The sequence below is a fragment of the Engystomops pustulosus genome, chromosome 8 (genome assembly GCF_040894005.1).
Source record: "Engystomops pustulosus chromosome 8, aEngPut4.maternal, whole genome shotgun sequence".
Taxonomy (NCBI): Eukaryota; Metazoa; Chordata; class Amphibia; order Anura; family Leptodactylidae; genus Engystomops; species Engystomops pustulosus.
The window spans coordinates 65,712,242-65,784,330 of NC_092418.1; the positions used below are offsets into that span (position 1 = coordinate 65,712,242).

Consider the following 72,089-nt stretch of genomic DNA (forward strand, 5'->3'; position numbering starts at 1 on the left):
AAATAAAACCACCGACAACCCAGCTAATTTCCGTCCTATATCTTTATTAAACAAAGACATTAAGATACATGCCCGAGTTTTAGCAAACAGGCTAAAAAACATAATTCCTACACTTATTACCCAAACAGGATTTACCCCAGGTAGACAGGCCTCTGATAATACTAGGAAACTAAAAGACCCCATCCTCATTCCTAACAATTGATGCCAAAAAAGCATTCGACAGGGTGAACTGGGAATACCTATTTGCCACTCTAAGTAAGTTCGGTCTCACTGCCCTATATTGACCGCAATCAAAGCACTCTACTCTAACCCCTCGGCGCGGGTATTTGTCAATGGTAGGCTTTCCCAAAAGTTCACCCTGTTGAATGGCACAAGACAAGGTTGTCCCCTCTCCCCTATTATTTTCATCCTTTCCTTAGAACCACTAGCAGAGTCTATAAGAAGGAATACGCTAATTACGGGCGTAAAAGTAGGAAGACAAGAACATAAAATATCTCTCTTAGCTGATGACATAATATTATCATTAACCAATCCTGAAATTTCCATCCCAAAACACTATGATAATAACTCCCCCCTACAAAACTGACTCATAAACCCACTATGGAATATCATCCAGCATCACCAAAAATTCCAAGCATGGAAAGAAGTCAATTCTATCAAAAATCAAGATCTAATCCAACTTTCACCTGATACCATACCTATTTCATTATTTCAATCTAATATTCAAAATATAAACCTTTACTTTTGGCGCTCAAAAAACATTTTAAAACTAGCAGATGTATTAAGCAATCAAAAAATGGCCCCCTTTGCTAGCCTAAAGAACAATTACAACCTCTCTCCTGGGGAAATATTCAACTATCTTAAAATACATAAATTTATGCTAAATCTTAACCCGGACAACCTATTAATAAACAAAAAGGTTCTTTCTGGGGCGTCTTCTTTCTACAAGACGCCCCACCTCGCTAAAAAGGGATATCATTCTTTTATCTGTATTTAAACAATAATGGTATAATGTCTAAGCTACCCTATATGACTGCTTGGGAAAAAGATTTAGAACTCACCTATAATAATAACCAATGGATGAATGTTTTATCTCTAGCACATTCTACCTTCCACAGTGTCTCCCACCTTGAAGCAATCATTAAGACATATATGCGTTGATACTTTACCCCTGTTTGCCTCCACAAAATATTTAGCTCTTCACCTCCAGGTTGCTGGAGATTATGCGGCCAAAAAGGTTCCTTGACGCACATTTTATGGTCTTGCCCTAAAGTTAAACCTTTATGGGAAGAAGCATATAACTTGATTAATAGCTTGGGCTTCACCAACATCCCATTTTCCCCAGCTACTGCACTCTTACTAATGAACCTGAAAGAAACTCCATTCAAATTACGCACCATAATAGCGCATATCCTAATGTCCACGAAACTAGCAATAACAAGGTATTGGAAGGATATCCAAAGACCAACCATTAAAGAGGTCATATCACAGTTGGACACTACATGCTCCTATGAGAAAGCTATTTCTTTACAAAACAATAATTATAAAACCTTTAGAGAACAATGACAAGCAAAAACAAGCAAGAAGTGTTGTTGTCGGTAAATGCTATGATACTCTAACACTTTCTGTTCATTTGTATTTAAGAATGATGTGACTTGTACTTAGGTATGATGTAATTGGTGCCCACAGGGCATATACTGTCGGTTTTTGTTTTTCTTAATGTTATAATTGTTCATAATGATCAGTTGGGATTCATGCCAGGGAACAATACCGTTAGGAACAATATCATGCGTACATGGTGGAACATTCAAACTCAATGTGAGGCTCGGGGTAATAGAATGGTGGTCTCACTCCATGCGGTCAATGCTTTTGACCACATCAAGTGGGACTACATTTGGTTAGTGTTGGAAAGGACTGGATCCAGGCAACAATTCATTGGCTGGATAAGGCTGCTTTATAGTGGCCCAATGGCAAGAGTAAGCATGAATGGCAGGGCCTCTGCTGCATGGCAGCTGCAAAGGGGAACCCGTCAAGGATGCCCTCTGTCACCATTGCTCTTTGCGGTAGTTTTAGAGCCTCTGGCTTGCAGTATAAGAACATGTGAGCAGCTAAGGGGGTTTATACGTGGTCCAGTGGAAGATCGATTGTTGTTGTATGCTGAAGACTTGTTACTTGGATCAATCTGATGATGTGATAACTACAGTTATTAACTTGATTGAATCCAATGGTTATCTATCAGGTATTAAAATGAATTGGCAAAAGCCATTATGTCTCTTTTTGGACACCGCAGTGAGTAGTACTGAAGTCTTTAGACAACTCTTGGTGGTAGATAATATTAAATATCTGTATAATGAAAAAGAAGCATGTGTCAAGTAGCCAAAAGACAAAATTTTATTTAAGTTACCAACATGAACATAGAACAAACATCCATAGAGCAAAGATAAAAACATTTAAAAAGGGTGCGAGACAGTGCACCCATAAGTGAGAGATCACCTGGAGCCTGACACCTGATATTGTCAGGTCATCCAGACCTGAGCCACCCACAGTTAAATCTCACAAACACACTGGATGGAATATATAAATGTGTGCATCAACTGCAGTGGAATGTCCACTAGCAGTGGGCTCAGCATAGAGTGGTGAGGATCTGTGCACGGCTGGTGCAGAGTATCCTACTATATCGTGGAGTGAAAAGAGTTGCCCACAAGACACATACCGCCCAAGATAAGCCAATGCCTATATGTTACCAGAGAGTGTGGGACACATTCAGGTAACATGAGACGATTTCCGAAACTCATGCCTAGACAGAAAGACAACAAGGAGATTTCTTCCAGCGATGATTTTTTATCTTCGGACACGAGCGAACCCGAAGGCGATCCGGGGAACTCAGACACAAACACATCCAACATAAGAAATAGAGGCCTACGAAATTGGTGGTCACCGAGCTACAAGAGGGCTCCTCAGAAGTCCCAGCACAACAACTGAGGACTGAGGGTAAGCATGACCAGGGCCGGCTCCAGGTTTTAGTGGGCCCCTGGGCGACAGAGCCTTAGTGGGCCCCTCCGTGGACCGCCCTCCATTGGCACACTGCGCCCCCTCCCCCTGCGGACACACTGACCCTGGGGACACACTGATCCCCGCCCCCACCCCCCCGGCAGCACACTGAACCCCCCCCCCTCCCCTGCGGGCACACTGAACCCCCCCCCCTCCCCTGCGGACACACTGAGCCCGGACACACTGAAACCCCCCTGCTGACACAATGACCCCCTCCAGACACATTGAACACCCCCCCCTCCCCCTGTGGACACAATGACCCCCCCTGCGGACACACTGAACCCCCCCCCCTCCCCTGCGGACACACTGAACCCCCCCTGCTGACACAATGACCCCCTCCAGACACATTGAACACCCCCCCCCTCCCCCGGTGGACACAATGACCCCCCCTACTGACACACTAACACCCCCCCCCCTCTCCCCCTGTATACACACTGACCCCCCCGCCCCCCGTGGACACCCTCACTCCCCTCCGGAAAAGAAAAAAGAAAAAATTCACCTTTCCTGGTTCCCACGGAGCAGCGCCTGCAGCTGTCTCTGCCTGGGCCTCCCGTACGCGCCGGCTCTGAAGCCGGCACACGTGATCCGATGACGTCATCATGTGCGCCGGCTTCAAAGCCGTCGCATACCCTGCGGAGCGCCGCATCGTGGGAACCGGGACAGGTGAGTTTTAGATTCTTCCTCAAGTTTTAGATTCTGCCTCTATGCTGCGCTCCCGACCAGCGCAGCATAGAGGCAGAAAAGCGATCGTTCCGGATGGTGATCAATTGTACCAGTGTCTTATAGCGACACTGGTACAATTGATCCGGGGGCCCGATTGGGCCCCTCCAGTACCCCGGGGCCCCGGCACTTGCCCGGGTTGGCCGGGTGCTGGCGCCGGGCCTTAGCATGACCTACAAATTGTGAATCTCTCCACCTATAAACTCTCCGATACTGAACAGCGGGTCCTGAGCAAAGGTCTGAGTTTTTCCCCAATGCAAAAAATCGATAAATTTATCCTAATAAAGGATGTGTACCTATATTGTAGACAGATGACTTTTAAACTTCTTTACCATCAACCTTCTCTTTTAGATCACTTGTCGGATTTGGACCGCAGGACTTTCTCAGATCTCCTGGAGCTCCTAAGAGAAAATGAAGAAACTCAAGGGCCCACAATGGGTAGGTCACAGTTCACATTACGATCACCCTCACAAGCGACTCCTAATTTGCGTTTATTTCCAGCTATTCAGATATTTTTTGAGTGCAGGGTTCGGTACATACGGGATCTTAGGGAGAACCCTTGGAAATGTGAAAACCTTACCAGGGATGAGCGTCAAACAATCCAGAACTTACGTAAGAACGCCGAGTTTGTGATAAAAGAAGCCGATAATGGCGGAAACGTTGTCTTATGGCCGACAGAACAGTACATCTCAGAAGCCAACAGACAGCTACGAAATCGACAATACTATTCAGCTTTACCCTCAGATCCTACCAGTGTCTTCAAGGGCAAACTTGATCGCCTGATAGATTCCGCTTGGAGGTTGGGTATCATCACACGACGGGAGAAGGATTTTCTTACGGTAAAAACTCCAGTGACGCCCACCTTCTACATGTTACCGAAGGTACATAAAGCAGTGATAAATCCACCTGGGAGACCAATTGTGGCGGGAATTGGCAGTCTATGTGAAAGGTCTTGCATTTATTTGGACTTCTTTTTACAGGACCGTGTTACCAGATTGACCTCATATATCAGGGACTCCTCACATCTTATTGACCAATTGAACAAACTGGACCTTTCACCCATTGAAGAGGAGATCTGGATCATCTCTATGGACGTCAAGTCCATTTATACTAATATTCTACACGAGGTGGGTGTCAACGCAGTCTCTTATTTTATGCAACAGGATCAGGACAGGGATGACCGCCACCAGGGGTTCCTTTTGGAGCTCTTGGGATTTGTGCTCAGACATAACCGCTTTGTTTTTGATAGAACCCACTACAGGCAGGTCTCGGGCACTGCGATGGGTGCACGCTGTGCTCCTTCCTACGCCAACCTATTTTTAGGTTGGTGGGAGGAGACCAGGGTGTACCCATCCAGTGACTTCCAGAGGCATGTCGTCGGTTGGTTCTGCTATATCGACGACGTGCTTGTCCTCTGGAGGGGACCGCCCGAGACCTGCCATGCCTTTGTGGGGGCACTCAACACCAATGACTGGCAAATACGGCTGACACCGGTATTTTCCCAAACAGAAGTGAACTTCCTGGACCTACAAATCTCAATCAAACAGAAAACTATTGAAACCACGCTATATTGGAAAGAAACTGTGACAAACAGCTTATTACATTATCAGAGCTTCCACCCCCGCCACTTGAAGGATGGCATTCCAACAGGGCAGTTCCTACGTGTCAGGAGGAATTGCAGTGCACAAAGCGAATTTATGGAACAAGCAAGAGATCTAACACAAAGGTTCAAAAATCGGGCCTACCCAAGAAAGGTAATCTCTAAGGCGTATTTATGGGCCAAACAAACTCCAAGACAAGACACATTTATACCCAAAACGAAGGTATCAGACGGAAAACCTTGTTTGATAACGACGTACCATAATCAATGGTCGGATGTCTACAAATTGTTACATAAAAATTGGGGTATACTACAAAGTGATCCCAGGTTGGACACACATATTCCCCCTGCACCAAGGATGATTGCTAGATGGGCCAAAAACCTACGTGATAGTCTAACCATTAGTCACTTCCAACGCCCAACCAGGGCAATAGGACATGGCCAACGTCTACTTGGAACATATCCATGCAGGGATTGCACGGTTTGTCCTCTGATCCTGAGAGGAGACAATTTCCAGAACCCGGCTGACTCTAAGACAATTAAACTTCGGTCCTATGTAAATTGCCGGACACATTGTGTCATTTATGGTTTGGTCTGTTCTTGCCCAAAAATCTATGTGGGACAAACAGGTCAAGAACTGCGGAAAAGAGTGCAGAAACATATCTCTACTATACATAATGCAGAACGGGACTTCAATAATGGAAAACAACTTTCCACCGTTGCAAAACACTTTCTCAATGCGCACCGGGGGGACCCTTCTGGATTGAAAATTATAGGTCTTGACAAGCTACAACCCAACATACGGGGAGGGGATCTGACACCTTCCCTACTTCGTTTAGAAGCCAAATGGATCTTCGAACTGGCAGCATTGGCTCCTCGGGGGATGAATGAAGAAATGTTTTTTTCCGGCTTCTACAAAAAGTAGGTATTCTCCTATCCCCTCTCCCCATTGGTTTTCTCTGCTCCTAGGGCATCTCTCCTTTCCCCCTGCCCCTCTTACCCCCTTTTCCCCTTCCTTCCCTTTCCTTCCCTTTCCTTCCCTTTTCCCCTTCCTTCCCTTTCCTTCCCTTTTCCACTCACTTTTTGCTTGTTCCAGCTTTTGTGTTTTCTCTTTCTCCCCCTCTCCCCCTCTCCTTCCACTCATCCTCCTTCTTGTCTTTTTTTCCTCCCCTTGGCTCTTTCTCCCACCATTCACGCCCTTCCAGACATTTCCCACACCAGTTGGCACACATTGGGTCACCTTATGCCACTGTGACCACTTCTCGGCACCACACAGTCACTATTTTAGTTTTCACTCACCACTGCCCTAGCCACCAGGGCTCATTCATCCCCTTTTCTTCACTTTTACTCTTTTGCACAGCACCCTGTACTTCTCTGACCATTCGGGTCACCTTCTTATTCACATGCCCATTTTCCCTCATTCTTTTCACTCATGACACACACATCACATTCATTACACAATCTCCAGGTGTTCATGCATCACTTCTTCTTCCTCTCTCCTCTTTTCGGATCTGCTTCTTTTCTTCTCTTGCGTTTCTCTGGTTTTTTCTTTCTTCTTTTGCTCTTCTTCTTTTTTTGTCCTTTTTTTGTCTTTTCTTCTCTTTTGCTTCCCATCGTCTTTCCTTTCTTGTTTCTTTTTTGCCCATGGAAGCGTAGTATCCATATTGATACATAGCTTCATTTCTTTGCCCTCCAGCGCGCACTAGAACTCATGTTGGTCATCTTTTGAGATCATGGTTGGACCCATCTGTCTTGAGTACTGTTTCTGTATAACGCTTGTTTGTCTCTCAATTGCCTCCAGATTCGATAGAGGATCCCCTCCTTTGTCTTTTTCTTGGATCCCAATGTCATACATCAAATCATCTGATCCCTGTCCTCCACTCCATCACCTGGTGAATTCAAGCCTGACTTTGGTCACATATATGCAACAGATACGGTCATAGTGACAATTTTCCAAAACCCAGACTAATTACTACATATAACAACCAATGGTCGGACATACATAGGATTTTGGACAGAAATTGGAATATTCTCAAAAGTGATGACAGACTTTTGCCGTTCCTCACAGACAAACCACAAATAACAGCTAGACGAGCTAAAAATTTAAAGGATGAACTTACCAGAAGCCACTTTCAGCGTCCAACTACTTCTCTTGGACGTGGAATACGGGTGCAGGGCTCTTTTCCTTGCAGGGACTGCTCGATCTGCCCACATGTAGTATGTACCACCGAATTTACGGATCCTATTAATTTAGGTAAGTACAAAATTCATGACTTCATACATTGCAAGACAAAGGGTGTTATTTATGTATTGTCTTGTTCCTGTCCCAAGCTGTATGTCGGACAAACGACACAGGAACTACGAAGAAGATGTCAGCAACACATCTCGACAATCAATATGGCTGCATTGGATCAACAAAGAGGTAAAACCCTTACCTCGGTGGCTTTGTATTTCTTGCAATTTCACGGGGGCCGTGCCCGGGATTTACGGATTACTGGCTTGGAAAAAATTACCCAAAACATCAGGGGAGGAAACATCACTAACCAGTTATTACGCAGTGAATCTAAATGGATTTATACCCTTAACACCATTGCTCCTTTTGGTTTAAATGAGGAATTGCTTTTTACTGGCCATTATAAAAAATAAAAAACAATAATCCATTCCATTGTCTCACATGTGTGTCTTCCCTATCCAACATTTATTTGGTTTCATGTGCACTTTCCCTCTCCCCCCCTTCTGTCCTTCCCCGTCCCTTTTTTAGTGTCCCTACACATTTCTTTGGGTTTTTCCCACATATGTACATTTCTCCTTTTCATGCTCACACTTGTACCATGGGCACACTCCTATTCACCGTACTACTCCCTAGCTCTTCACTCATTTTTTGCATTTTTTCACCTTGGACCCCATACTGGTTTTTTGATTGGGCCCCCTACTCATTCTCACCTTTTAACCTCATGACACTCTTTTCTTCTTGGTTTTAAGTGGTTTTCTTTGTTTGTTTGAGTTTACTAACCTTATTCTCATTAAGTCATAGATACTTCCGATATCCACGTGCGGGGATGACTCTTAGCCTGATCACCCTGGGGGGATTGAGGACCTCGAACAGCATATAAAAACATGAGCCCATCTGTGATTGACACGCTTACGTCTGGATACCATTCCGATCCACCATTTCTGGACCATCCCTTTTGCTGGATTTCTACCTCTGACGGATATTAGCATAACTGTAGATCCCCACTTGTTTTGCCGTTTTCTTGCTTTTGTGTGCATATCTTACTCTATATGGACACTTGTTCACATCTATCTGCCTTGTTACCATCCGCTTATCCACTCGTACCTCTGATTCTGGAGCTTCTACATACACCCCATGTGATCGTGACTTCTATTAATTATATAATTATTTATTATATTATGGTCCAGACTTTTATTTACGTGTTTATTGTCCCCTTGGAGCCCTGATGCGACTCGGTCCCTCCCGCCGCCCGTATGCACATGTACTACTATTTTTTTTTTTTTTTTCAAATATAAATTTTTATTGACATTTTCATTATATACATTGACAAGTCAAAAAACTTTTCCAATTTTTTCAAACAGTATAATAAATGGACATTACAATTCTGAAGCTTTTCCTATATAAATGTTGCCATAAGTTGTATGCCTGCACTGTGACAGGTTTTGCTGCATCTTTTACATAGACCTGCCAAGACAGATTCATTTCTCAGGGTGTAAGACCTAGTATCTAGGCCCTGCTTCGTCAATAATAAACAAAACAAAACTATAACCATAAACTCTGAACTGAGAAGGTGTTGTTTTGATATGTATGAGGGTATGAAATTTGGACACCATCCTTTATGGTGCACGATCATATTTCGAAGGTATGTTAAAGATTGTCTTGAAATCCTTAAGTCTTTTAGAGAACCTAAATAGATGGATTGTTTTGAGCTATGTACCTATCTCCAGCCGTTTCTTACTTTTTTACGATTTCCTTATTAATATTTTTCCATTATGCAGTTAAACCCGGAATGTCTGGGGACGCGGCAGGAACTCTGTTCACCCATGGGTCCCACATCCTTTTATAAAGTCTTTCCTTATTGTTTCTATAGGCAATTACTCTATCATAGAAGCAATGTTCTGATAGGAGGTCAGTAAGCTCCCACATTCCTGGTGCCCCTTTATTTTTCCATTTTCTAGCTATTAACAGTTTAGCTGATAGTAGTATGTGGAGCACTATCTTCCTTGCGAAAACCGGGATTTTTGTTATACCTAGTCCAAACAGCGCTAAAGACGCCTTAGGTCTGATGTTCGTATTTGCTACTGTGGAGCATAGCTTAAAGACTTCACTCCAAAAATTTGTTAGAACTGGGCAGCTCCAAAATATGTGACTTAAGGCACCTTCCCTGCTGCATCCTCGCCAGCAATGATGCGATGTACCTGGGTAAATCTTTGCCAGTCTGGTTGGAGTTAGGTACCATCTTGTAAGGACCTTCAAGTGTACTTCCAAAACGTTAGCGCTCCCTGAAGCCTTAGATACCCAGTAACAAGCCTGTTCCCACTCTGTTGGGTGAAACACAAAACCAAAATCTTTATGCCATTTTGCCTGAGCTACAGACAACTCTGAGTCAGATGGGTTTCTCAAAGTCTCATATATTGTTTTTACTGACTTCAATTGCCTACCTCTTTTACCCTCCAAAAAATTTAGTAATAGGTTGGATGAGGTCCACTTGGGACCTCCTAATTTATGCAAAAGAGGTCTTATTTGCAAGTAAGTAAGAAATTCTTTATGTCCAATCTGGAATTTCTCTACCAAAGATTGGAAGCTAACTGGGATGGTACCGTCAAATAATTCATCAAGATTCCTGATTCCTTTGTCTTGCCAGTGTTGAATTCTTATTTGGGGGTTCAAAAGGCCTAATGTGTGTATTTGAATGGGTCGTTTTGACTGAGGAGAATTATGATGTAGTGCTTTGCATAAATTTTGCCAAGCCCCTATAGACGCCTGGATAGTGGGAGCTTCTTTGTATATTGGGAGGTTTCCTAAGTTTATTAGGTGAGCCATTAACAGGTGTGAGGGATTTTCTACTCCCATTATGTGGGATTACACTGTCGGCCAGCTAGATACTTCTTGCCTACCGCACCAATAGCTTAATTGTTGGATAATTATAGCGTTATGGTAGAGTTTTAGATTTGGGACTCCCATCCCTCCTTTGTTTCTTGGGGCGTATAAAGTTTTTGCCGCTACCCTCGGTTTTCGTCCCTGCCAGATGTATGTGAGCATTTGTGATTGGAGTTTTCGAAAAATAATATCTGGGATGGGAATTGTCAGTGTACGTAGGAGATATAAAATTTTTGGGAGGATCATCATTTTATATAAAATTATCCTTCCCAACCAAGAAGACTCTACTTTATCCATATTTGCGAGTTCAGCCCTTATTTGTTCCAATAACGGAATGAAATTTGTTTTTACCATTTTTGCTAAAGGATGACAAATTTTTATCCCTAAATAGGAAATAGCCTTTTTCTCCCATTGGAATGGGAACTCCTTTGTTATCTCTTCTCTTACTCGGTTAGGAACATGGATTCCCAGCAGGATAGATTTACTGGTGTTAACTTTGTAATAAGAGACATCCCCGAATTCTTTCAGCACCACTAAAACATTTCTTAAAGAATGCACAGGGTTTGACAGTGTAAGAACTACATCGTCAGCAAAGAGTCCTATTTTGTGCTGGTTGTGGCCTATTTTAACTCCCTTCACTGATTCAGCTATCCTCACCATCTCTGCTAAGGGTTCCATGACCATCACAAATATCAAAGGGGATAAAGGACATCCCTGGCGTGTCCCATTAGAGATTTTCAGTGGGTCTGACATATGTCCGTTTGCTAACACCCTCGCTGAAGGAGATGAGTACAAAGCTCTTATAGCGTCGAGGATATTTCCCCGGAACCCAAATTTGCCTAGTGTGGAGAACGCAAATCCCCAATGAATTCTGTCGAACGCCTTCTCTGCATCCAAAGCGAGGAGCAGAGAAGGCGCTCTATTTGTTCCCATCACTGATGTTAAGTCAATAATTCTCCTTGTCCCATCTGGGGCTTGCCTACCCTTAGTGAACCCCACTTGATCATTATGTATTAATCCTGGTAGGACTTTTAAGATGCGATTCGCCAGTGCCTTTGCGTATAACTTCGTGTCACAATTGAGCAGGGATATTGGACGGAAGTTTTGAGGGACTGTGGGTTCTTTGCCAGGCTTGGGTAGGGTGACTATGGTCGCCTGAAGCATATCGGGACGTAATATTCCTGTTTTCATGGCTTGATTAAAAGCATCAACCATATAAGGGCTTAGGTCTTCATGGAATTGTTGGTAGTATTCGTTCCCAAACCCGTCGGGCCCCGGAGCTTTACCATTCTTAGCCCCTCTAATAGTTGCTTCCACCTCAGCTAGTGAGAACGGAAGGTTTAACTCTTCTAATTGACCTTCCGACAGGCATGGGAGTTTTATTTTAGCCAAGAACTTATCAATTGCCTCCTGACTGGGTTGTACTGTGGTGTCATTATCTTTCAAGTTATATAATTCTTCGTAGAATTTTTTAAAAAGGTTGGCTATTTTGATCGGGTGGGATTCTTTATCCGCACGTCCGTTAGATTTGTATAGAAAAGGAATGCTTGTTTTGACCCTTTTTTGTTTTACCTTAGCTGCCATTAATTTGCTAGGTTTGTTATAAGAGGTATAGTACGTTGCTTTCCTATTTTTGACTTGTTTATCATATTGATCAATCAAGGCCGCCCTAAGTTCTTGCCTAGCTTGCATTAGTTTGTCATATAGATCAGGGTTATGACCTGCCTGCAGCTGATGTTCTAAGCTTCTTATGACCCTAATACTGTCATTTATTTGTTTTTCTCTAGCCTTTCTATGTTGAGCACTCATCTGCATCAGCGTGCCTCTGATTGCTATTTTATGTGCTGCCCAAAGGTCCATTGCACTAATTTGGTCTCTGTTGTTTAAATTGAAATATTCCTTCATTGCCTTTTTAATTCTATTTCTATAAGAAGGAATTGTGAAAAGAAAGGTAGAGTTCCTCCAATTTCTTGTTGGTAATATTTTAGGGGATAATGTAATATCTAGCTCTACTGGCGCATGGTCTGACCAAGTTGCCACTCCAATTTTTGAGTTTGATACCCAGGATAAAGTGTCTCTGTCTACCAGAAACAGGTCCAATCTAGAAAAGGATCTGTGTCTATTAGAGAAAAAAGTGTATTCTTTGGAATCCGAATTTAGACACCTGAAACAATCAAATAAACCTTCTTTTTGTAACCACTTACATAATTGTGGGGGAGATACCCTGTTCTGGTTCGTGGAGTCCATCCTGTAGTCCGGGACCAGATTAAAGTCTCCACAGATCACGAGGTTTCCTTTTTGGATTTTCCTTACTTTTTTCATCACTTTATTTAAAAAACGGACCTGTGCTGAATTTGGAGAATAAATATTAACAATTGTGAATATTCTTGAGTTAATTGAACAAACCAGAGCAATGAATCTACCCCCACCATCAGACAGACATTCTAATAACTCAAAGTCCACCGTATCTCTTATTGCGATACTCACTCCTGCGACCTTTCTTACCGCATTTGCATGCATTATTACAGGAAATTTTTTGTGAGTGAACAGTGGCTCCTTCCCCCTTGCAAAATGTGTCTCTTGAACACATACTACGTCTGCTCTAGAAGCCACTGCTTCCTTCCATACTGCAGACCTTTTATATGGTGAATTCAACCCATTTGCATTGATACTAACCAATTTAATTGACATTTTGAGGAATCTTACTTGCTACTTGGGGTTCTCTTTTAGACTCAATTCTGGATATAGAAACAAACCATACCTTATTTACAATTATACCATATTGAGCATAGTACCTTCTCATAGAATCAAACCATAAAACATAACCTTGAATTAACCTGGCGATAGAGGGGACACATAGATCCTGCTGCCATCGCCCCAACAAAGCTGTGAAAACAGCCCAACTTAGAATCCAGACAATGTTCATAGCGGGTTTCTCACTGACCCGCATAAAATTTTAGGGTACTTTCAGTTCACCTGGAGGCCTTTCGACCTGGAATTAAAAAGTCCAAATCAAAGTGTGGTGAGACAGTTAACATCCCATCAAGCCACTTCCCAATCTCTAGGGACTTTCTTCCTTCTTGTGCCGGCAGTGTCTTGCATAGATTTTTCCGTCGCAATTCCCCAAGATGCCAGCAGGTGGGGACCATCCTCTGGTTTCATTAATGCATGTGTGTTACCATCTTTGCGAATCAGAAGCTTAAGGGGAAAACCCCATTTGTAAGGGATATTTTGGGATCTGAGCGCAGTAGTGGTTTCTGCAAACTTCTTTCTCGCCTGCAACGTAGCTTGAGATAAATCAGAAAAAATGTTTATGTCGCTGTATGGTGCCGGGAGAGACTATGCTTTTCTAGAGGCAAACATCAGCATTTCTTTTACATGGAAATAGTGTAATCTCGCAATTACATCTCTAGGTAAGTTCTCAGGTACTACTTTTGGTTTTGGCAGTCTGTGAGCTCTGTCAATCAAGCATTCTGACTCTGGTATCTCCGGAAGAATGGATGTCATAAGTTGTGTCAAGTACTTCTTCAGATCTCCCGTTGCGACAGATTCTGGAATCCCTCTGAATTTCAGGTTATTCCTCCTGCCCCTATCTTCCATATCTGCAATCTTTATTTTTATTTTATCCATTTCTTCCTCCAGCCCGTAATGTGCATCAATTAGTTCGTTATGCGATTCTGTTAGCTCTGCCATTTTATTTTCTATGTGGTCCACTCTTCCCCCCAGCTCCTCTGTAGATGCAAGCAGACTAGATGAGAGGTGGTTAAAGTCCTTTTTTAGAGACCCTTTCAGTGCCAGCATCATATTTTTAATAAATGCTTCAGAAGCTACCTTGTCTGACGATGGAGCATCTGTTAGTGGGTCACTGTCCACTTCTTCAGACAGCTCCTCGTGAAGCTCATTGTTTATATCATGTCTTGACAATCTGGGTCTCTGTTTTTCAGGGCTTTTACTCGGGGATGATAGATTGCTATCACTTTCCCCCGCCATTTTGTTTTCTCCAGTCTCCTCATTCTCCCAGTTTTGCCTGTCCTCTCTTTCTTTGTGCTTTGTAGGGGTTCCCCGCTTACCGTTTCCCCTCTCCTGCGGGTCCCGACTGGAGCTAGATGAGGACGGGGAGGGCTGCGTTGCAACCCGTGAAGAAGGTGAGGCGGGCTCGTCGGCGCCATCTTGGGAACCTCTCGGTCCATGCGGTCTGGAGGCAAAGAAGTCCGTAAGCCTCTTTGGACCGTTCCCGGCGGTCCTTTTGCGGGTCAACATTGTTGTAGGAGCGGCCCGGGTAAGTTATAACTTTTTGTAGTGTCTCACCACTGCTTATTATCGTCGCTCTCAGGTCTAGAGACGGAGCTCCTCTCTCACGCGTCCGTCTCGGTGCACGTCCAGGCCACGCCCCCACTACTATTTTTTATATATCATTATGTCTCATTTCAATTCTTTCTTATGTGATGCACTTCTTCTCCTGGCTACTTCAGTGGTCGATAGGTTTCATCAACAGGTGATTTCATTTCGCTATTTCCTTTATTCTTTTTTTTGCAGGGACAATTTGCGACGTTCATGGTATGTGATACTTACCTGGCATTCTTTTAATCCACCACCTTGATACTATCAGTATTTTATTTGCGCCGATGTTCGTGTTTCCATACTGTATATTTTTTATCACTTGGATCTATGTATTATTTTTACCCTACATTGGCACTTTATATGGTTTGCTTTACCCAGGTATGCAAATAATTAATACATTTGTATTTGCAGTATTTTGCACAAATTCTAGAGCACTAGATATTACATTTGTATTTGCAGTATTTTGCACAAATTCTATAGCACTAGATATTTTCCAGCACTTTATCACTATAATTGCGTCGCTTTCTGTATAACGATAATTTCCTTTTCTTTTTCTTTGTTCTATATGAGCTTCATTACTTTTTATAATGTAACTCAAAGACATAGATGGTACCTTTGGTGAGATATCTTCCTGAGCGCTTTTTCCTGTATTGGCTTGATCTAAGCTCATGCAATGATTAATTTTAATCGATCTGGTCACTAACTACTCCTTTTATCGTTTCATGCGCCGTTAGTTATTGCTGTACTTACTCGTATTTTGCGCCGTTTACACAGATGGTACCTTTGGTGAGGTATCGTCCTGTGCGCTTTTTCCTATACTGGCTTGATCTAAGCTCATGCAATGATTAATTTTAATTGATCTGGTCATTAACTACTCCTTTTATCGTTTCATGCGCCGTTAGTTATTGTTGTACCTGCTCGTATTCTGCGCCGTTTTTAGACACTGCCTCTATCTCTCTGTAGTGTTACTCACGTTGCCATGGATTCTTGGCACTTCCTCTTTCTTCGTATTGGCCCGTACTGGACGGGGTGTGCTGTGGTTGACACGCATGCCCCGCCTGCCGAATGGACCGCATGAGTCATGTGCATACTGACGTACTTCCGGTCGAAACCTGAGTCGCATCAGGACTTCCTTTGGGGCTATTTAAGGGTACACAAACCACTACACCACTATCCCCTGACGAAGCCCGCTAGACGGGCGATACGCGTGGGGTCTTCTATCCTCCCCTGGTTTTTACCAACGGTAATGTAGCGTCATTATATGTATGAGATTGTGGTTTGTTATTATTTATAGCTTGTATTGCACTGATATTGTATATTTATCTGCTTACCCATCTCATTTGCCTACTATCTCTGTTATTACCATACCACCACTTCTTGGGGAGTTTCTGTGACTGCACACCCTCTTTTCTTGGGTTTTTAAATGTTTTTATCCATGCCCTTGTTGTGTTTAATAAAGAACCTTTCATATATACACATCTGCTTTTCTCTCCTATTTGTTAATTTTCCAGTACCCATTATGTACATTTTCCTTGTGGAAATTTGGATATGAAATATTGTTTGTATATATACCTATTTATGCTTCTGTATGTGTGTTGGTTGAGTGTGCATGGGCCCATGCATATAGCTAGTATGAGTGGATGTTAGTGTGCCTCTTCGGACTTGATTTGGTAGATTCATTATGCTGTATATATTTTTTATAGTTTTTTCATTAGGTTCAAGTATATGAATTGTAAGGTCTTTTACACAACATGATATTTTTGTACACATTTTGTATATAGTGATATCTGATAATGTTGTGTACAGGGCACCTGTATATAGTATTGTCTGATGTTATCTGATATTATTTGTATATTGTCTGACATATTATCTGATATCATCTGGTATTATCTGATTGTATTTAGTATGCTTCTACACAACATAATATCATGCACAGCTGTAGATCACCAGATTGTTGGTATCTTACAACACAATATTGCACTAGCACTTTATTAGCAAACTGTTCCATTTGGCACATACCTTTCATCTTCTCTTTGCTTTACACAGAATTGGCAGCGGCGTCGGTGTTGCCCGGATACGGGATCGCGTGGGGTGACCTCTCCTGAGCCCTCACCCCTATCCCACACTCTCTGGTAACATATAGGCATTGGCTTATCTTGGGCGGTATGTGTCTTGTGGGCAACTCTTTTCACTCCACGATATAGTAGGATACTCTGCACCAGCCATGCACAGATCCTCACCACTCTATGCTGAGCCCACTGCTAGTGGACATTCCACTGCAGTTGATGCACACACATACCCAGCCGCCACACATTTATATATTCCATCCAGTGTGTTTGTGAGATTTAACTGTTGGTGGCTCAGGTCTGGATGACCTGACAATATCAGGTGTCAGGCTCCAGGTAATCTCTCACTTATGGGTGCACTGTCTTGCACCCTTTTTAAATGTTTTTATCTTTGCTCTATGGATGTTTGTTCTATGTTCATGTTGGTAACTTAAATAAAATTTTGTCTTTTGGCTACTTGACACATGCTTCTTTTTCATTATACAGGCTGTTTTGCATGTGTTTAGCCCTTAATAGGGTTTTCATATTGTGTTTAGATCCCAAATCTTCCTACAAAATATTAAATATCTGGGCATTGTGATTAATAGGAATGAATTGGATGACTATACTACTTTGAATGTCAATCCACTGCTCCAAAAAGTTAGACAAAAATTTGCTGTTTGGGCCAGAATGCATATCCCAATGGCCTCCAGACTGGTCCTTTTAAAAATGGTTATATTGCCTAAAGTCCTTTTCGTTTTACAGAACTGTCCAATAATAATTCCTCTGAGGATATCTAAAACACTGGAGGCACAAATAAGAGACGTTATTTGGTGTGGTAAGAGGGCATGTATTAGCTTAGATACATTTTATTACCCAGTGAATGAAGGGGGTTTGTCACTCCCGCATTTTCGTAGGTACTTTTTGTCAGCACAAATACAGAATATTGTAGAATGTAATTTAGGGTTGGTGCACTATATTATTGGAACCAATATGGATTTCTAAAGGGATATAGTATTTGTGGAATTTTAGAATCCAATGTGTTCTTGCAAATTGAGTTTAAGAACAAGTTTCCCATTTTCACAATGGTGCAATGGGTATGGGAGCAGTTGAAATTAATTGTGGGTTGCAAGGGTTTTTTTTTTTTTTATGAGATACCTCTATGGCAGTGATGGCGAACCTTTTGGAGACAGAGTGCCCAAGCTACAACCAAAACCCACTTATATGTCACAAAGTGCCAACATGACAATTTAAGCAGTAACTTATTGATCCCTGCTCATTCGCAGGTTTTAGTCGTATTGAGGTCCTGAGTTCACCAATACAATAGTAAGATGATGGAGAAATTTGGATTGAACCTTCCCTCCAGGGTCCCCTGAAGAGGAAAAATTAGGGGATCCAGTGCAGGAGCTCCAATGACAATCCATATCTATCCATACCTTCTGGCTCCTCCTGTAGTCCTGGGAGCCAAGGCTCTCGCTTTGAAATGTTCCTGAGCATGGCACATCCTGGGCTGTACTGGACCACAGGAGGAAGCTTTGATTACTATCTGGCAAACTCTGTGTTGGGGTGAAGGCCTGGGTGCCCACAGAAAGGGCTCTGAGTGCCACCTCTGGCACCTGTGCCATAGGTTCGCCACCACTGCTCTATGGGGTTTAATAGATGGACTATCTAAGTCCCTTAAAGAATTCACATGTATGGACAGATAAAGGGATATTACATATTCACCAGGTTTTAGATAAAGGGGGTTCGAATAATTTGAAGAATTGTGTTTAGAATACGGTCTGAGTGCTAAGGATTGGTTTTACTATGTGTAATTCAGGTATGCCTTCAATGTGGTCCTTGGGGAGGAAGATATTAAGAAGGAGAAACATGTTTAGGATGATATTCCAAGATGTCAACAAGAGAGGTTTTATGGGAAACGTTTATCAGCAATTGAAAACATCGAAAAGTGAATGTCTAGCCATTCAGAATTGTAACAAATGGAAAGAGCAATTCATGGATTTATCAATGAATGAATGAATGGACTCTCTCAATATGAATTCAAAAGTGACTAAAAACATGTCCTATAACATATCCCAATTTTTTTTTTTACTCATGCAGTATATTACACTCCTAAATTATTGACTCGTTTTAGGATAGATAAGAATGAGAAATGCCCGAAATGTGATCTGTTTGATGCAGATTGGTTCACGTAATGTGGAGGTGCCCCAAACTGCATAGATATTAGAGGGACGTAGTCGAAAGACTACAAATAATATTTTCTAGTCAGATACCTAAAGATCCCAAAAAATATATGTCCTGGGTACTCAAGTTGTAGTAGTGGGCCCGCAGTCACCTATATTGTATGTGATAAAAGGCTTGCTGATAGCTAGGAAAATTATAATGTATAACTGGAAATATGCTCAGCCACCAAATGTTGAGGAGTGGGAAATGAGACTAGATCTTTTGATCACAGCAGAACAAAAGGAGGAAATTTCCCTCAAGGGATATCTGGAAATTATGGAGGATAGACCACGTTTTAGGTAATATTTATTTATTTTTTTCTGTTTGTTTGTCGGTTTTATATGATTTTATTTACATTTTTATTTATTTCATCTTATTATTATTATGAAGTGTTGGTGTCTCTTACCCCATGTGGTTTCAGTGCATGGATTAGGCGGCTGCAGTGAGTTGGGCTCCCGGGATCTTAATGCTCTCGCCTCTTCCACTTTGTGGCTCTTTGTTTCCCCATGACTCCTGCCTTGCTCGTGCTGGTGCCCCATTTCGCCTGTGCCTCACTGCCGGCTTCTTCCAAGATCCTTGCATGCCTGGTGCACGCAGGTTATATGGTAGCTTTGCACACTGAATTGGTTGTGGTCCTGATGTCTAGAGGCTCTGCGTGTGGCACCTCGAAACACTAATTGCCTGGCTGGTTGCATGCCCGGCTGCGGGTTTCTTGGCCGGTGAGTGAGAGCTCTTGAGGATACGTCCTCACATCACCGTGCTGGAACCAGAAGTTCTCCATTTTCACTTATATTCTCCAAACATTGTTCAGTGGTTTATGTCACTTCTTAAGCTTTGAATTTTGGACATGCGTGTCTCGCACTCTGTATTTTGATCACTGGGTCTCTGGTGACCTTGCTGGGCCTAGAAAAGACCACAAGCTCCCAACCCCCCTCTGCTCGAATCTGCAAATTTCCAAAAATCACTCTCATACCTTGATATTTTTTGATATTTTTTATTTTTTATATGATATTTTTTATGAATTTTGATACACTCAAATTGTTTCTATCCAAGTGGTACGTCACTTTAAAAATGATCAAACAACTATAAGCTTCGCTTTGTACATTATCATACTTTGTTTCAACTGTTTCCCTGTGCCTGCGATTGTCAAATTGTTTCCATCTTGATCTTTACAAATCTTGATTAATAAACTGAATGATAAAAAAGGAAAGAGAATGGTGGTGATGAATCACTGCTTCTGGGAAATAATTTGTCGCTTGCCAATAGATTTACCTCTTCAGCTTCTTTGTAGTTCTTTGTCTTGTTTAATAGTTAGCTCAGCCTAGGACTTTATTGTTCTATTGTTCTACTTTGCATTTTTCGCTTCAGAAAAGCAAATCAAATAAATCGAAAAAATTTCCTGACCTGCGAGCGAAAAAGGGTTTCTCTGTACTTACTTATGACAATATCTTTGTATATTATGCTATTTAACCCAACGCGGGAAGTGACTTCTGCAGACACGGTGATCGCGGCAAGATCGCAGCCGATAGCGCTGGAATGGTGTATGTCACGGCTATTACCGATCGCCGTGTCTAGAGACACGGCGATCGGAACAAGATAGCGGCTGTCCCTGACAGCCAACATCTTGCCTCGTGGTACAGAGGGGTTTCGCCCCCCCCTCGTCCACGATCGCTGCTATTGGCTGGTCGATGTGACCAACCAAGAGCAGTAGTATACGTCACCAGGGGGTCATGCAGGCTAACACAGGATGATGATTGGTGCTGTCCAGGACAGCACCAATCATCATCATTAGGGAGCATGTCTGGTGGCATCATGCCACCTCCCATAGACATCCGATTGGCCGATCTGTACAGATCGGATTTCAAGTGGGAAGTTCAAATTAGTGATCACTGTTCTGCACGTCTCATTCTAGTGTGAGACAGCGTGCAGAACAGTGTATATTACCCCCCTGTGTTGCTGGACCCTCTAGAATTGCTGGCTGGCACCTTTCTGGGCACCACCAGTGTGATCCTCAATTGCTGCTGTGACTGCTACAGTAAGATCTCACTTCTGTGTGATCTTATTTTTTTTTTGTGTGATCCCTAATTTCCCTATATCAATCCCTGTTCCTGATCCCTTCCACCCCTTCCCTGTGTGGTCGCAGTTTTTTTTTTTTTCTCGTATTTTCCCCTGCACCACCTTCGTGGTTGCATCCTGTAAGCTGGGCACTGATCAGTGACTTGCATCACTGATCAGCTTTAGCTTCAGCTTTTTTTTTATACAGGAGGGTTATTTTTTTTGTTTTTTGCTCAGTTTTGTGTGTCCTGTGACCGCCAAATGCAGATCGGTGACACACATCACTGGTTGGCACTTGTGCTTGGTTTTTTTTAATAGTTTTTGCACACACAATCCATCTTGTGAGTGCGCTGCGACAACCGAGCGCTGATCAGTAGCATCTTACTGTTCAGCACTTGCTCCTTTTTTGTCGCTTTTTTTGGTTGTAAAAAGAGAGGGATTTTTAATAGTTTTTGCGCACACAATCCATCTCGTGAGTGCGCTGCGACAACTGAGCGCTGATCAGTAGCATCTTACTGTTCAGCACTTGCTCCTTTTTTTGTCGCTTTTTTTGGTTGTAAAAAGGTGTTTTTTTTTTTTTAATAATTTTTGCGCACACAATCCATCTTGTGAGTGCACTGCGACAACCGAGCGCTGATTAGTAGCATCTTACTGTTCAGCACTTGCTCCTTTTTTTGTCGCTTTTTTTGGTTGTAAAAAAGAGGTGTTTTTTTTAATAATTTTTGCGCACACAATCCATCTTGTGAATTCCGCTGCGACAACCGAGCGCTGATCAGTAGCTTATTACTGTTCAGCAATTGCTCCTTTTTTTGTCGCTTTTTTTGTTGTAATTTTTTTTTCCTGTAGTAAAAGTTCTAGTTATGGTTATGGTCTATTCTTTCATCGCCCCACACGTGTTGAAGCACAACATACACACCCCCTTGAATAAAGTTTACACGTGTTAAAAGCACAACATTTATACACGCCCCCACCCCAATAAAAATGTCCAATACATCCCAAAGATCTTTTTCAGCAATGGAGGCTTATGCCTTCCTTGCCGAGACTGATTCTTTATTTTTCATCCTCCTCCTCCTACTGCCCTTCCTCTTCCTCTGGTGATGAGGGGCCCTCAAGAAGGTGCCCCAGGACCACCGCCGAGCATGTTCCCCAGCCCGCAAGTGATTCATCATGGAACCCACCCCCTGAAAATTATGTGCCCCAAATTCCTGAGTTCGTGGGCAGCTCAGGAATTCATTTTGACACTGATGGCCTCACTGAAATTGATTTTTTCAAATTCTTTTTCTCTGAGGACCTCCTAAATCTCATGGTGTCACAGACAAATTTATATGCCCAAAATTTTTTGCACAAAACCCCACTTCATCATTTTCTAGGTGAACCCCTGTAGATGCAGTAGACATGATGAAGTTTTGGGGTCTTGTGCTCCACATGGCATTGTTAAAAAAACAGAGGTTAGGCAGTATTGGAGTACTGATGTTTTCTACAGTACTCCAATTTACCACACCATAATGACACGGCCACGCTTTGAGGCAATTCTTAAATTTTTGCATTACAACGATAATGCACAATGTCCACCTCAAAGTGACCCAAAATTCGTCCAATCCTCGACCATTTTGGCACAAAGTTTGCCGAGGCATACACCGCTTTACAAAACATCTGTGTAGACGAGTCACTGGTACATTTCAAAGGCAGGTTAAAATTCCGCCAGTACCTGCCCAGCAAGAGGGCCAGGTACGGAATTAAAATGTACAAGTTGTGTGAGAGTACCACAGGGTACACCCATAGGTTTAGGATTTATGAGGGAAAAGACACCCGAAATAGCCCTCCAGAATGCCCCCCTGTCCTAGGAGTTACAGGGAAGCTTGTGTGGGATTTGGTGCACCCACTTCTGGATAAAGGTTACCACCTCTATGTGGATAACTTTTATACCAGCATTCCACTTTTCCAATCCCTAAACTCCAGAGGTACTGTACCGTGCGGCACTGTACGCAAAAACCAGAGAGGCCTCCCGGGATCCCTTGTTAGGCAGCCACTTAGAAAGGGGGACATAAAGGCACTCTGCAATCAGAACATCATGTTGGTAAAGTATAAGGACAAAAGGGATGTCCTTTTTCTGACCACCATTCATAGGAACTCCAGCACCCTCACCCCTGTACGAGGTACCACTACCCCTAAACCAGACTGCATCCTGGCTTACAATAAATACATGGGTGGGGTTGATCTGTCAGATCAAGTGCTGAAGCAGTACATTGCTCTACGGAAAACGAAGATATGGTACAAAAAGCTGGCTGTGTACATTGTACAGATGGCACTGTACAACTCTTACGTGCTGTTCCAATGTGCAGGCCATGCTGTATCATTCCTCCATTTTCAAGAGGTGGTGATTAAGGCATTAATATTTGGACAGGAAGGACAGGTCCCCAGTACCTCTGGATTAGATGTCCCCCGTGTTGTGCCAGGGCAACATTTTCCTGGTGAAGTGCCCCAGACTGCTTCTAAAGGAAGGACTCAGAAAAGATGCAGAGTCTGTTCCAAAAGAGGGGTTAGGAAAGCCTGAGAAACCTGGCCTCTGCATGAAGGAGTGTTTCAGGATATACCATACAACTCCTGAGTAATAAAATTTTAATAAAAATTCTTGGGCATCCATAGCACATTATATTGGGAAAACCACCTGTATATTCAAAATGCTCACTACACCACTTGTATTACACTACACCACATATTACACCTTGCTCAATTCTTCAAGGGGTCACTTTTTAGGTTTTACTCTGTTTTGTACCACTAGGGCTCTCCAAATGCATCCTGACACATGTAAAGGATTTGTGCGTTCTAAAAGACAAACATCACTCTTTTCCTCGACTGTGCACCCAAATCACATTTGATATGCACATGTGGGGCAATTCTACATTTGTGAGAAATAGTCTTACAAATGTTGGGGTATTGTTTCATCTTTTATCCCTTGTAGCTTAAAATAATTTGGGGTAAATATGACTTTTTTGGGGAAAATTTTCACCTTTTTCCTTTTGGGGTCTAATTGGATCATACACCTTTAGGGGTACATACACATATTACACCTTGAAAAATTTTCCAAAATTGGGGTCACTTGTTGGGGTTCTCTTCTGTTTTGGTAACACTAGGGCACTCCAAATGCACCCTGACCCATGTATAAGATTTCTGGGTTCTAAAAGACACACATCCCCCATTCCCTCTACATCATACCCATACCTTTTATCTGCACATGTGTGGCGATTCTATATCCAGGAGAAATATGGTTACACATTTTGTGGGGTTGTTTCATCTTTTGACACTTGTGGCTTAGAATAATTTGGGGTAAAAGTGACTTTTTTGGGAAAATTTTCACCTTTTTCCTTTTGGGATCTAATTGGATCATACACCTTTAGGGGTACATACACATATTACACCTTGAAAAATTCTCCAAGGGTGTACATTCCAAAATTGGGGTCATTTGTTGGGGTTCTCTTCTGTTTTGGTAACACTAGGGCTCTCCAAATGCACTCTGACCCATGTATAAGATTTCTGGGTTCTAAAAGACACACATCCCACATTCCCTTTACATCGTACCCATACATTTTATCTGCACATGTGGGGCGATTCGACATCCAGGAGAAATAGTTGTACACATTTTGTGCGATTGTTTCATCTTTTGACACTTTTGGCTTAGAATAATTTGGGGTAAAAGTGACTTTGTGGGGAAAATTTTCACCTTTTTCCTTTTTGTGGTCTGATTGGATCATACACCTTTAGGGGTACATACACATATTACACCTTGCTAAATTCTCCAAGGGGTATACTTTCCAAAATGGTGTCACTTGTTGGGGTTCCCTTCTGTTTTATACCACTAGGGCTCTCCAAATGCACCCTAACTAGAGATGAGCGAGCACTAAAATGCTCGGGTACTCGTTATTCGAGACAAACTTTTCCCGATGCTCGGGTGCTCGTCTCGAATAACGAGCCCCATTGAAGTCAATGGGAGACTCGAGCATTTTTCAAGGGGACCAAGGCTCTGCACAGGGAAGCTTGGCCAAACACCTGGGAACCTCAGAAAAGGATGCAAACACCACGGAAATGGACAGGAAACAGCAGGGGCAGCATGCATGGATGCCTCTGAGGCTGCTTAATCGCACCATTATGCTAAAATTATGGGCAACAGCATGGCCATGACAGAGTGACCGAATGAGGCTAGATAGCATCTAAAACATGCAATAATTGATCCTGATACTATAGGGGACGGCATGCAGAGGCAGCGGCAGCAGTGGCAGGCTAGAGAGTGTCATGGCGACATACCCTAAATGGACTCAGGTTTCACCAAAGGAGGTGAAATGATTTCCTATGTAAACAAAAGGTTGACGGTATATTTAGTCGATAACACAGCATGGTGGCGACATAGTGACCAAGTTCCATAACGTATCTGGTGAAACACCCAAAAAATGAGCCGGACACAGCACTTTTGATAAGGGGATGACATGTGGAGGCAGCCATGGAGACGACTTCCATGATAAAGAGCGACAGTATGGGGCATTCATATTGCGCTGCAATGATTGCAACTTCAGGTCTCCAGCATGGCGGCGACAGATAGACCGAGTTCCACTATGTATCTGGTGAAACACCTGAAAATTCTGCCTGACACAGCTCGTTTGATAAGGGGATGATGTGCTGCATATCCTCTCGTGCTCCAGCGTCTGGGGTATAGAGAGTTGAAATGAGACATTGGTGGACGCTGTGGAGGATCGTGGAGGCAAAATGGACAGGAAACAGCAGGGGCAGCATGCATGGATGCCTCTGAGGATGCCTAATCTTGGGATGGAGCTGGCGGTCCACTGCCAGGCGAGCTTTCGCCTGTCCAAGCCCCTGTCTCTCGGCTCCTCCCCACCCAAAATGGGCCTGGGGGCCAGAAGCGTTTACTTTGAAAAAATTATAATTTTCAAAGCAGGCCGGGTCGTTTGAATATTTCACCTAGGAATAATGGAATAGCATAGTGGTTCTATTTTTAATTGTTTTTACGGAAATGGTTCCATGATTAAGAGCGACAGTATGGGGCATCCATATTGCGCTGCTATGATTGCAACTTCAGGTCTCCAGCATGGCGGCGACAGATGGGCCGAGTTCCACTATGTATCTGGTGAAACACCTGAAAATTCTGCCTGACACAGCTCGTTTGATAAGGGGACGATGTATGGAGGCAGTGAACTAGTAGTAGATTAAAGGTGCTGCAGTTAAAACTATGTTAGTTGGATCTTGGGATGGAGCTGGCGCTCCGCTGCCAGGCGAGCTTTCGCCAATCCAAGCCCCTGTCTCTCGGCTACTCCCCAAACAGCACTTCTAAGAACCTTTTGTATAAGATCAAGCGTAGTAGCGTTCTTAAAAGTTTGGGTTATGGCGGGTGAGGGGAATGTAAACAGATGCGCAAGAAGCGCTGAAATAATATCGGTAAATGATAAAAGCTTGCCAGTATATTTTGTGGATTACACAGCAGGGTGGCGACAAAGTTAACAAGTTTGATGTGAAAGCCATGAAAACAACCCAAAATTCTGCCTGACACAGCTCGTTTGATAAGGGGACCATGTATGGAGGCAGTGAACTAGTAGTAGATTAAAGGTACTGCAGTTAAAACTATGTTAGTTGGATCTTGAGATGGAGCTGGCGCTCCGCTGCCAGGCGAGCTTTCGCCAATCCAAGCCCCTGTCTCTAGGCTACTCCCCAAACAGCACTTCTAAGAACCTTTTGTATAAGATCAAGTGTAGTAGCGTCCTTATAAGTTCAGACTTGGTCCCAGCCTCCACCAAGTTAACCCAATGTGCCGTCAGCGATATATAGTGGCCCTGCCCGGCAGCACTCGTCAACGTGTCCGTGGTCAGCTGGACCTAGTCAGAAACGGCGTTGGTCAGGGCACGGATGATGTTCTCTGACACGTGCTTGTGCAGGGCTGGGACGGCACATCGGGAAAAGTAGTGGCGGCTGGGGACCGAATACCGAGGGGCGGCCGCCGCCATGAGGTTTCAAAAGGCCTCAGTCTCTACCAGCCTATAGGGCAGCATCTCCAGGCTAAGCAACTTGGAGATGTGGACGTTGAGGGCTTGGGTGTGTGGGTGGGTTGCGCTATACTTCCTTTTGCGCTCCAGCGTCTGGGGTATGGAGAGCTGAACGCTGGTGGATGCTGTGGAGGATCGTGGAGGCGAAGATGGGGTTTTCGCATGAGAGGTGTTTGGGCCGTGGTCCTGGGCAGGGGGCTGACTAGCAGATGACACAGGGGAAGGAGCAGTGGTGTGCCCGGCCGGAGGTGAACGGGCTTGGTGCCATTGAGTGGGGTGTTTAGCATTCATTTGCCTGCGCATACTGGTGGTTGTTAAGCTAGTAGTGGTGGAACCCCTGCTGATCCTGGTTTGGCAAAGGTTGCACACCACAGTCCGTCGGTCATCCATTGTTTCTTTAAAGAACCTCCAGACTTCTGAAAATCTATCCCTCGCCACGGGAGCTTGACTACGGGCAATATTTGGCGCTGATGCACCAGCTCTGGCCCTGCCTCTCCGTCTGGCCCCACCACTGCCTCTTCCAACCTGTTCTGCTATAGGACTGGCCTCCATCTCAGAAGCACTGTGTTCACCCGGCCTATCAACCCAGCTTGGGTCTGTCACCTCATCATCCTCCGATCCCTCAGTCTGCTCCCCTATCGGACTTCCTGCCCTGACAACAACTTCACGACTGTCTGACAACCGTGTCTCCTCATCGTCCGACACCTCTTTACACACTTCTTCCACTACGTCAATAATGTCATCATCACCCACAGACTGCGACCGGTGGAAAACCTGGGCATCGGAAAATTGCTCAGCAGCAACCGGACCCGTGGTTTGTGACTGTGGGAAGGTTCCAGAAAACAGTTCCTCAGAGTATGCCGGTTCAAATGCCAAATTTTGCTGGGAGGGGGCAGACTGGGGGGAAGGAGGCTGAGGTGGAGGAGCTGGAGGAGTGCTGATTTCGGTGACATGGGTGGACTGCGTGGAAGACTGACTGGTGGACAAATGGCTAGAAGCATTGTCCGCAATCCACAACATCACCTCTTCGCACTGTTCTGGCCTCAACAGCGCTCTACCACGAGTCCCAGTAACTTGAGACATGATGAACCTAGGGATTGTAGCTCTGCGGCGTTCCCCTGCTCACTCATCAGCAGGTGGTGTCTCACCCCGCCCAGGACCACGGCCTCTGACCCCTGCAGTAGTTGGACACCCACGTCCACGCCCTCGTCCTCTACCCCTAGCCCTCGGGTTAAACATTTTCAAAATTAAATTGTAAATTTCACATTTTTTTTTTGTGTTTTTTTTTTAAACAAAACGATGCTATCCTATTGCTATGGCTAGTTTCTAACCTACACTGACAGCACACAACTGGATTTTGTGCAGTGCCAGATGACTTTTAGTTATAAGAGAAATGAACGTAAAAATAAATAAATCAGCAGACTGTGCCTAATTCAAATCAAACCCCTAATAAATTGTCCCACTTCGGTGTTTGAGGTGGATATGTGTGTCACTAAGAGCTAAACACAAGTCTCCCTGCAAATTACTCACAATATGGTACTAGCTGCACTACTAATGCCAGCAAGCCCAGCCACAAGCAAACCAATAAAAAAGGAAAATATAACGCTATTGTAGGCCTAAATAAGCAGTTGGGGTTCTCCTATGGCTATTTTCTAGCCCACACTCAAAGCACACTGCTTTGGCATATTACTGTGAGTTCTAAAAAGAAATAAACGTAAAAAAAAATAAATCAGCAGACTCTGCCTAATTCAAATCAAACCCCTAATAAATTGTCCCACTTCAGTGTTTGAGTTGGATATGTGTGTCACTAAGAGCTAAACACAAGTCTCCCTGCAAATTACTCACAATATGGTACTAGCTGCACTACTAATAGCAGCAAGCCCAGCCACAAGGAAACCAAAAAAAAGGAAAATAAAACGTTATTGTAGCCCTAAGAAGGACTGTTGGGTTCTTGTAGAATCACTCCTGCCTAACACTATTCTAATAGAACAGCCTAACGCTTTCCCTGAACAGCAGCCGTTCTCTCCCTAGCGGCATCCAGACAGAGAATGACGCGAGCAGCGCGGGCAGGGGCTAGTCTATTCCAGGGTCACCTGATCTGGCCAGCCAACCACTGCTATCGACGTGTAAGGGTACCACGTCATGGTGGGTGGAGTGCAGAGTCTCCTGGCTTGTGATTGGCTCTGTTTCAGGCCGCCAAAAAGCAAAACGGCGGGAGATGCCATTTTCTCGAGCTGGCGAAATACTCGTCCGAGCAATGAGCAGTTTCGAGTACGCTAATGCTCGAACGAGCATCAAGCTCGGACGAGTATGTTCGCTCATCTCTAACCCTAACCCATGTATAAGATTTCTGTCAAATTTGGCTTCTAAAAGACACACATCCCTCTTTCCCTTCTGAGCCCTACTGTGTACCCAAACAACATTTTATCTGCACATGTGGGGCAATTCTACATCCAGGAGAAATAGTTGTACACATTTTCTGGGATTGTTTCATCTTTTGACACTTTTGGCTTAGAATAATTTGGGGTAAAAGTGACTTTTTGGGGAAAATTTTCACCTTTTTCCTTTTTGTGGTCTGATTGGATCATACACCTTTAGGGGTACATACACATATTACACCTTGCTAAATTCTCCAAGGGTGTACTTTCCAAAATGGTGTCAATTGTTGGGGTTCCCCCCTGTTTTGTACCATTAGGGCTCTCCAATTTTATCCTGACACATGGAAAGTATTTCAACAAAATTTGTCTGTTTCCCTACCAAGTGCCACCCTGTGCCCATACAGCAGTGGATATTGACACAGCGGGTATTGGAATACTCAGGAGGAATTGCACCAAACATTTTGAGATGCATTTTCCTTTTTAACCCCTTGTGAAGGCGCAAAATTTAGTGTTCAATGAATATATTGAAAAATTAGATTTCCATAATTTCACGTTCATTTATTTTTCACGCTCGTGAAATGCTCAAAGGGTTAACTAAATTTCCAAAGGTTGTTTTGAATATTTTGAGGGGTGCAGTTTCTAAAATGGTATCACTTGTTGGGGGATTACTATCATAAAGTCCTTAAAAAGTGACTTCTAACTAACTTGGTCACTGCAAAAATAGGTTTTGACGATTTTTGTGAAAATCTGAAAAATAGCACCTAACGTTATAAGCCTCCTCACATCCAAAAAAAAGGAAATAATGTTTGAAAAATGATGCCAAGTTATAGCAGATATATGGAAAATGTTAGTTATCAAGTTATTTTGGTGATATGACTAACTTTCCAAAAAGTGTAAATTTTTGAATTTGGAAAACATCATTTTTTTTAAATTTTGACCAAATTTACATTTTTTTCATAAATAAATACTAAACATATTGCCTTCATTTATCCACTTACATGAAGTACAATGTGTCACGAAAAAACTATCTCAAAATCACCCAGATATATTAAAATTTTCCAAAGTTATTACCATATAAATTGACACATGTCAGATTGCAAAAAAAGGGCCGTGTCAGGAAGGTGCAAAATGGCCAAGTCGTTAAGGGGTTAATAAACTGAATGATAAAAAGTCACACTTGACTGGAGGTATATGTACATATACACTATATAAAACATATTTTAAATATAAGAGTTATTTGTACTATACTAGGAGAAGCTTCTACAAATTTGTGCAAGCAAAAAATACTGCAACAATAGCCACAGCAGATACTGAAAAGTCTTCAGTAAACAAAGCTTTTCATTCTGATTAGTTGGCAAAATGTCAGCAGTATCTAAACGCAATAGAGGATGGAAGTATAAAAGGGTCTCTGCACTCCTGGTATTTGGTGGTTAAGACTGATATTGGATAACACTAGTCCAAAAGGCAAAATGGGAAAGGTAAGAAAATAAAAGTATCCTTTAGTACCAAATGCATTTTCCTAATGTATGCTATAAAATGTTTTTGTTATCTGTATTAGATTATATATTGAGACTTTGATATGAGAATTGGAATTTTTTGTTAGTTGTTACTCACCAGTCATTACCCCTTAAACTAGGTGCACCCTAAAGTATAAAACAGTGAATGAAATATCTTTTCTAGAATTGTGTTCCATTTGCATAATAAGTTGTCTGTAAAGTCATATGCAAATGAACTGAAAAGGACAGAAGAGAGCCTGAGATGAGCCATGCTAAGAGGCTAAATGTAACAATTTGATATTGTAGGACAACACTTTATGTTATTTACTAATTTCAAGGCCTTGTAGTATAACAATTTTATTTTTCATTAATTTCATTTCCTGCATGTAGATTATTTTCTATGAAGACAGGAACTTTCAGGGTCGCTCTTATGAGTGTCACTCTGAATGTCCAGAATTGTCCTCATACTTCAGACGTTGTAACTCTATCCGTGTAGAAAGTGGAAACTGGATCTTGTATGAACACCCCAACTACAGAGGACACCAGTACTTCCTTCACAGGGGAGAGTATAGTGACTTCCAGCAATGGATGGGTTATAATGACTCTATTCGGTCTTGTCGCTTAAGCCCTCAGGTAAGTTTTTCCCTAAAAGATTTTTTAAACTAATATACTCTTATTTGAGGTATAATAGTACACTCTTTCTATTTACAATTTCCATTGACAACCTTAATGTTCTACAGCCACTAAATAGATAACTTTGGTAGATAAATAACTATTTTTCTTCATTCCAAATAATTCTATCATTTTTCCTGACAACAGCATCAAGGTTCTTTCAGAGTCAGGATTTATGAAAAAGAAGATTTCCGTGGTCAGATGATGGAATTCAATGAAGATTGTCCTCATGTTTATGAAAGATTCCGCTACAACGACATTCATTCCTGTCAAGTACAAGATGGATACTGGATGTTCTATGAGGAGCCCAACTACAGGGGACGTCAGTATTACCTGAGACCTGGAGAATACAGGAGATACAGCGACTGGGGAGCTTCTAACTCAAGAATTGGTTCCTTCAGACGTGTTCATCATTTTTAGTAGTCATTAAAATCCCAGCATTTCTTCATTGAGAAAAATAAGTTTACTTTAAAAATGGTTCAGTGTATTCAAGGAAATAGCTAACTGTATTCAATCATACAATAAAAATAAATATTCTTGGAGATCTCTGAAGCCAATGCTTACCTGTCATATTGTCTTGTTATCTATTATTTTATGTATATAAGTTGTATAATTTTTGTAGGCATTTAGAGTTTTATCCAAATAAAATGTCTTTTTTTGTTTTGGGGGCAAAGCTGTGTTCCTGCAGCTCCCTACCCAGGTAAACTGCATTCACCCTGCACATCAGGAGCAAGTGTAGTGAAACGTTTATTTCTGACTTCAGCTCTATTAGTATGATCACACTGAAGGGCTGAAGGGGCTTCAAATGAGGGGGCCCCCAGCGATTTTCCTTTGGATTATTTTCATATTTGTCATGTAGGCAGGACTTGGTTTAACAGTTTTGGGAATCTGGATACTTCACAGTGGATTCCCCCATAGCTGTGGCTTCCGTAGCATGAATGCTGCGGTCGGTCAGAAGGAAAGCTTTGTAGAAATAATTCACTTCAGAGGCACTTTCTGAATATGTAGCATTAATTAAATTATAAACATAAACACTAAATACCTTTGTGAACACAGGCATAGCTTAGAACAACAAATAAATAATTCTTGAAAAGATGGATATATGTTTCAGATCCTTCATGAGATACCAGTTGGTATAAATCAAGCTATGGTTTAAACTAATGTTAGCAAAGGGGTTAAATGAGTGAGGAAGTTCCATCATAAAGGTGTAATCCAGAATGAGAATAAAGGAAAAATAAACTGCTTGAACCAGCTCACCATGTGATAGAAGTCTCTCAATCAGCCAGGTTTTCCACAATGTGGAGGTGAAAGATGGTCGGGCTGCTCCAGGATATCCAAGGAGAAACAAAAGCAACCGCTGTTTGTTTTTTCCTGTTCAATTCTGTATATAGGTTGCAAACTGAAGAGGAAATTCAAGAACCCCAAGTTTCTGCAAACACATTTTTAGTTTTGGTTTCAACTGTGTAGCTCCTGAAACATAATACTCATTCTCTTTCCTTTTAATTAATGACAAGTACTAAATCTTACATTTTTCACTGTGGTGAACAATAACTGTTGACAATTGTTAATTTTATCGGTGTTTTCTTTGCAGTAGTTAGTTCATTTTCACAGGCTAAATAGAATTGTTTATACTTCTCTATAAACCATTACAATAGCACCGCTGTCAGCCGCACTGGTGCCACTCACTCAATGCAGACACCTGGCTGCGGAAACCAGAGAGGTTTAGTGGTCTGTATGTGAGCAACACTGAGTAGGGAAAGTAGAGGGAGTAGTACGTCCTCTGGGGTAAGTGTCATTACTAACTAAGCTGTCCCTAAGACTATCCCTGCATTGACTTGGACACTTAGTACTCCCAACACACATTTCGCTGAGTACCTACGGCTTCCTCTGGGGGTGGGGGTGGACAGGTACAGTTTCCTTTTAACCCCACCTTGTAATTGACACATGGATATGTTACACCTCTAAACGTTTTAACTTTTAATATAACATTGAAAAGTATAAGTAATGTATTCTTATTACCGTATATATTCGTTTATAAGCCGAGTTTTTCAGCACAAAAAATGTGCTGAAAAACGTCCCCTCGGCTTATACACGAGTCAATACATAACATGCATACTTAAAAAATATATACTTACCCTCCGGTGGCCCCGACGTTCAGCGCTGCTCCCCCGATGTCCGCGCGGGTCCTCTTCAGGCTTCCGCGCCCGTCTTCTTTCTTCTGCTGGGCGCTGCCATTGTTTTTCTCCCAGGCGGCGCCTAGTATGACGTCAGCAGCGGCGCCTCATACTGGGCGGAAAACCATGGCGGCGCCCTGCAGAAGAAAGAAGACGGGTGCGGAAGCCTGAAGAGGACCCGCGCGGACATCGGGGGAGCAGTATTATGCATCAGGGCCACCGGAGGGTGAGTATATAAGTTTATTTTTTTTTTTTAATGCTTGGCTCGCTGTATACTACTGGGGGCAAGCTGTATACTACTGGGGGCAAGCTGTATACTACTGGGGGCAAGCTGTATACTACTGGGGGCAAGCTGTATACTACTGGGGGCAGGCTGTATATTACTGGGGGCAGGCTGTATATTACTGGGGGCAGGCTGTATATTACTGGGGGCAGGCGGTATATAACTGGGGGCAGGCGGTATATAACTGGGGGCAGGCTGTATATAACTGGGGGCAGGTTGTATATAACTGGGGGCAGGCTGTATACTACTGGGAGCAGGTTGTATACTACTGGGGCAAGCTGTATACTACTGGGGGCAGGCTGTATACTACTGGGGGAAAGCTGTAAACTACTGGGGGCAGGCTGTATACTACTGGGGGCAGGCTGTATACTACTGGGGGCAGGCTGTATACTACTGGGGGCAGGCTGTATACTACTGGGGGCAAGTTGTATACTACTGGGGGCAAGCTGTATACTACTGGGGGCAGGCTGGCTATATACTGGGGGGGGGGGGCTGTGACCAATGCATTTCTCACCCTCGGCTTATACTCGAGTCAATAGGTTTTCCCAGTTTTTGATGGTAAAATTAGGGGTCTCGGCTTATACTCGGGTCGGCTTATACTCGAGTATATACGGTATGTCAAATACGTAGCCTCAAATGGAATATAAGATAAATGTTACAATGACAAAATTCAAATGCTCCAAAGTTTTATTCTGAAAAGCATTTAAGGACATCTACCATCAGGATCGAGGATTGTAAACCTAGCACACTGACATACTGGTGTGTGCCCCTTCTAGCAGGATCCACTCTTCAATAAGTTTCTTATGCCTTTGCTTTTCAATAAAAAGGCTTTAACAACTATGCATATGAGCCTATGGGGCTCCGGGCTCCACTAACGTCCATGGAGCCTGAACCCCACCGGGCTCATTTGCATAATTTTAAAACCCTCTTTTTGTAAAAAAAAAAAACGGGCATAAGAAACTAAAAGAAGAGCAGCTCCTTTCAGAGGGGACACACACCAGCATAACAGAATACTTGGTTTACAATCCTTGATCCTGGTGGTAGAGTTACTTTAAGCTTTGTATTAAAGCACAATTACTTCATATTTGATGCCTTCTTCTTTCTCCAGACCCAAGGAACGACAATGGTTGGCGCATGGGCACCCAAGTTCGCCAATCTGTTCCTTGGGTAGTGGGAGGAGGAGCAGGTGTTAAATGAAAAACTAAGACATTACACAGAATCTATTATAACGTGGAAACATAATTAAAGGGTCCCCACATATTAATAACAATGAGATATACATTAAGTTTACATTTATAGCAAAACAGTGTTTCTTTCTGGACATTAAAATTGAATTGAATAAATGAGGTTGTGTAGAAACGGATATGTATTGGAAAGAAACAGCCTGCTACATGCTGAGAGTGCTCATTTGTAGAGAACAATAAGGGCTATCCCCAAGGGGGAATTTTTAAAGCTAAGGAGGTAATGCCATGTAATGCCAGCAACGGGTTCCACAGCTGATAGTGTTCTCATTTGTAGGCTTAATTTTAGCCACCGTGTCTGGACATGCTTCAGCTACCGTAGGGCGCGGGCCACGCTTCCCCTTCTTAAAGTATCAGAGCTTTACCCAGCAGTGTGTCTCAGCCAATCTGGGTGTACCTCCAACCTTATTGCCCAGCATGCCCTGCTTCCCACGCCAAAGCAAAGGTTCCTAGCTTGCTAGTCCTGCTGTATGGTGTTTGTTTTGATTTTCCTTCCTGTGTGTGATCACTAGAGATGGGCGAATTTTTTATAATTCGATTTGTCCTGATTCGCCGAATTTTTCAGGAAAAATTGGATTTGACCCGAATCGATTCATGACAAATCACCTTCAAATACAGGTATTTCCTGGCTGCAGAGAGCCATGCTTAAATATGCATAGGGAGTGTTTTTTGGTCTTCAAACAATGCTGTGTTTTAGTATGGGGGGCTAATTATTTGTTGTTTTAATTAGCAGGAATACCTAGGCTCTTTTCTATATACTCTTGCTCTATTCAGTGAATATGTAGGATAGGTTATACTGATAGGGTCCAGCTAGAGTCTATGTCTGGACTTCCGTCAGGATCAGCCGAAATAAGAGGTGCTTGGCACATTGAAGTGGGCGAGCACAGAAATACTATACTTGAGGGACGTAGCTATGTTCAGTATGTAAAGGGATCTTAATTGATCCCCCCACTACTGAACCTGCTGTACTGGGTTTAAATATAATAACCCTTTACACAAGGAACGTACTGTATTAGTCTCCTTAGCCACTTTAGCCGCCCTCAGTATCTGATACACATTGTGGAGAGTATATACTCTCCTGACTACAGGCGCATTTCCCTTCCTACATTTGATCGCTATAGCCTTCTATAGATCACCTAAGAGCCATAGGCACCTGTATTTTTAATGTGAAGTCTCTCAAGTGAAGTAGTCAACAGTTATTACACTACCACTTTTTATCTTCATTATCATTAAAAGTGATGTTTTATATTTTTCTGTCCGGATATGGGCATTTTTCTGCGCTACCGTAGGTGGCGTTGGTAGTTTAAGTGTTTTAGTATGACACACACATGACAGCCGCCACTCTTAGAATCGCTTTACTTTTCAATTCCATGTGCACTTACAGAGGCCAACTTCACCAAATAAGCGAAGCGGGAATGCAGCCTGACAAGGTAACGTCTGTACCAGCTCAAATGGACTGAATTAAGGGCCAAGATCCCACTATAACATCAAATAGTGCACTATTTTTACACTGACAGCAGATGATTCCATAGCTTATAACAGAACCTGTTCCCTTTAACCCTTATACATGTAGAAACCCACCCAAAAGAGTGGAGAGGGTGTCGGGAGTAATTCTGCATTGATGTCACTGATCATTTTTCCCTTCACTTCGTCCATCAGTGTCCTCTTTCAATCGGTCAATAGTCCATCATCAGTATTGCTAAAGCAAAAAACAAACAGGAGTGGATCCAAAGCAGAGATACCAGTAAATGGGATATTTGCATATCCTCTGTGTTTTGTATCCACTCCTGCTTTTGGCTATTAATCCTGAGACTTTTCATCCCTTCTGACAAATGAAATGAAGGTGGAAACTAAACATAGTGGCAACATCATAGAGCGATGGAGAGTGAAAACAGCATTATGAAAATCACAAGGTGTACCTTGGAGACAGCAGTCAGCTGGCAGCAGCATGAGTAGGCCGCAAAGTGGCACAATGACAAATTATGGAGGTGGCGGAAACATGGTAGGCAGAGTAGCACAAGGACAGAGCGTGGAGGTGGCGGAAGCAGCAGCAGCAGGAGGCCACAAAGTGGCCCAATGATAAAAGTGTGGAAGTTGCTGCAGCATAAGCAGCAGCAGGAGCTCACAGGTGGCAGCAACATGGTGGCAGCAACATGGAAAGTCACAGAAGGGCCCAATGATGGAGAGCGGAGCTGGCGGCAGCAGCAGCGGAAGCCCACATAGGCCACAGCAGAGACCACGTTGTGGCACAATGACGAAGTTTGAAATGAATTAGAAGTTGAAATTTTCCATTTGAATTTGAAGATTAGATCCATAATACATTACAGTTTTCCTGAAAATATTGGGTCTTTGCCAAAAAAGAACTGCAAAGTTGGCACCAGCTGCAGCAGCAGCAAAAGCATGAGGTCTGAGGTGTTGAGGTGGTGGCAACATGGTAGGCCACAGAATGGCACAATGATAGAGTATGGAGGTGGTGTCAGCAGCAGCAGGAGCCCACATAGCCCACAGCAGAGGATACCACATTGTGGCACAATGAAGAAGTTTGAAATTAATTAGACATTTTCCATTTAAATTTGAAGATTAGTTATTCCTCATCCATAATACATTACAGTTTTCCTGAAATTTCAGGTCTTTGTCAAAAAAGAACTGCAAAGGAGGCACCAGCTGCAGCAGCAGCAGCATGGGGTCCGAGGTGTTGAGGTGGCGGCAACATGGTAGGCCACAGAGTGGCACAATGATATATTGTGAAGGTGGCATCAAAAGGAGCCCAAAGAGTGGCACAATGATATAGTGTAGACTTGGCATCAGCAGATGCAGGAGCCCACAGAGTGGCACAATGATATGGTGTGAAGGCGGTGTCAGCAGCAGCAGGATCCCACAGAGTGGCACAATGATATTGTGTGGAGGTAGCGTCAGCAGCAGAAGCAGCAGGAGCCCACAGAGTGGGGCAATGATATAGTGTGGAGGTGGCAGCAGGAGCCCACAGATTGGCACAATGATATAGTGTGTAGGTGGCGGCAGGAGCCCACAGAGTGGCACAATGATATAGTGTGGAGGTGGCATCAGTAGCAGCAGGAACCAACAGAGTGGAACAATGATATAGTGTGGGGATGGCGTCAGCAGCAGTAGCAGGAGCCTGCAGAGTGGCACAATGATTTAGTGTGGAGGTGGCGTCAGCAGCAGAAGCAGCATGAGCCCACAGAGTGGGGCAATGATATAGTGTGGACGTGGCAGCAGGAGCCCACAGAGTGGCACAATGATGTAGTGTGGAGGTGGCATCAGCAGCAGCAGAAGCCCACAGAGTGGCACAATGAAATAGTGCGGAGATGGCGTCAGCAGCAGTAGCAGGAGCCTGCAGAGTGGCACAATGATATAGTGTGGAGGTGACATCAGAAGCAGCAGGGGCCCACAGAGTGGCAAAATGATATAGTGTGGTGGTGGCATCAGCAGCATCAGGAGCCCACTGAGTGGTCCAATGATAGAGTGTGGAGGTGACATTAGCAGCAACAGCAGGAGCCTATAGAGTGGCACAATGATACAGTGTGGAGGTGGCGTCAGCAGTAGCAGGAGCCCACAGAGTGGCACAATGATTTAGTGCGGAGGTGACATCAGAAGCAGCAGGAGCCCACAGAGTGGCACAATTATATAGTGTGGAGGTGGCGTTAGCAGTAGCAGGAGCCCACATAGTGGCACAATGATATAGTGTGGAGGTGGCGTTAGCAGTAGCAGGAGCCCACACAGTGGCACAATGATTTAGTGTGGAGTTGGCGTCAGCAAGAGCCCACACAGTGGCACAATGATGTAGTGTGGAGGTGGCGTCACCAGGAGCAGGAGCCCTCAGAGTGGCACAATGATAAATTGTGGAGTTGTCATCAGCAGCAGGAGGAGCCCACAGAGTGGCACAATGATTAAGTGCAGAGGTGGCGTCAGCAGGAGCAGGAGACCATAGAATGGCACAGTGATTTAATGTGGAGGTGGCATCAGCAGCTACAGGAGCTGGAACCCACAGAGTGGCACAATGATATTGTGTGGAGGGGGCGGACGATTCCAGTTCCTGGTAAAGATGGTAGGAGGCAGATGTGGCAACTGGCAGCAGATGTGTGGCATCAGGCGGGGTGGCAGCATCAGAATAGTGGCTGAGGCAGGTAGTTAGAACCCAGACTCATTTCTCAACATTTAGAGGTGGCGTCATGGCTGATCTAATCTGATGCATAAGGCATCACTGAGTTGAAATCCTGGCCGATCCAAGCATGATTCATCTTGACAAAGGTCAGTCTCTCCACATTATGGGTGGAAAAGCGGGTTCTCCTTGGGGTAACGATGGCCCCCACCACAATGCACACCCACTCTGATGCCACACTAATGGCCGGGCAGGACTGCTTCTCTACCGAAAACTACACAAGTTGCGGCCACGCATCAAGTTTGGCTGCCCAGTAGTCCATTGGATCCTCTACCTGAGGTGCTAAAGTGCTGTCTGGGTATGTCACCACCTGCTGGTGCAGTGTCTGCTCCATGTCCTTCTGCTGCTGCTGGTAGCGGCTAACCTCCTCACTTGGAGGGTGAAGGATGAGTGCCAGGAATCCCCCTGTTAGATCTGACAGAGGATGGACAATGGCGCACATAGGCAGCGGTAAGCAGTGTGTACAGTATTCCTCTATAGTATGCCAGTTGTTCCTCCCTCTCAGCAACTGGAATAAAGTCACCAATTTTTGTCCGGTAGCAAGGATCCAAGAGGGTGGAGAGCCAAAAGTTATCCCTATGCCGGATGTTGACCATTCAGCTGTCAATAATTAGGCAAAGCAGCATGCTGCTGGCAATCTGTGCAAGTGACTCTGAGGGACTCCTGGCCTCCATCTCCACTGTATACTGCCACGGTGCTTCTGGGTCATCTGCCTCATCTTCTACCTCCTCTGGATTCTCCTGCTCCTCCTCTTTTGTGACCTGAGTTAAAAAAAACTCTGATTTCACAAGGCTCTGATTGTGCTCCTCCTCCTCCAGTTCAGCCCCCACCGGACTCATGTGGTCATGAGATGTAGTCTCCACTTCTCCATTGCCCTGACCAGACAGATTTTGCAGCATGAGTTCCAGTGCATGAAGCAGTGGAATGACGTTATTCATCCCGCAGTCTTGGCGACTGACAAATAACGCAGCCTCTTCAAATTGCCTGTGCAAACGGCAGGTGTCACGCATGAGCTGCCAGTGGCTGGCATCATAATTACACAGGGTAGTACTCCGGTCCGCTTGCATCATCAAAAAATCATTAATGGCTTTCCTCTGTTCATACAGGCGGTCTAACATATGGAGGCAACGGGTGGAAACTTCGCATATCAGACTATGTTGGGGTAGGCCTTCTGCAACTCAAAGAGGGTGTGCTTAGCTTTGTAAGAATCTCGGAAGTGCATGCACAGTTTCCTGGCCATTTTTAGAATGTCTTGCAGATGGGTGTAAAACCTGAGGAAACGGTTGACAAATAGATTAAACACGTGCACCATGCTGGGTGCATGGGCCATCCCTCCTCGGTGCAGTGCAGACACCATCTTCCTCCCATTGTCTATCACCATGGTTCTGATTTTTAGTTGTTGCAGAGAAAGCCACACATTGATTTCTTCTCGCATGACGCGGAACAGTTCCTCCCCTGTGTGACTTTGTTCGCCCAGGCAAAAGAGGTGTAGAACTGCGTGACACCGCTGTGCCCTTCCCATGTGGTATGATGGAGCAGCACTTGTGAAGGCTGAAGTGGCGGTGGAGACGGAGGAGGTGGACACTGGCACAGTAGCAGCAGTTTTACAACGTGGAGGAGAAAGTGCCGTCTCTTGTGGAAGTTGTTAGTGTGGGCTGCAAAGGACCTTTACTGGTAAAGAAATCTTTACTCAGGCTTCAGGTCCAAAGATATGGCTTGCATTTATTTGCACAAAAATAAAATTAACAGAACATAGCAAGAACAAAAATGCAGATAATTCAGGGGTCAGGTTGCAGCTACCTTGTAACAAGCAGCTCCCCTGTGGTCAAATCAGACACTCTGACCTAGAGACTATCCATGTACACCCAGGTGTCATTAAATACCCAACTATTTCCCTTGAGTCTTAAAGGGATACACCCCTGGGTTGCAACCTTAACAACAAACACCACACAAAGATACATCTCTTACTTAAATTATATATATACACAAAGTGACCAAAGTAATAAATACAAACACATATCTCATGGCTTCAGTTATGCATCACCTGGCAGTAATCAGATGCAGCTATAAAACCCCAGCTCACCCTCTGCTCAGGTTTTGCACACACATGTAAGATCAGGTAATGCTGAGTGGTGACTGCTGAACTGGTATGTCTGTTGAATCAATAGTGGACAGAGACAAAAGTTTGCTGGCCAGCAGGAGAAAAAAAGGTACAGACAAACAGTTCACTATTCACCCCTCAACAATGACCCATGTAACACATTGTACTCACGCCCATTTTGGTAATAAAGGAGGAAAAGAAACTTCATTCCCACGAATCACCATAAACTTTGGCTTCGCGACAAATCAAATTTTTCCTGAAATTCTAACCGAAGTTGGAATGGTTAGAATCGATTTGCCCATCTCTAGTGATCGCAGTTCATCCTCCGACTGTTTTTGCTTAGTATTACCTGGTATTTGACCCTGACTTGTATTCTGAACCTGTGCTGCCTGCCACAACCCACTGTCTGTTTTTGTCTCTGCTTGTATGCTTCCTGCCTCGACTCTGGAGCGACTTGGACCACTCTCTCTGCCTGACGTCTTGGTACCAAGTACCGGTGTCTCTGTGTCTCTGTGGGTCAGCTGCTATCTGTACTTGGACCACCACTAGAGGTAGCAACCTTGTGATCTCTTCACAGGAAAGTCCAGATCCCTATAATGGGGTAAAAGGGTGAATACCAGAGAGGTCTAGAGATATTGCCCTTACTGTGTGGCACAAAGCCAAACCAATTAGATAGTACTGTGGTTTCACCACCCGCTGCTTGTTACACTCAAGTTTTGAAAATTTCAAGAGAGGAGCATCTGCTTTTAGGGAAGGTTACAACAACGAGGCTATTCAGACGGAAAAATCAATTTGACTTATAATATAGCAGTAGGGAGTCGCGTTCACAAGTTCCGCTCGCTTCGTGTTCAGAATCCATCGTCAGTATTGCTTAAGCAAAAAACAAACAGGAGTGGATTGACAGAATATCAAGTTAATATATCTGCATGTCCTCTGTGTTCTGTATCCACTTCTGCTTTTGGCTATCAATCCTGAGGCTTTTCATTCCGTCTGACAGATGAAATGAAGGTGGAAACTAAACATTGTGGCAACGCCATAGAGCGATGGAGGGTGAAAACAGCATTATGGAAATCACAGGGTGTTCCAGGGAGACAGCAGTCAGTTGGCAGCAGCATGAGTGGCGCATTGACAATTTATGGAAGTGGCAGAAACATGGCAGGCCACAGACTGGCACAATGAAAGAGCGTGGAGGTGGCAGCAGCAGGAGCCCACAGGTGGTAGCAACATGGTGGCAGCAGCAGGGAAAGCCAGAGTGGCCCAATTACAGAGTATTGAGGTGGTGGCAGCAGCAGGAGCCCACAGCAGAGGAGGCCACATTGTGGCACAATGACGAAGTTTGAAATTGATTAAAAGTTGAAATTTTCCATTGAAATTTGAAGATTAGAGACGCCACAGGGGGCGAGGCAGCGTAACGGCATGACGTAGCACGTAGCACGTCACGCGGCACGGCCGCCCTCCACACCTCCCGCACCCCACGCTGACCTGGCCCTTGGATCCGTTCCGTGAGGAGAAGCGGGAGCTGGACCCCCCCACGGCCTGCTCCGTGTGACACTGCCAGACACACCGATACATGCTGATCCCCTATGTGGAGGAAGGAGGAGAACGGCGGTTTGTGGCGCATTTCTGGCGCATTTGTGGCGCACGGCCGCCGAGGCGACTGGGCGCCTGCAGGATACGGAGCGCTGAGCTGGAGGGATTGAGAGGACGAGCGGGGAGCAGATGAAGACCGGAGCCGGACCCACGCTGACCCGGAGGAAGGCGTTTCGATCCCCCTGCTGAGGCGGAGTGGCTGAAGGGCTTTCCAGAGTGTCGGCGTGACTGGAGACAGAGTTGGCAAGATTTCTCTCGATTTTGGTCCCTATTGGCATGCTTGAGACATCTGCATTTAGAAACACCCCGTGAGACAGGCGAGATGCCCTACGTCTTGTGATTTTGGTCATGCGCTGCAGATCGTCTGGATGGGTGAGATGTATCTGGCCTTAATTTTTTTTTTTCTTCTTCCAACGGGCTATATATGGTACTAACTTCGATTTCTTTCTAACTAATTTAATATCCGCATGACATCTGCCTGCTATTTTGCCTGCTATCTGCCTGCTTTTTGCCTGATATATAATAGCTATTTACATCCGTGCATCTAACTTTTCTAACATTGCCAAGCTGCAAGCTATATATTTGTGACCTGTTAAGAAGTCTGAAGATAAGCTTATAACAGCAACGTGACATTTCGTGATTCTGTGCTATACTAACTCTGCATATGTGCCTGCAACCTGCCTGTTATTTGCTTGATATAAGATAACCTCGCATCTAACTTTGCTAATACCTGTGACATGTCAAGAATGTTGAAGATAACCTAATAACTATAACGTGGTATTTTGATATACTGTGCCATACTAACTCTGCTCACAGAACTTTTTAATGATTGGGGCGAACGGTCCCTGTTTATGATTATGCTTGTTATTTAGAATTGGCTTATCCGTCTTGCAAATCACGCTGTGTAGATTGTTCTTCTCTTATACTACTTGCCATTTGTCAGGGGTTTGCATCTCGGCTACCATACTAATGTTATATTGATCTATTGTTAGTTGTGAAGTATATGTTGCTGCACTTTTGGGCTGTGGTAGTCGGGCCCTTGGTCTCTCGTTCTGTCTTTTTTTTTCTCTCATCCCAGAGATAACACGTTCTGGTTTAGGGGACTATCCTTGCCCTATCAGAGATGCCTCCAAAAAATATCTCAAGGAAATCCCTTGGGGCAGGTTCCCCCAGGGAGAAAGAGAAAGGAGGGGTTAAAGGAGACAACTCCACAAAGTTAGATAAACTATGGAAGTCCCCCCCAGTTAAAACACGTACAGGCTCGACCTTACAGAAAAATCTTGAAAATGAAACTCAAGACCCCAAAAATAAATCACAAGGCTCAAGAGCAGCTACGTCTGTTGAGGGGGAGGATCAGGATGAGGACGAACCAAATATGGGGGGAGAAAACATAATGTTAAAAGAGATCTTAGAATCCATAAAAACATGTAATGCAGCAATACTGGGTCTCACAGATCAGGTGGGGGCCCTGAGAGGAGACGTCTCGCTCTTGAGAGAAGAACTGAACAGGGTAAGAGATAAACAAAAAACTGCAGAAGACAAAATCACTAATATTGAGAAAGAGGTGGGCACCCTTAAAAAAATCACTTCTCGTCTTGAGACAGAGAATAAGGCCCTCAAAGGAAAAATAGCGGATATGGAGGACCGCTCAAGAAGAGCTAACTTAAGATTAATAGGGGTCCCAGAAAAAGCTGAAGGGGAGAACCCCGTAAGCTTCATTAAAGAATGGTTTTTGAAGGAAATAGGGAAGGAACATCTTTCCCAGTCTTTTGACCTTGACCGGGCACACAGAATCCCGGCAGGACCTTATATCCCCGGGAATACCCCTCGTACTCTTATCTGCAAAGTATTACTCTCGAGAGATCGGGATATGATATTGAAACGAGCACGTGATCTAAAAAATCTATCAATCCAAGGGTCTAAGGTTGCAATATACCCGGACTTCTCTAAGGATACCCTCCAGAAGAGGAAGAGTTTTCTGGAGGTTAAAAAAAGGTTGAGAGACAAGGGAATTATTTATTCTTTAATGTTCCCGGCCAAATTGAAAATTATCTTCAAAGGTCAGTCCCAGTTCTTCAGTACGCCAGAACAAGTCTCAGATTGGTTAGACCTTAAGGGACTATAAAATTAGAAATCCAGGTCATTATGAGTTGTCTCAGGCCAGCAATTGGGGGAGACGGGGGTGAGGGGGGTGGGAAAGTGGCTGAAGTAGGTAGAGTTGTACTATGGTAGAACAGGTGGAGGGAGTTGGGGGGGGGAGGGATGAACCGATGCTGGGGATGTTGTTTGGTCGTAGGGTTGCCCTTTCTTTACTTCTCTGGTTTAGCTGGTAGATATAAATGGGTACTAGATTTATAGTATGGAATATAAGAGGACTAAAAGATCGCTTGAAACGTTGCATTATTTTTGATTACATTGTTAAACAATTACCAGCGATTGTTATCTTACTGGAGACACACCTCGATAAGGAATCTTTAAATCTGGTGGAAAGGAGGTGGGCTAGTCAGACGTACAATTCAGTCTTTTCAACATTTTCTAGAGGAGTTTCTATCCTGGTGCATAGATCAGTAGATTTCCAACTATTGGAAGCAAGGACTGACCCCGATGGAAGATATGTATTTTTATTAGGTATTCTAGATGGCACTAAATGCGTTGTGGCAGGAGTATACATACCCCCCCCCCTTCAGATATGATGTATTGATAAGCCTATTGCGTTTTATGGAGAAGGTGGGAGAATGCCCAGCTCTGGTCCTTGGTGACTTTAATGCCGTAATGTCGGAAAAGCTTGATCGTTTAGGGAAAAAAAACCCGGCAAGTATAGAGACGGGAGACACCCCATTTGCTAGGTTTTGTCAGGAAGTGGGTTGGAGAGACGTATGGAGATCCCTAAAAGGGGAGCAACCGATTTTTTCATGCTACAATCGCTCCCATAATACTTTCTCCAGGATAGATTTAGCGTTGGTTAACGATCTTGCCCTCGACCGGGTGGGGAAAATTCGGTATGATAATCGTTCCATCTCCGATCATTCCCCACTTGTTCTGGAGATGTCTGGATCACCGAAACCTGGCTGTAAATTTTGGAAGCTTAATGCGCATTGGCTAGTGCTACTGACAGACGAGGACAAAATTAAGGAAATGATATGTAGCTTTATTGTGAGGAATAGAACTGGGGCCTCCCTCGGGTTGATGTGGGATGCCTTGAAATCCTTCCTTAGAGGGATACTAAACTCAGAAATCATATACCTGCGCAAGCAATGGGCCAGAAAGGAGAGACTATTAAAAAAGGAGGTAAAAGATAAAGAGAAGGCCTTGCTAGAGGGTGGTTCGAGCGAGCGGCGTGATAGCTTTATTAAGGCACAAGAGGAATATAATAATCATATGGCAGACAAGGCGATGCAGAAATTATTCTTCTTAGACCAGAGGGCACATTGCGAGAGTGGGGTTCCCTCCAAGGGACTTTTGCAGAAAGTTAAAAAACAACAGGAGGAAAATAGAATTACAGCCATTAAAAATAATTTCGGGGACATAACTACTAATGCTGAGGAGATTAGAGATACTTTTCTAAAATTTTTTCAAGGAATTTACGCCTCAGATCTAGAGGCGACAATAGGGGACATAAGACATTTTTTAGATAATGTACAATTTCCATCCCTATTGGGGGAAGGGATAGATGCGCTATCATCTCCTATAACGATTTCAGAGCTCGAGGAGTCCTTGGCATCCTCCAGACGTAACTCCGCCCCGGGATTGGACGGGCTTCCTATAGAAGTCTATAGTAGATTTGGCTCTATTCTTCTACCTCTTATGATGGAGATATGGGAAGCGGCACAAGAGGAGGGTAGGTTGCCTGATTCGTGGTATGAGGCAAGTATAGTCCTGATTTATAAAAAAAATAAAGACCCACTGGAAGCGGAATCCTATAGACCGATCTCGCTTATTAATGCAGATGCCAAGCTGATAGCCAAACTACTGTCAAATAGACTAAAAGAGTTTGCTCCCACACTTATACATGAAGACCAATGTGGTTTTTTGACCGGTCGTCAGAGCAAGACTAATATAAGACGGCTCTATGCAGGTTTGCAGATGGGCCGGGGGGGGTCGCGCTCCATCCTGTCACTGGATGCTTCTAAGGCCTTTGATAGGGTGGAGTGGGACTTCCTTTGGGAGGTCCTGCATAGATTTGGGCTGGGCTCTCCTTTTGTGGATTGGGTCAGGCTCTTTTATAAGTCTCCAAGGGTTTGTATCAGGGTTAATAATGACTTCTCCCCTTTTTTTTCACTATCTAGGGGTACTAGGCAAGGATGCCCCCTGTCCCCGTTGCTATTTGCGCTTTATATAGAACCTTTGGCAATAAGACTTAGAGCAGACAGGGAGATAGAGGGGGGAGGATTAGCTGGGCCCGAAGATAAGATAATGTTATATGCGGACGATGTCCTTCTATTTCTTAAAGACTCAGAAATTTCGGTACCAAAAGCCCTGAAGGTTATTCAGGAATTTGGTAGATTCTCGGGTTTCCAGATCAACTCCCATAAGTCGATTTTGGTCCCTTTAGATGATGTACCCCACTCCAGTTATTTGCAATTGGAACTGAAGGTCTCCTCCGTATGTGATTATCTTGGGCTAAAGATCACGGCCAAAGTAGATGAGTATATTACGCTGAATCTGGCTCCTTTACTAACAAAAATAAAAAATAAGGTGAACACATGGAACACGTTGCCATTAAACCGAGCAGAGAGAGTTATACTTATAAAGAGTGTATTGCTCCCTCAAATACTATATGTATTATCTAACTCGCCTTGCTGGATAGGGAAGAAATGGTTCGGGCTTATCCGTGCGATTATAAATAAACTACTTTGGGGGAGAAAAAGGGTGCGCATTAAACAAGAAACTTTAATGCTTAACAAGGAAAGGGGAGGTCTGTCGTTACCATCCTTCTCTCATTATTTTTTGGCGGCACAGACACAATTCATTTTGGAAAATAGACAGTCAAACATATTTTATGCGATTACTTTGCAGTTGGAGCGAAGTTTTGATTCAATTCTGGCTCTATTGGAGTCAGGTCAACTGAAACGTCTTAACGCTAAAAGATTCCCCTTGGCACGGTTATTGGAATACACTTGGAGAGATCTGAGAAGTTTATTTGGTATTGAGGGAGGTTTTAGGTTCACCCCGTTGTGGGGTAACCTTAATTTTCCTGAGCTGGCTAAAATGGATGACGTGGGGTTTTGGGAAAGAAAGGGGATTAAGTCACTGGAGCAGTTGGAAGAAGATGGGACATTGCCCTCTTTTCAGGATTGGTGCGATAGGGACACTTTGGAGGAAAGGGACTTTTTTAGGTACTGTCAAATTGCGCACGCATATAGGAAAGAAGTATATCATGATAGATTCACAAGACACTTAGAGAGTAAATTTATGGAATTATTAGATTTAGAGGTATCACGACTTAAGTTATCATGTATTTATGGCCGACTTAGGATTAGAATAGACCAGAAGGGTAGCCATGTTACTCAACTGAAATGGTCAAACCAGGTCGGTCCTATCACGGCGTCACAATGGCGAGAAATTTATAAGAATGTGATTAGATCAACGATTAATTTAAATCACAGGTGTACACAATTACATATATTATATCGAATTTATTACACACCAGACTTAATGTTTAAAATTGGTTTAATGGAAAACTCTAATTGTAGGAGGTGTAATCGTTCCCAAGCCGATATCCTACATGTTCTATGGGACTGCCCGAAGCTCAATCGGTATTGGGAGGGGATATTTACGAGTATAGAGGATCAGTTACAAACTGTGCTCCCGCGTGTCGCCACCTTCGGGGTCTTGGGCCTACTCCCGATCTCCCTAGAGCAGCGATGGCGAACCTTTTAGAGACAGAGTGCCAAAACTACAACAAAGACCCACTAATTTATCGCAAAGTGCCAACACAGAAATTTAATTTGTGGTTTATACTCCCTTCTCCGTCACAGTTTTCATTGATACCAGCACCCGAGGACACCAATAAAGCAGAAAATAGTCCCAGGTAGAGCTGTCACTTTAAATTACCTCTGTCCACAACAAGTCCTGGGCTGTCTGGGACTGCAGGAAGATACCTGGAGTCATCTCTGGTGATGGCCTGAGTGCCCACAGAAAGGGCTCTGAGTGCCACCTCTGGCACCAGTGCCATAGGTTAGCCATCACTGCCCTAGAGGATAGAAAAAAAAGTGACTTGGCCTTGAAGACCATCTTTCTTGCAAGATTAGTGTTAGTTAAACACTGGATAGACGAGAAGACCCCAACTGTCAATGAATGGATCAACTTAGTTAAGCGTATAAAAACATACGAATGCGCATACGAGAAACGGTATAGGAAGGGCACCAAACTGAAAGATATTTGGAATCAGTGGAGACTATAAGAGGTTTCCGCTGTTCTCTACGGTATATTTATTGGAACCATCCAGCGTCTCCAGCATCGGCACAGGGTGGGGGGGTGGTTGTTTTTGGGGGGGGATGTATCCTGATTGTAATAAGGACATGCTTTGTTATAGGATGACGGTTATTAATATGAAATGTTTCGAAGTGGTTTTGGATACCGCAAAAAATGTCATGTAACCTTTTGACCTGTCTAAAAGCAAATAAAAAAAAAAATTAAAAAAAAAAAAAAAAAAAAAAAAAGAGACGCCACATCCAAAATACAGTACCAGTTTTCCTGAAAATATTAGGTCTTTGCCAAAAAAGAACTGCAAAGGTGGCACCAGAAGCAGTAGCAGCATAAGGTCAGAGGTGTGGAGGTGGCGGCAACATGGTAGGCCACAGAGTGAAACAATGATAGAGTGGGGAGGTGGCGGCAGAGTGGCACAATGACAAATTATGGAGGTGGCGGAAAATGGTAGGCCACAGAGTGGCACAATGACAGAGCGTGGAGGTGGCGGCAGCAGAAGCAGGAGGCCACAAAGTTGCACAATGATAAGAGTGTTGAGGTGTTGGCAGAAGCAGCAGCAAGAGGCCACAAAGTGGCACAATTATAAGAGTGTGGAGGTGGCGGCAGCAGAAGCAGGAGCCCACAGGTGGAAGCAACATGGTGGCAGCAACATGGAAAGCCACAGAGTGGCCCAATGATAGAATGTGGAAATGGCAGCGGCAGCAGCAGGAGCCCACATAGCCCACAGCAGAGGAGGCACAATGACAAAGTTTGAAATGAATTCGAAGTTGAAATTTTCCATTTAAATGTGAAAATTAGACACGCCACATCCATAATTCATTACAGTTTTCCTGAAAATATCAGGTCTTTGCCAAAAAAGAACTGCAAAGGTGGCACCAGCAGCAGCATGAGGTCAGAGGTGTGGAGGTGGCGGCAACATGGTAGGCCACAGAGTGGCACATTGATACATTGAGTGTGGAGGTGGCGGCATCAACAGGAGCCCACAGGTGGCAGCCACATTGTGGCAGCAACCAGGAGAGCCACATTGTGGCCAATGATAGAATATGTATACAAAGGAGAGAAAGCGATGCACATATATGGCAAAAAAGTAGTAAACTTTTTTAAACATCATCCAATACATCATAACAAAATATAAAGAGACACAGACGAATAAAAACAAATAAAATATGTGCTACACAGGGCACAAACACCCCCCTTTTTAAGGGTGAGGGATTGAAATCACAAACCCCGGGGTAACCCACAGCAATCCACAAAACCTCCCTAAAGATAAACCCCCGATATGAAACCAACAATAAATATGTGTAATCAGGAAAACCTGTTTTTATTTGTCTCTTTATATTTTGTTATGATTAATTGGATGATGTTTAATAAAGTTTACTACTTTTTTGCCATATATTTGCATCGCTTTCTCTCCTTTGTATATTGATATGCATGTTGATGCACTTTGGCTCATGGGTTTATTTATTGATGTGCCGTCCCCTTGCCCTTGTTAATACAATGATAGAATGTGGAGGTGACAGCCGCAGCAGGAGCCCACAGGTGGCAGCAACATGGTGCCAGCAACATGGAAAGCCTCAGAGGGGCCCAATGACAGAACCTGGAGGCGGCGGCAGCAGCAGCAGCAGGAGGCCACAGAGTGGCACAATGATATAGTGTGGAGGTGGCATCAGCAGCAGCAGGAGCCCACAGAGTGGCACAATGATATAGTGTGGAGGTGACGTAAGTAGCAGCAGCAGCAGGAGCCCACAGAGTGGTACAATGATATTGTGTGGAGGTGGCGGACAATTCCAGTCACTGGTAAGGATGGTAGAAGGCAGATGGAGCAACTGGCAGCAGATGTGTGGCATCAGGCAGGGTGGCTGCATCAGAATGTTGGCTGGGGCAGGTAGTTAGAACCCAGACTCATTTCTCAAAGTTTGGGGGAGGCGTCATGGCTGATCTAATCTGATGCATTAGGCATTGGTGTGTTGAAATCCTGGCCGATCCAAGCATGATTCATCTTGACAAAGGTCAGTCTCTCCACATTATGGGTGGACATGCAGGTTCTCCCCCGCCGCTATGAACACCCTCTATGATGCCACACTACTGGCCGGGCAGGACAGCTTCTCTACTGCAAACTCTGCAAGTTGCGGCAACGCATCAAGTTTGGCTGCCCAGTAGTCCATGGGATCCTCTACCTGAGGTGGTAAAGTGCTGTCTAAGTAGGCCACCACCTGCTGGTGCATGGTCTGCTCCATAACCTGCTGCTTTGATGGTGGATGATACCATCCTCACTAGGCGGGTAAAGAAAGTTGGTCAATAAGGAATCCAGACTTAAGCTGCTGATGATGGAGCTGCTAATGCTCCTACCCCCCAGCTTTCCACAGCATCTGTGGCAGTAGTATGTGAGCTTTGACTGCTAGGAATTCCCTGGTCGCCCAGGCAAACCAGGTGTAGAACTGGGTGACACTGCTGTGCCCTGCACATGTGGTATGATGGAGCAGCACTTGTGGGGGCTGAGGTGGTAGTGGAGAAGGAGGAGACAGACACTGGCGCTGTAGCAGCAGTTTGACAACGTGGAGGAGAAACGTGGTGCCATCTCTTGTGGAAGTTGTTGGTGTGGCTGGGCGGGAAGCACATTTACCCACTGGGCTGTAAAGGACATGTACTGGCCCTGACCGTAGTTACCATTCCACATGTCTGTGCTGCCATGCACCTTGGAAGAAACTGATAGGCTCAAGGACTGGCCCACCTTCTGTTGTACATAATGGTGAAGGGCTGGCAGTGCCTTTTTGAAAAAAAATTGCAGCTTGGAACTTTCCAACTCAGTTTGGCACAAGCCATTAGTTCTCTGAAGGGTGCAGAGTCCACGACTTGGAAAGGGAGGGACTGCAGTACCAGCAACTTGGTACAAGACCGGGGTCAGCTTCTGCACCTTAGGATGGCTGTTCGCATAGAGTTGTCTCCTTGTAATTGCCTCTTTCCACGACTGCTGGCGCCATGCGTAGCCAGGAGCAGGAATATCTGGACCGGGAGATAGCTGTAGCCTTGACTGTCCTCCACATCTGTTTCACTGTTCTCCCGGGCCATCGGATGGTGACGCTGCATGTGTTGACGCAGGGAGGTGGTGCAAACAAGGATCTCTCCAAAGATCTTTTTATACCTAGGCCTGTGACCAGGACAAGGGGGCATCCTCTACGCCTAGAGGAGAGGCGATTCTACCATCACCATAGACAAAGGTTCTTTACTGTAAGAGCAGTGAGACTATGGAACTCTCTGCCGCAGGAGGTTGTTATGGCCGACTCTATGTACATGTTCAAGAGAGGCCTGGATGACTTTCTGGAGAGAAAAAATATCACGGGTTATGGGGATAAAACATTTATTTAATTCTTGAAGGTTGGACTTGATGGACTTGCGTCTCCTTCCAGCCTTATATACTATGATACTATGAACATTAGGTCCCTGGCAATGCTTCACTTTCTGACCACAGATTCTACCTCTGATGTCTTAACAAAAAACTGCCACACCGCCGAGGTGGTGATTTTACTGCCAGCACTCTGCACTGAGCGACTACTAACGCTGCTGCCTCGCTGATCCACCTGTACCACTGCTTACTTGGATCTCTGAAGCAGGGTTTGTACCACATGGCCGTTTGGCTCCCGAGCTTAGACTGCTGCCACCCTGCTGACTCATGTCCACAGCAGTGACTTGCTGCCTGCTCTTGCTTGCCTAACGGGCAAGATGACACTCTCTTCGCCCGACGATGATGAATCCCATGCTACACCTGGCTCCCTAGTGAAATCGGCTACATCATCAACAATTTGCGTTTCCCTGTCACTGCTCCTCTCCTCAATGGTGTCAGTATGCACAGCCTGCCTACTGCACGAAGCAGAGGATGTCTGCCCCATCTCTTCACTGCCAAGCAGCTGCTGACTGTCCTCAAAAACTTTGTCCTTGCTGAATAGTGGCGCTGAGCCCAGACCACCTAATAACTCTCTGGATGAGGGAAATGAACAGGACAGAGGCTGGTTGAGGACAGGTGAGGTCCGCTGACCTGCTCCTGGGCCATGCCAACTAACGTACCCACGGACTCTTGGCTGTGGTTGTCAGATATTATATTTGAGGAATTGGGTGACCTAGCCAACCACTCAACAACCTTTGGTTTGTTGATCAACACACTGCCGCTAGATGACAATAGCAGTTCTGGCCTCGCAGAGTCACCCCTGCTGTGATGTCCCCCTGGTTTTAGTTCACTGAATAGGACAGCAGATACTGAGGGATATAACGAACTCAGGCTACCCATTAGCACTTATGACAATATCTGGGAGCTAATCTTAATACACAGCATAAAGGATAACAAACATAATGGGGATGCATGTTATGTCTATTAATGCCAAAGGGCTAAATAGTACATTTAAGCAATCTCAATTATAGAAAGAGTCACACGCAGCCAAGATGGATATATTAAGCGTTCAAGAAACGCACTTGAACCAAGAGGATACCTTTAGCCTCTGTCATAAGCAGTACCCTCATATATTTTTGCTCCAGCTATTAATAAGAAAGGAGGATTGTGTATAGCTGTTAAGAATTCGAGACTAATCAATATCATTATACATTCATTTAATAGTTTTTTAATCCATTACATCAACTCATATCTTGCTCTCATTCACTCCCCATGTCCAATTTCCCTCACTACAAAACAGGCAACCAATTTCCCTACTTATTCCTTATAATTATTCTTCTTCATCCAAACTTCATTCACACATCAAGTACTCACAATCCCATACCGCATTCCACAACAGGAACTTGTTCCACAACAGTTACCGGAGTCCTAACACACTAACACATCAGCAATCAGTACTGTGCATTATGCACAGTACATGACGCCACATCGCGGGACGCCATGATTTTGGTCCCCTCTTTGCTAGTGCGCATGCGCACAACACGCGCTTACCCGCCTCCGATAGAGGTGTCGCGGTCTTTATAACCAGCCTCTGTTCTGGCGCGCGCGCACACACACTGGAGCATCCATGTATCACTCCAGTGCTTGGTAAGTCCGATCATCGCCCTTTGATGGGGGAAACTCTTCGATATAGAAATAGATGTATTAAGCATCTGTATATTTATATATCTATTTGTCTAACTATTTATTAATTTATTAATTTAGCCATACATTGGGCATCTATTTAATTATTTAATTATTTATGTACTTATTTATCTAACTATTTATTATTAATTTAGCCATATATTTTTACAATTGAGGGGACAATCTGTATCCCTTTCAGAATTTTATCGTAAACTCTGATTTTTATGTATACTCAAACTTTGAAATTTTTAACTTACCTGTAAATCCATATCCTCTACTATTTTTTATGATGGAACTACACTGTCCTATATTTTACTAATTGTTTTATCAACTATTACCAGCATATTGTTTGTACCAACTATTCCTAAATATATACATATTTTAATAATTATTTTAACGTATGCAAAATTTCCATTTATCACAACTCCACTCGTTGAAACGTGACACTTTTGTTGTATTTAACATATTTTTTATATGATATCTCTTCCCATTTTTATCTTGTATACCCCCCCCCCTTTTTCTACTTATCCCTCCACCACTATTTATGTACTTTTCCCCTATATACCAATTCTCTTTTTTTTTTTTTGCGTTTATATTCTTTTTTGTACTTCACCAACTTACAGATCATTCATCCACTTGAAAAAGGGGACCACAGTTCCCCGAAACGCGTTGTGTTTCCTCTGTGTACCTTTGATGATTTAAATAAAAAGAAAAACTTTTTCGGAACCAATTCCCGGTCTTGTTGTGCGCCCTCTGCTCTTGGCTCCGCTGCACCTATTCGCTGTTAAGAATTCGGTAGCCTTCTGACTCCTTAAGGCTGAATTGGACCATCAGGATTGCTTTGTCATTTGATTATGTTCTATCAATAATATAGTATGTACAGTAGTATCATTATACACCCCCAATCATAGACAAGCACTATTTTTTAGAAAGATATTTGCATTATTAAATACAATGAAACAAGGTTCCATTTTGATCACTGGAGACTTTAATATGTCCATGTGGCCAGCTATGGACACATCTAGGAAGAATGTAGGAGACAATGCATCAGTATTGTACAGTATGGCACATAAAGAATCTTATTTGGACATGTGGAGATTACAGCATCCCACAGAGAGAGACTACTCTTTTTTTTTCACACCCACAAAGAGTATACATGAGGATCGATATGTTCCTGGCAGATTATGACTTATATAGCAGGATTAAGTCTTCCAAAATTGATGTTTTCAGCTGGTCAGACCATGCTCCATTACACGTACATATAGCCGAGCAATATAATAAACCTCGCCCTTCAACTTGGCGTTTAGATTGCGTTCAGATGGCACTAGAAGATACATAAACAATAAAGATTATGTTGGACGGCGTCAAACGCCTTCTCTGCTTCTCTCATTGGACGCGGAGAAGGCATTTGACAGGGTTCATTGACGATTTCTAAGAAGAGTTTTACATAAGTTTGGTTTTAGGGAGGAGGCACTTACATGCTTTATGTCATTATATACATCTCCACCTGCCTCGGTGTTGTCTGGGGGATACGTTTCTAAGACTAATGGAGCCTAACAGGGGTGTCCATTGTCCCCACTTATTTTTACATTAGTAATGGAGCCTTTGGCTCAAGCTATTAGATCCTCCAAAGCGATATCAGGAATAATAATAGGGAAAATTATACATAAGATCAGGCTATTTGCCGATGATGTTATAATCGCAATTACAAAACCAATTAAATCATTGGCAGTAATAAACCTAATACTAAACCAATTTAACAAGGTATCCTACTACAAGTTAAATGCAGGTAAATCCCTTAGACTACGTATGGGCATACCATCATATAAAAGGGAATTTTTCCAAGCAGCATACCCATTTTTTTGGGCAGAAGGTCAAGTTCCATACCTTCTCTGTTTCCAAATTATTCCAGGAGAACTACGCACCGCTTTTCAAACAAGTAGATGCTGAATTAAATTATGCAGCATATACTATATCATGGGTGGGAAGAGTAGCCTTATTTAAAATGATGGTACTTCCAAAAATACTATATGTATTCAGCGACATCCCAATTGTGATCGATAAGAATTATATTGGGAAATTACAGAAGAGAGTAAATTAATATGTGTGGCTCGATAAAAAAACCTTGTACAAATACTAGGACCCTGTACCTTCCCTGTGTAAAGGGAGGTTTAGGATTACCACATTTGATAAGCTATTACAGCGCGGCTATTTTAGATTCAGATTGAAAACAACGCATTTGCTCAATCCCCATTGGAAGCTATGTTATGGGCTTCAATTTTAAAACAACTAGGGAAGGGACCCCTGTTGTGCACTTCTAAAGCAAGTCTAAAAGTTTGGAATAAGTACTGTAGGAACTTCCCTTTGATAAACTTACGTATTGTAGATATGCCTTGTAGGATGCTCCGGTACTTTGTCCCTATTTAGACATCAGTAATTGGGAAAGACAAGGAATTATAACTGTTGGTAAAATTTTGGAAAAAACTCATCTATGGTCATTTAAGGATATATGTCAACAGTTTGAGTAAACAACGAAAGATTTCTACAAGTATTTACAAATGAGACACTTTTTAACTAAGATCCCAAAGGAATGCTGGAGTCCGAAGACAATATTTGAGCTATCCTTCTTTGATAAAAACAAATTAACTAATGGGGTAACATTGGTTTATAAAGCTATTGAAGAAATACATAAGGGGGACACCGTGCCTGCAACTTGACCCCAAATGATTACAAGTGCACTCATATTATGAGTAACAAGAGCTTTTAATGAAGTTAGAATGAGTTAATGCAGCAAGTCAATATTTTCAGTGTTGATCCCTCTTCTTCAGTACCTCTGCAATTCTCCCTGGCATGCTCTCAATCAACTTCTGGACCAAATACTGACTGGAAGCAGTCCATTCTTGCACTATCAATGCTTGCATTTTGTCACAATTTGTTGGTTTTTGTTTGTCCACCCGTCTCTTGATGATTGACCACAAGTCCTCAATGGGATTAAGATCTGGGGAGTTTCCAGGCCATGGACCCAAAACCTCTATGTTTTGTTCCCTGAGCCATTTAGTTATCACCTTTCCTTTATGGCAAGGTGCTCCATCATGCTGGAAAAGGCATTGTTGATCACCAAACTGCTATTGGGCGGTTGGGAGAAGTTGCTCTTAGAGGACATTCTGCTTCCATTCTTAATTCATGTTCATAAGAAGAAGAAAAAGCTGGCACTCACCCAGTCAAAAAATCCAAGGCTTTATTCCAACGTAGTTTAAAATAACATTGTTGCGGGAGGGAAGCACAAATGCTGCAGGAGCCCACAGAAGGCGACGGTCTGTTTTGCGTGAAACGGACCGTCGCCTTCTGTGGGCTCCTGCAGCATTTCTGGAGCCCCTATGGGTGGAGAAAAGGGGAGGGAAAAAGAATAATAAAATATTACTAGGGGTTTGTTATAAGGCTCCAAATATAATGGAGGCAGCAGAGGAAATGTTGATAAGTGAAATGGATGCAGCTTCAAAGCATGGTGAAGTACTTATCATGGGGGACTAAAATTACCCAGATATTGACTGCTGGACAGAAACCTGCAGATCATTCAAAGGCAGCAGGTTCTTGTCAGCAACAAAAGACAATTACTTGTTTCAACTAGTCCTGGAACCAACAAGAGGGGAGGCACTGCTGGACCTTATCCTTACCAACAGACCTGATAGGGTATCAAAACTACAGGTTGGGGGGAACCTGGGTAATTAGAGATGAGCGAGCACTAAAATGCTCGGGTGCTCGTTATTCGAAACAAACTTTTCCCGATGCTCGAGTGCTCCACTCGAATAATGAACCCCATTGAAGTAAAGGGAGACTCGAGCATTTTTCAAGGGGACCAAGGCTCTGCACAGGGAAGCTTGGCCAAACATTTGGAAACCTCTTAAAATGATGGAAACACCACGGAAATGGACAGGAAACAGCAGGGGCAGCATGCATGGATGCCTCTGAGGCTGCATAATCGCACCATTATGCCAAAATTATGGGCAACAGAATGGCCATGACAGAGTGACAGAATGAGGCTAGATAGCATCTAAAACATCCAATAATTGACCCTGACACTATAGAAGATGGCAGGCAGAGGCAGCGGCAGCAGCGGCAGGCTAGAGTGTATCATGGCAACATACCCTAAATGGATTCAGGTTTCAAACCAATGGGTGGCAGAGAGGAACCAAAGGAGGTGAGCAAGAAACGCTGAAATGATTTCCTATGTGAACAAAAGGTTGATGGTATATTTAGTCGATAACACAGCATGGTGGCGACATAGTGACCAAGTTCCATAACGTATCTGGTGAAACACCCGAAAAATGAGCCTGACACAGCTTGTTTGATAAGGGGACGACATGTGGAGGCAGTCATGGAGACGACTTCCATGATTAAGAGTGACAGTATGGGGCATCCATATTGCGCTGCTATGATTGCAACTTCAGGTCTCCAGCATGGCGGCGACAGATGCGCCAAGTTCCATTATGTATCTGGTGAAACACCCGAAAATTCTGCCTGACACAGCTGGTTTGATAAGGGGACGATGTATGGAGGTAGTGAACGAATAGTAGATTAAAGGTGCTGCAGTTAAAACTATGTTAGTTGGATCTTGGGATGGAGCTGGCGCTCCGCTGCCAGGCGAGCTTTCGCCTGTCCAAGCCCCTGTCTCTCGGCTCCTCCCGAAACAGCACTTCTAAGAACCTTTTGTATAAGATCAAGTGTAGTAGTGTTCTTATAAGTTTGGGTTATGGCGGGTGAGGGGAATGTAAACAGATGTGCAAGAAGCGCTGAAATAATATTGGTAAATGATAAAAGTTTTCCAGTATATTTTGTGGACAACACAGCAGGGTGGCGACAAAGTTAACAAGTTTGATGTGGAAGCCATGAAAACAACCCAAAATTCTGCCTGACACAGCTCGTTTGATAAGAGGACGATGTATGGAGGTAGTAAGGTAGTAGTAGTAGATTAAAGGTGCTGCAGTTAATACTATGTTAGTTGGATCTTGGGATGGAGCTGGCGGTCTGCTGCCAGGCGAGCTTTCGCCTGTCCAAGCCCCTGTCTCTCGGCTCCTCCCCAAACAGCACTTCTAAGAACCTTTTGTATAAGATCAAGTGTAGTAGTGTTCTTATAAGTTTGGGTTATGGCGGGTGAGGGGAATGTAAACAGATGCGCAAGAAGCGCTGAAATAATATTGGTAAATGATAAAAGTTTGCCAGTATATTTTGTGGATAACACAGCAGGGTGGCGACAAAGTTAACAAGTTTGATGTGGAAGCCATGAAAACAACCCAAAATTCTGCCTGACACAGCTCGTTTGCTTAGGGGACGATGTATGGAGGCAGCTATATGGACGACTTTTGGAGGCAGCTATGCCGATGACGTGTGGAGGTAGCAATGGAGACAACGTGTGGAGGCCACTAAAAAGACGACGTGTGGAGGCTGCTGTGGAGACAATTTAATTTGGATATTGCCTGTATGTGGCAGTCCAAAAAAGTTTTCAAACCAGAGGAGCCGGTAGGTGGCCCTCCAGAAAAATTAAATACATAGAGTACTATAGCTAGAGCCAGTTGGCCATGGCAAAAAATAGCCAGTTTCCTCTGCTTTAGTGTACAAAGAGGAGGAGAAGGAGGACAATGAGGAGGAGGAGTGCATAAATTATTTAGGTTGAGCTTCCTTCACCTGGTGGAGAATGGAAATCCGGAGAAATCCAGGCTTTATTCATCTTGATAAGCGTCAGCCTGTCAGCGCTGTCAGTCGACAGGCGTGTACGCTTATCGGTGATGATGCCACCAGCTGCACTGAAAACCCGCTCAGACAACACGCTAGCGGCAGGGCAGGCAAGAACCTCCAAGGCGTACAGCGCCAGTTCGTGCCACATGTCCAGCTTTGAAACCCAGTAGTTGTAGGGAGCTGTGTGATCATTTAGGACGATGGTATGGTCAGCTACGTGACAGTGACAGTGTCTTGCTGGGGTGACATAAAACTGGCAAAGGCCTTGTAAAGCGTACCCCTGCCAGTGCTGGACAAGCTGCCTGCTCGCCTACTCTCCCTCGCTACTTGTCCCGCAGAAGTATGCCCTCTGCCGCTAGCGCTGTCAGAAGCGAAATACTGTTTCAGCTTGTGCACCAGGGCCTTCTGGAATTCATGCATTCTCACACTCCTTTCCTCTCCAGGGATGAGAGTGGAAAGATTTTGCTTGTACCTTGGGTCCAGGAATAAATTCTTTGAACGCGAGGGTCACGGGATAGGCAGCCTAGCATGAAATCTTCCATATGCGCCAGAGTAACAACGCGCAAGAATTCACTCCCCTCACTGCCCTGACTCTCCATTTCCTCCTCCTCCAACTCCGCCAACTCCTCTTCTTCTGCCCATACACACTGAACAGTGAAGGACTCAACAATGGTCCCCTCTTCTGTCTCGCCAACATTCTCCTCCTCTTCCTCCTCCACCTCCTCCGATATGCGCTGAGAAACAGACCTGAGGGTACTTTGGCTATCAACAAGGGAATCTTCTTCCCCCGTCTCTTGTGACGAGTGCAAAGCTTCCAACTTCATGCTGACCAGAGAGTTTTTCAACAGGCCAAGCAGCAGGATGTGTGGAGGTAGGTAGAGAGTTGTCTGTTGTGGCGCACTCACAAACTCAGGTATGGTGCATCATGGTTAAAGAAGCATTTATTTGAAAAATCTCGGGTCACAACACAAGTGGTGTGAGACTAAAAACAAAGTACATTTACAAAATACACAAAAATAAATAAATGGATAAATAAATGGAGCTATACACTTTTTGAAGAATGAAAAAATGGAGAGTAAAGGTGCTTGATAACAATAAGAGTAAAAGATGGCAATGGTAATTAAAATGTGGGTTTTAGAAAATATGTAACAGCACATATGTAAATTAATGCCGGTTGTGCATAAAATAAAATATTGCATAACTAAAAAAGTAAAGGGATTTTTGCAATCATTATTTCAAACATTATTAAAAAATACATCTAAACATAGAACCTGATCGTGATCTAAATGGATAAATTGATAAATGGATAGATAAATGCAAGAATAAATTAATAGGTGAAACATATATAGATAAATAAATAAATAAATAAATAGATGAACCATATATAAATTACGCTGATTAGATCAGTTAAGATAAAAGTAAATGAATATATAAATAGATAAATAGATAAAACGGTAAATTGATGTGGTTTTCAGATTACAGTAAGGTAACACGGTATGGTATTTGTGTGAAAAAAGGATCCTTGTCCTACTTGCAGCGTGAGGGGTATGGAGCTTGTCCCACTCGCTAGCGGGAGGCGCGAGAACGCCAGGGTTAATATGGTATTCGGGAGGTGGGAGTCGCGCCACAAGTGGAAGTTGGCGCATGCGCATTGGGAAGGGAAACCTGAAAAATGGCCGCTAGGTATAGGGGCGACATATTGTGTGGATCGTGCACCTAAAGTATGCCGACTAGGTGAATAGATTCAGAGAGGAGTTTGCGGAGGTTGGATGCTTGACAGAGCTCTAGATAAGTGTGTGAAATGTTTTAATTGAGGATAGCAGGTACCAGTGATTAAGATGTGTGCAGTAATGAATATAGTTTGCAGTAAAAGGAGTTAATATGAATAAATAAATACATAATATAATGGTATTTAATGGTTGGTGGTGTAGGGGGGAAAATTTATAAATGAGTAATAACTTCATTGGTTAGAATTAATTTGATGGCTTATTAATAATAATAAGGGGCGATAATAGAGGGGGAGTTTAAAGAGTGGGTGGCTTTTGAAAATAGTTAAAAATAGTTAAAAATGGTTCTCTAAAGATTCATTGAGACCATAGGGCAGTGATGGCAAACCTTTTAGAGGTCGAGTGCCCAAACTGCAACCCCAAGCCTGCATATTTTTGGCAAAGTGCCAAAACAGCAATTCAAGCAGTAACTTATTGCAATTTTCTTGCTCTGTGCTGTACCATCAGCTTTCAATGGGTCTGAGGGCACCAATATCTTTGTCAAAAGGAGAGGAAATTTGGGTTGTCACTTGAACTTCCCTTAACAGCCTCCTAAACAGGAAGATTCAGGGGTCGCACAGGAGGGGCTCCAATGATAACCTGACCACACCTCCTCTCTCTTCCTGCAGCCTCAGGCTTACCAGGATGCTCCACATTAAAATAATGCTAAACATGGCAAGTCCTGAGACTGCAGGAGGATCCTGTCTGGTGTACATGGGGCAACAGCCTGAGTGCCCACTGAGAGGGCTCTGAGTGCCACCTCTGGCACCCGTGCCATAGGTTCGCCACCACTGCCATAGGGGGTGAGGCAGTTGATCTTGAAAATCCAAAATGCTTCTCTTTGGCACAGTTTCTTAAATCGGTCGTTACTTTCGGGTATATGCTCGATGGGTGTAATGGAGAAGGAATTGAAGTCCTTCTGATGATGTGTGAGCCCGTGTCTTGAGAAGCTGTGTTTGATATAGCCGTTACTGGTGTTACTTCTGTGACTATTCATACAGGATTTGAGCTGTTGGATGGTACGGCCCACATATTGCAGGCCGCAAGTACATTCTAGTAAATAGATGACGTACGTAGAGGAGCAGTTCAAAAAGCTCCTAATCATGAAGACCTCATTTGTGGTGTTGCTCTTGAATGATTTGGTTTTGTTGGTGATATTGAGGCAACATTTGCAGCCAGCTTGACCACATTTAAAGCTGCCGGTTAGTTCCGGGAGAATTGAACTCCTTGGATTCGGTATAGCTTGGTTGCGTAGTTTGGTGGGGGCCAGGTGGTTTTTCAGTGTTTGGGCTCGCCTGTAGATGATGCTGGGTCTCTTTTTGTGCTTACTGTTAAAGGTTGTGATAAAGTTAGTCTTGAAGCTATTTTTATTGGGGTCTGATGGCAATTTGGTGACTTTGGATGGGAGGAGGCATTCGGACTGTGTCAATTTCTTGGAACGCTCGAGTGCAGAGCTCACAACTTCTCTGGGAAAACCTTTTTCCTGGAATCTTTTGGAAAGGATTCCACTTTGTTCCATAAATGTTTTTGTCTCTGTACAGTTTTTACGTATTCGACGGAACTGGCTATATGGGATATTTCTTTTCCATTTCGTGTGGTGATTACTCTTATAATGCAAGAAACTGTTGGTGTCAACTTTCTTGAAGTATGTCTTAGTTATAATCTTTCCCTTGATTGCCTGTAGAAGGAGGTCGAGGAACTCAATTTCATGGCTTGAGGAGTTGGGGGTGAAGACCAGGCCCCAATTGTTGATGTTGATCGTATTAACAAAGTTTTGGATACTCTCATCCGGACCGTCCCAAATGAGGAGCAAGTCATCGATGTATCTTCTGTAGAGGATGATATGTTTACTCCATAGGGGGTTATTTTGTATGAAATCCTTCTCAAATTCCCCCATGTACAAATTTGCAAAACTGGGGGCAAACCTAGTGCCCATGGCTGTCCCACGGATCTGTTTGTAAATGTTGTTTTGGAAGGAGAACACGGTATGAGTTAGTATGAAATTGATGGCATCGAGAATGAATTGTTTCTGCTTGAGTGGCATGGTGGGGTCACGGCTGAGGACTAGATCGACTGTTTCTAGGCCCTTATTGTGGGGGATGTTTGAATATAATGCTGAGACATCGAGGGTGACCCATTGGTAAGTGGGTCTCCAAACGATGTCATTCAGTGCTAAAATGACGCTGGTGGAGTCTCTTAGATAAGAGTCAAGTTGTGTTACGTATCTTTGAAGATTAATATCTACATATTGTGATAGATTACAGGAGATCGATGATATCCCCGAAATGATAGGTCTTCCAGGTGGGTTGATAGGGTCTTTGTGCACCTTCGGTAAGTGATAGAATATCGGGGTACTTGGGTTCTTGACCCATATGTAGTCTTTCTCATTTTTAGTTGCAGGATGGTGAGGCTGATGATGGCGGCATCGCCACTGACCATCTGTGTTGACTCCTCAAAGTTACTCAGCACCTGACAGATATCAGACATCCACATCCACTCCTCATTGTAGACTTGAGGAAGCTGACTGACCTGACTACCAGTTCTGGTGGAAGTTGACATCTGGCAGTCTACAATTGCTCTGCGCTGCCGCTAAACTCTGGATAACATGGTTAATGTTGAATTCTACCTCATGGGCACATAGCACAACAGTCGGTGAGCGGGCAGTTGGAGGCGGCGCTGCGCTGCCCTGAGAGTGGCAGCATCTGTGCTGGACTTCCTGAAATGCGCACAGATGCGGCGCACCTTCGTGAGCAAATCAGACAGATTAGGGCATGTCTTGAGGAAACGCTGAACTATGAGATTTAACACATGGGCCAGGCATGGCACATGTGTCAGTCTCCCGAGTTGCAGTGCTGCCACCAGGTTACGGCCGTTGTCACACACAACCATGCCTGGCTTCAGGTTCAGCAGTGCCAGCCACAGATCAGTCTGCGCTGTGATGCCCTGTAATAGCTCTTGGGCGGTGTGCCTTTTATCGCCTAGGCTCAGCACTTTGAGCACCGCATGCTGTCGCTTAGCGACGGCACTGCTGCTGTGCCTAGAGCTACCGACTGATGGTGCCATGCCCACGGATGGTAATTCGGAGGAGGAGGAGGGGTGGGAGGAGGATGGAGGCATAGTAGGCCTGAGAGACCTGGACCGAGGTAGGCCCTGCAATCCTCGGCGTCAGCAGTATATGACCAGCCCCAGGGTCAGACTCGGTCCCTGCCTCCACCAAGTTAACCCAATGTGCCGTCAGCGATTATATAGTGGCCCTGCCCGGCAGCACTCGTCCATGTGTCCATGGTCAGGTGGACCTTGTCAGAAACGTCGTTGGTCAGGGCACGGATGATGTTGTCTGACACGTGCTGGTGCAGGGCTGGGATGGCACATTGGGAAAAGTAGTGGCGGCTGGGGACCAAATACCGAGGGGCGGCCGCCGCCTTTAGGTTGCGAAAGGACTCGGTCTCTACCAGCCTATAGGGCAGCATCTCCAGGCTAAGCAGTTTGGCGATGTGGACGTTGAGAGCTTGGGAGTGTGGGAGGGTTGCACTCTACTTCCTCTTGCGCTCCAGCGTCTGGGGTATGGAGAGCTGAACGCTGCGTATGAAGACATTGGTGGATGCTGTGGAGGATCGTGGAGGCGAAGGTGTGGTTTTCGCACGGGAGGTGTTTGGGCCGGGGTCCTGGGCAGGGGCCTGACTAGCAGAGGCAGCAGGTGACACAGGGGAAGGAGCAGTGGTGTGCCCGGCCGGAGGTGAACGGCCTAGGTTCCATAGGGTGTTTAGCATTCATATGCCTGCGCATACTGGTGGTGGTTAAGCTGGTAGTGGTGGAACCCCTGCTGATCCTGGCATGGCACAGGTTGCACACCACAGTCCGTCGGTCATCCGTTGTGTCTTTAAAGAACCTCCAGAAATCCGAAAATCTAGTCCTCGCCACGGGAGCTCCACTACGTGAAACATTTGGTGCTGATGCACCAGCTCTGGCCCTGCTTCTCCGTCTGGCCCCACCACTGCCTCTTCCAACCTGTTCTCGTCGAGGACTCGCCTCCGTCTCAGAAGCACTGTGTTCACCTGGCCTATCAACCCAGCTTGGGTCTGTCACCTCATCATCCTCCGATCCCTCAGTCTGCTCCCCCCTCGGACTTCCTGCCCTGACAACAACTTCACCACTGTCTGACAACCATGTCTCCTCATCGTCCGACACCTCTTTACACACTTCTTCCACTACGTCAACAATGTCATCATCACCCACAGACTGCGACCGGTGGAAAGCCTGGGCATCGGAAAAGAGCTCAACAGCAACCGGACAAGTGGTTTGTGACTCTGGAAAGGGTCGAGAAAACAGTTCCTCAGAGTATGCCGCTTCAAATGTCAAATTTTGCTGAGAGAGGGCAGACTGTGGGGAAGGAGGCTGAGGTGGAGGAGCTGGAGGAGTGCTGATTTCAGTGACATGGGTGGACTGCGTGGAAGACTGACTGGTGGACAAATGGCTAGAAGCATTGTCCGCAATCCACGACATCACCAGTGCTCTACCACAAGTCCCAGGTGACTTGAGACATGAACCTAGGGAGTGTAGCTCTGCAGCGTTCCCCTGCTCCCTCATCAGCAGCTGGTGTCTCACCCCGCCCAGGACCACGGCCTCTGACCCCTTCAGTAGGTGGACGCCCACGCCCACGCCCACGTCCTCTACCCCTAGCCCTCGGGTTAAACATTTTCAAAATTGTAAGTGTAAACTGGCTACATCATCATCGATTTGTGTTTTCCTGTCACGTTTATTCTCCTCAACGGTCTCAGTATGCTCAGTCTGACTCATTGCAAGTGCAACATAACCTCCTGTGCCACTCACCACATCTCTACTTTCCTGCCTACTGTACGAAGCAGCGGATTCCTGCCCCACCTCTTCACTGCCAAGCAGAGGCTGACTGTCCTCAAACACTTCTTCCTTGCTGTGTATTGGCGCTGAGCCAATAACACATAGTAGATCTCTGGCTAAGGGAAATGAACAGGACAGAGACTGGTTGAGGACAGGTGAGGGCCACTGACCTTCTCCTGGGCCATGTCAACGAAGGGTTGTATCTGACGAACCCACGGACTCTTGGCTGGGGTTGTCAGTTGTCATTTAAGAGGAAGTGGATGACCTAGTCAACCAATCGAGAACCCTTGGGTTGTTCATCAACACACTGCCGCTAGATGACACTGGCCAAGAACACATAGTAGATCTCTGGCTAAGGGAAATGAACAGGACAGAGACTGGTTGAGGACAGGTGAGGGCCACTGACCTGCTCCTGGGCCATGTCAACGAAGAGTTGTATCTGACGAACCCACGGACTCTTGGCTGGGGTTGTCAGTTGTCATTTAAGAGGAAGTGGATGACCTAGTCAACCAATCGAGAACCCTTGGGTTGTTCATCAACACACTGCCGCTAGATGACACTGGCAGTTCTGGCCTCACAGAGTCACCCCTGGCGCGATGTCCCCTTTCTGTGCTCCGACCCGTGCCTGCTCCACCTGCCACCTCTCTGTCTGACATATTGGTTAATCAACTATGTTGATTTGACAAGGATTTCTTAATATCTACTTTAGCAACAAAAAGAATTGAAATTTGGGGAATACAGAACCATAAAAACTGATACCCTGGACTTTGAGCAAAATTCACTCCATCAACTATGTGTATTTGACACAGATTTATCTATATCTACTTTAGCCACAAAAAAGAATTGAAATTTGGGGTGTACAGATCCCACAAAAAGGACACCCTAGACTTTGTTTAAAAAAAAATTGTTTTCACAAATCACCGTAAACTTTGGATTCATGAAGATCCGAAGTTTTCCTGAAATTCTAAACAAAGTCCACTTCATTAGAATCGTTTCTCCAATTTCTAGCTATAGGGGGGATCTCAGGGAAGTTACAAATATTTTCATTGAGATAGGATTTTACATGACCTTGGCCTATTGATGAATTGGTTCAAGGGTATTATTCCCATTGAATAAGATATCTTCTTAAGTTAAAACGATTAATAAAACAGTAAACGATAATGCTTTCTATGATTAAAAGGAAATATTATTGTGAAAGTCTTACCACCGAGATCGAACTGTCTTTTTTTGTGGTGTGTGACTGTTATCCACTTTTCATTAAGATGGCGGGGTGAAGTTTTCCTGCTTTGTATGTTGCTTTCGCCTTCTTTAGTTGTGAGTTCCCGTTCTTGGCACATGTTTGCTGCTTCTGCAGGTGTATGGAAATTTTCTCTTTTATGTGAAAGAAATAAATACGCACAATGACATCTCTTGGCATTGCTTGTGGTAGAGACTTGAACTTGGGTAAACAATGTACTCTTTCAATAGTAAGGTCATTCCATAGTATCATAGTATGATAGTTTATATGGTTGAAAAAAGACACTTGTCCATCAAATTCAACCAAGTAAGTGAAGGGATTGCATGAAGAAGGGATTCAGGGGAAACAATTCTATATAACATAACCATCAATGTTATTTAGGTGTAAAAAGGCATCTAGACTAGAGATGAGCGAACACACTCGTCCGAGCTTGATGCTCGTTCAAGCATTAGCGCACTCGTAACTGCTCGTTGCTCGGATGAATACTTCGCCAGCTCGAGGAAATGTCATCTCCCGCCGTTTTGATTTTTGGCGGCCAGAAACAGAGCCAATCACAAGCCAGGAGACTCTGCACTCCTCCCAGCATGACGTGGTACCCTTACACGTCGATAGCAGTGGTTGGCTGGCCTGATCAGGTGACCCTGGAATAGACTAGCCACTGCCCGCGCTGCTTGGATCATTCTCTGTCTGGATGCCGTTAGGGAGAGAGCTGCTGCTGCTGCAGGCATAGCGTTAGGGTGTTATATTAGCTTATCCATCTCAAACACCTAAGTAGGACAGTTAATTAGGGGTTTGATTGAATTAGGCACAGTCTGACGATTTTTTTTTTTTCAAAACTTAAAGTGACTTAAAATCCAGTTCTTGTGTGCTATCAGTGTAGGTTAGAAACTAGGCATACAAGAACCCAACCGACTTTCTTAGGCCAACAATAGCGTTATATATATATTTTGTTGATTTGCTTGTGGCTGGCCTTGCTGGCACTAGTAGGGCAGCTAGTACCATTTTGTGAGGAATTTGCAGAGAGACGTGGGAACATTATTTATTTTTGGCTCTTAGTTATATTCAGCTCTTAGTGACACACACATCTCAAACACCTAAGTGGGACAATTTATTAGGGGTTTGATTGAATTAGGCACAGTCTGACAATTTTTTTTTTTCAAAACTTAAAGTGACTTAAAATCCAGTTGTTGTGTGCTGTCTGTAGGTTAGAAAATAGGCATACGGGGGGGGGGGCGTGGCTGGACCTCGTGGATAAAGGCCGCACACTGGGAGAGCTTCGTCACCCCAGTGCTTGTTCAGCCTTGTAAGAGGGGAGCTACCCTGGCCCCTAAAGCAAAAAAGACCCCTAGAAGGGGAGCGAAGACCCCCGGATCGCAGGCAGCAGCTCCGAGAGGCGACACATCGCTCAACAGATATCTCCGCTCCGCACCCGCTCCAGAAGCACCTCCGGGGCTGGAACGCAGCTGCAGGATGCCGGCGAAAACGGCAGCACAGGTAGCACAGCGGCGGCAGGTAAGCGCGGCCTGCCGGGTCTCACCGCGCCATCTCCGCAGGCACGGCGCCACGCAGTGGCCTCCTCACAGCAAGCAGCTTCCGGACGCCATCTTGGCGCCCAGCCAGCACATCTGCAGCAGACCTCCTCCTCAGCGCAGAAGCGCCCACCGAAGGACACCCCTGTGCAGAAGCCGCTTCAGGGATCCCCTCAGCAGCAAGAAGGAGGTGAGCAGGCTCCCAAAATCACCCACTCTCCACCCATTGGCAATGACATGCCCCCCATGGACCCAAGACAGGGAGATCCTCAGGCACCGGTAATGCAACTCAAGTCCCCTAACCCATCACAGCCAGGGGTGTTTATACCCGGAGTGCGGTATGTCCCGCTGACACAGTTATCTGACGATGATATTAGCGCTACCCCCGCTCTCACACGCTATGCGGCACCCTCCCCAGAATGGGAGTCCTCACCCGAGCAACAATGCACGGCCTCCACTGCAGATAGGAGACCACCAGCCCCTGATTTGTATTGGCATACCCATTTGCAGAATCTACCTACTAAAGAGGACTTTAAGTTCTTAATTGCTGATGTCAAAGAAACCTTTAAAACCGAAATCTCGGAGATGCGACGAGATATCCAGTCTATGACACAGAAAATTGACAATCTAGAAGCTGAGCAGGAAGATAGCAGACGTCAAGTCTCGCATACGCAGCATGTTTTGCACACACAGTCCTCCATGCTAGAGGACATGGCTAGACATCTAGAAGACCTAGATAATACGGGCAGACGTAACAACATTCAAGTGAGGGTCATCCCTGAGGTAGAAGGAAAAGAAGATGTCCGCTCTACCCTCCAAGCGATATTTGCTGCATTGCTGGAAGAACCGGAGATGCAGGTTAAACTCGATAGAGCTCATAGAGCACTGAGGCCTAAATCGGCGGGGGCGAACCCGAGAGACATCATCTGCTGTGTCCATGATTTTGAGCTAAAAGAACGAATCATGTCCTCGGTGAGGAGAAAGAGGGACTTTACTTTTAATGGCGAGGAGGTGCAGCTCTACCAGGATCTATCCAGAATTACCCTCCAGAAGAGGAGGATCATGCGACCGCTGCTGAATACACTACGTGAACACGACATTTCCTACCGCTGGAACTTCCCTTTCGCATTGTCAGCTACTAAGGATGGAGTTACCACAACACTATCTGCAAGTGCAGACTTACAAGAATTCTGCAACACATGGGGCATCCCGACGCCGAAGATGGATAACTGGGACTTCCTTCCTCCACCGATGCTCCAGCTGCAAGATGGTGGCCAATTGCAGCAAAAGAGGCGGAGGCCGCGAAATAGGCATCTGCCTATCTGGATACAGTTATATTCTTTCTCTATGTTGGGCCAGGGGTTTATTGGGTTGTGCTTCCAGGGTGCATCCCCTCCTATATTGTTAGCTACTTACATGCACTAATGCACTGGGGTGCTTCTCCCAGTGTGACGTTCTAATGTGAATTTTTGTTTATCTTTCCCAAGTTGTTTAGACTTGTATTTTAGAAAGCGCTCATAGTCCTATAGAGGACTCCATTGCCATACTACCCGCTCAGACCTCACCCTCCAGTTTTTGGGGTGGTGGGAGGCTCTGAGTCAGCTGACTGTACGCCCCGAGTTCAGGGGTAGACCGGCTGAACAGACCCGCACTAGAGATAGGAAGGTTCTCCTCTCTCTGGTCACAGAATTGTTATTATTTTTTTCCTCCTCCCCCCCTTAATTGTATAGGTTATTTCTATTTTATTTGTTCTCCTTTCCCCGTCATTTCTGATTTAGTGTTTGTCCTGTCTTGTGTCTGTTGGGTCTTTGTCGCATCTTCTTGTATCCCCCGCAGATTTAGGGCGAAACATATAACAGAGGGTCCCTCTCCTCACATAGCTGCAGCGTTGTGAAGTAGGCAAACAGCCTCTCCCCGTCAGAGGTCGTTCCTAGGCGAAGCCCACGCAGGTGCGTAATACGCGCTACACCCTCACACATCCGCTGGTTAGTGCATCATGGTTCAACTCCTGACACTAAATGTAAAGGGGCTCAACTCAGCACGAAAGCGTTGTCTCACGCTCAATGAGCTGAAAAGGAGTAGAGCTGATGTGGTTTTCCTGCTGGGGAGTCACTATGACTCCACAGGGAATTTTAACTTTGCAAGGCATCTGTACCCTGTCTC

General features: G+C 44.3%; 1 protein-coding gene across 1 annotated transcript; it reads left to right on the top strand.

The window, feature by feature from the left end:
• The first annotated feature begins 30,984 nt into the window (after positions 1 to 30,984).
• LOC140074537 (gamma-crystallin-3-like) lies at positions 30,985 to 32,293 on the top strand. The gene is made up of 3 exons (XM_072119510.1): positions 30,985 to 31,051; positions 31,460 to 31,702; positions 31,889 to 32,293. Exons 1-3 carry the CDS (start codon positions 31,043 to 31,045, stop codon positions 32,159 to 32,161), a joined length of 525 nt encoding a protein of 174 aa, XP_071975611.1. The 5' UTR covers positions 30,985 to 31,042; the 3' UTR covers positions 32,162 to 32,293.
• Positions 32,294 to 72,089: the final 39,796 nt, after the last annotated feature.

Excerpts from the sequence above, each read along its gene's own strand:
- LOC140074537 (XM_072119510.1), top strand. Across the intron at positions 31,703-31,888 it reads CTTGTCGCTTAAGCCCTCAG|CATCAAGGTTCTTTCAGAGT; the intron begins GTAAGTTTTTCC and ends TCCTGACAACAG.